At 53.8% G+C, this 54,179-nt stretch overlaps 1 protein-coding gene across 3 annotated transcripts; it reads left to right on the forward strand.

Annotated features, from left to right (window-relative positions):
* Nucleotides 1–23,569: 23,569 nt before the first annotated feature.
* On the forward strand, nucleotides 23,570–36,229 carry LOC111148570 (placental growth factor). 3 transcript variants are annotated; one of them, XM_022505242.1, is made up of 7 exons: nucleotides 23,570–23,952; nucleotides 25,181–25,223; nucleotides 29,323–29,519; nucleotides 30,122–30,198; nucleotides 32,346–32,375; nucleotides 32,483–32,545; nucleotides 35,573–36,229. In XM_022505242.1, the coding sequence occupies exons 1-7, from the start codon at nucleotides 23,878–23,880 to the stop codon at nucleotides 35,598–35,600; spliced, it is 513 nt and encodes a 170-aa protein (XP_022360950.1). In that variant the 5' UTR covers nucleotides 23,570–23,877; the 3' UTR covers nucleotides 35,601–36,229. The 3 variants fall into 3 exon arrangements, with proteins under 3 accessions (XP_022360950.1, XP_022360951.1, XP_022360952.1); XM_022505243.1 differs by having other exon boundaries at nucleotides 25,184–25,223; XM_022505244.1 differs by lacking the exon at nucleotides 32,483–32,545.
* Nucleotides 36,230–54,179: the final 17,950 nt, after the last annotated feature.

A 54,179-nucleotide genomic window follows, 5' to 3' on the forward strand; every position in this document is an offset into this window, starting at 1 on the left:
AGCCCAGTGGCCAGTTGCACCCCGTGGGAAAGCCTTGGCCCGGGCCTGCTTGGGAGCCACGGTGGTGCCGCCTCCTGCCCACGGCTTGGCTCAGCTTGGTTCAGCGGGTTCCCAAGTGGCTTGACTTCCTCCCCTATACTTCCCCCCACCCTGCAGTCTCCAGGGAGCCGGGGAGGCCACTGTCAAAGTTGGCTTTCAGTACCCCAGTCCCCAGGCCTTCCCAAGCCCCTTCCCCACACACCTGGGAGCCAGGTTTCCTCAGGGAGCAGGAAGGGACCCTCCAACCTCCTGAGAGTACCCCTGCCCCTTGGTCTGTTTAGGACTGACAGGCCCCATTCCCACTCCTTCCGCTGCACACTGAGGCTCCACTCTGGGCTGCAATAACAGGGCTTGGGGTATGGGCTGTTGTTTTTGCAGCTGGGCTGGGGCGGAGCGGCAGTGGGAAGGCGGCATGGGTACTGACTGTCTGAGAAAGCCCCGAGCCCGCATTCCCACTAGAGCCGGGACAGCCCCTTCAGGCTAGGACTGCTGTGTCTGCAGGGAGGCCCCTAGGCATGGCTGGAGCATGGGGCTGGGTGGGGGGTGTGGGGGGGATGGGAGGGAGGCAGAGAGAGAGGCCAGCCAGGAGGGGAACGAGAGCTTGGGGAGACCCCGAGGCTTCTCTGAGCCAGCCCTCCCCAGCAGGCTGGGCTTCTCCCCTCGTTTCCAGCTGCAGCTGGACTGAACCTCTCCCCCACCCCACCCCCGCACATCTGGGAGATGCTGAAGCAAGCTTCCTTAAAACAAACAACAAACAAAACAAAATATCTCATTTACTAGGGGCAAACATTGGAAACTAAAAAGAATAAAGGTCACGCATAATCCCTTCACTTAAAAATACCCCTTAAGAACATTTGATGTATTTCCCTATGACCTCTTCTTTTATTGTGATAAAAGTTACATAACATAGAATTTACCATGTTAATCATTTTTAAGTGTACAGTTCACTAGCGTCAAGTACATTCACATTCTTGTGCAACCATCGCCATCTCCAGAACTTTTTATCTTCCCAAACCGAAACGTTGTGCCCATTAAAAAAATAACCTTCCATTCTTCCCAGGCGCCAGCCAGCAAGCACCCTTCTACCTCCTGTCTCTATGACTTTGACTTTTCTAGGTACCTCAGGTAAGTGGAACCATACAATCGTTGTACTTTTCTGTCTGATATATTTCACTTCGCATAATGTCTTCAGGATGTGCCCATGTGGTGGCGTGTGTCAGAATCAGAATCCATTCCTTTTTAACGGAGATTAATATGCCATTTTGTGTGTGTGTATAGATACATGTATATATGTATGTGAATATATATATCACATTTTATGTACTCATAACATTTTTTCACATAATTAAGATTATACTTTGTCAGCAGTTAGATATCCTGACTTTTTTTACTCAGATGTTACTACGTCATTAAAAATTTTCCCTAAACATAATCTGTAGTGCTTACTCTTTAATTCCTTATGTGCATGGATATAACGTAATAGACCTAACCAGTCTTCTGCCATTGGCTGCTGAAGTATCTTCTTTGTTTGTTTTATTGTTTGCTTGTTCTTATAAACAAAACCGAGAACATCTCTGCAGACATTTTTATGGGCCCTCCTTGCAGCCCTGTCTGCCTTCTGGCATTTCAGATTAGTTCTCAAGGGCGAGTACCGGAAATGGAATTGCTCATCAAGGTAATAAGCATTCCTCAGTCTTCTTGATAACTATCACCCCACACTTGCCAGGAAAATTATGCGTATTGCTTTTCCCACAAACAATGCGGGAAATCCAGAGCCTTTTCCTTCACCACACATCTGGCAGTTTTCTGAGCACTCACGTACCTGGCACTGAGGAGCCAGATGCCTGTGTGCAGCCTTCTCTTTTCCTGGAGAAAGGTGAAGACTTCCACAAGTCTGGGTACCCAGCCAGCTTCTGGTGCCTTCTGAGACTGCCTTGGCAGGTTGGCCTGTCCAGTTGAGGTGGCTAGTTCTTGATGGCCATGGAGCAGAGTGGCCCAGAAGAGAGCCATTCTGGGCCTTCAGCCTCCTCAGGGAGATGGCAGTGCAGAACCAGTCTGGGAGCAAAGAAGCAGCTAGCAGGGTAAGGGGTGCAGAGTCTCTCTCCTAGGTGTGGCCTAGGCTTGGCCCAGGACAACTCTGTGGACTCTAGTGGACTGCTCAGCCAACTCCATACAGATAGACAGCTATATAAATGGGAGCCGTTTATGGAGGGCTTACTATATGTTAGGCCCAAAGGCTCTAGTGAGGCTAGGTTCCTCTCACAAAGCCTATGCTGTAGGTTCCTCTGCTGTCACCATTTTACTGACAAGGCAGCTGAGGTCCCCAGCCATTTGGTGCCTTGGTCAAGGTACACATCTGTGTGTAGTAGAGCTGGGATTTGTACTCGGGCCTCTCTAACTCAAGGCTATTTGGTTTTCTGCTTCTCCTCCTAGGGGCTCTGCTGGCACCCCAAGGCTGGGGAGGAGAGAGGAAAGAGCTGTAGATCAGTGATGGATGGTCTGTGGGGTGGGGTTTGGCTCTGCTCTCTCTGCTGGGCCTTGCCAAATTCTAGGCCAGAGACCCCTGGCCACTGGGAATGAGGAGTGCTTCACGCCCCAAGGGGACCTGGCTGGGGCAGGGACGGGGGCGACCAGGGAGGGGGTGGCCAGGGACTGCACTGCACACAAAGAGCCTGATTGTGTTACAGAATCTGCTCTTTGGGAAAATAAGGATCACGAAGTCGTCTTGTTTTGGACAATCTGGTGTCCTAGAGACCCAAGCCAAAGAAAACATGGACTGAGGAACAGGAGCCAGCAATGCTGAAGCCTGCAGGTGAAGCCCACGCTTCTGGGGTTGAGCACGGGACCTCCCATGGGTTCCCAAGCTGGACCCAGGGTGCCGATGTCCAGAGCAACCTCCTTGCTCAAGGCTCTCAGGGGTCCAGGCAAAGGACAGGCCTTGGGCTTGGGAAATTTTTCCATAGACAGATGGGAAGAGGAGATCAGGGGAGATCAGCACCCCCGTGGAACCTCAGCCTTGGGGGCCTGCACGCAGAGTGGGCTCGCCATGTCCAGGAAGCACTGGGAGGCTCAGAGATACAAATTCTATGGGCTCCATGCCCAAGCTGGAGGAACACGCATCGAGATGAGCCAGGTTGGGGGCTGGCCAGGCCTCTGGTGTCAGAGCACCCTACAAGGCAAGGGAAGGCAGCTCAGTGGGAACCCAGGCCGGGAGGGGTGATCTTTTTTTTCCGGAACAGGATTCCCTGTGGAGCACAGAAGTCTGTGGGCCGCAGAGTCTGGGACGTGCCTGTTGGACTGGGCTGGGGTCAAGAGGGCGGCCCACTGGCCTGGCCTCATCGGCCAAAGCCAACACAGGAAATGCCAAGCAGACCTCAACGTCCAGGCACCTAATTTGCTCTGGCTGGCAAGGAGCACCGCCTCCCCTGCTCAGCCCGTGAACAGCACTGGCAGCAGGGAGGGAACAGTGGCCTCCGTGCTCAGGGGATGCTCAGTCCCCGGGCAGTCCTTGCAGACCCTCAGCGGCCACATGGCTGGAGGAGCCGGGCAAACACTCAGGAGGCCAGCAGGCAGCGCGAGGAGCCAGGCGTTACCCTGGACGGCAGCCACTGGGTTGTTGCTGGGATCCAGTTTCCCGCTCACGCTCCTCCGAGAGGAGAGCTGCAAGGGGTCAGCCCGTCCGCCAAGCCCCAGGAAGGAGCCTGGTGGGCAGACAGTTGTTAACGCCGCTGCCGCCGGCCACGGGGTGATTAGGCTGCTGTGACGGGCCTCGCAGCCGCAGCCGGGCGGGGTCGGGCCTGCCAGCCGGGCCACCAGGGCCGTGGAGGAGCCGGGGAGGGAACGGCGTGCGCTGCAGCCACTCGTGCTGATCCAGTTAGTTGGTGAATTGACACTCCTCCTTAATGATTTCCTTTCTGCCGCCAGCCAGGGCCAGAACTGGGGGGTGGGAGGGCGGGGGGCAGAAAGGAGACTTCGGCCTTCCCCGGGCTTCTTCTAAGCCAGGCAGCAGGGGGAGGGGAGGCAGAGGGGCTTCATCCTGGGTGCCACCTGAGCTCCTCTGAGAACCAGTCTGCAGCCCCTCCGACTGGCCGGCCACCACCCCTGTGTGAAGGGAAGGGCTCCTCTCTTGCTAGTTACGGACCCTCTTTCCCATTTGCCCAGTGGTGTCTGGTACACTGGAGCCTTGCAGGAGCTGTCTGTTCTCCTAGGCCCAGCTAGGGGCTGGCATGGAGTGGGTTTGCCGAGGATATTGGCAACGTGAGTGGATCAGCAGGTGGACCCGTTTTCCCCAATTGGCCTGACTGCCTCGTGGGAGAATCTCTGTGATCCCCTCCAAAGGTGGTCCTTGTGGGAACATCTTCCCAGACAGTCTTGGGAGTGGAGAGCTCTCCCAAGGCCATCTGGTCCATTCCCCTGCCTCTAAGGGCAGCATTCCCTAAACCATCTCTGACGGGCAGCTGTGCCACACTTTGGCCAAGGTCCCCCTTTCGGTATGAGTGTGTGCGCACGCACGTGAAGGTGTGTGCATGTGCCTAGGTGTGAGCATCTGTGTCTGCCCAGAAGGAACGCTGGATGTTTTCTTCTTTGCCCATCCTCTGTGTTCTCTCAGCTTCCCAGATTCCCTCCTTTGGAGGTCCCAGGCAGGGAGGAGGAAGGCTAGGGGTCTGGTGGGGAGGCTTTCTGGGTCACGACCTTTTCAGAGCTGGTCTTGTTTATATTTCAGGCTGAGGCACAGGCTGGGCTGGCCTCCCACCTGCCTGTCCCCTCAGTCACCTTCCGAGGGGGTGCCCTCGGCCCTCTGAGAGTAGGAGGTGGTCCTGGCTGCTCAGGGTCTGGGCTGGGGTAAGGGGTGCCTCCCTCCCCACACTGTGGACACACTAGAGGCCAGGTAGCTGGTGGCCACAGGGAAATATAGGATGGTAGTCCCGGAGGGGGAACAGGCCCGCCTCGTCAGCATAAGCAGGCGGGGGCGGTGGCCAGCACCCACCAACGGTGTTAGGCAGGAAATGCCCCTGGAGGCCAGGGTAGGAATGTATGTGTCCCAGGTAAATTAGGGGCGGAAATGCAATCCTTCCTTCCCTCTTGACAGGTTGGGTTTGAAAATCCCTCCACCACCAGCTAACCAGCCCTGCCCAGCCCCGGCCTCTAGGGCCCCAGAGCCACAGAGGACACTGAGGGACCCCGGGGGGACACTGAAGGAAGAGCGCCACTGTATCCAAGCAGATCTAGCACCCACTCCTAGCCCACTGCTTCCTTCTCACTTCCAGTCCCTCTCTCCCATCCCAACCCTCCTTCAGGGGGTTTCCAGCCTTTCTACTCTATCATATCCACCCTCTGCAGGGAAGAAGCTGAGATTTCCGGCAGAGTGAGAACAAGGCCAGGCTGTGCTGTCTGGGAGAGCCACTAAACCTTTCTGAACCTCAGTTTTCCTCATCTTCAAAATGGGAGTGACGAATATCCACACACTCCTTACTGCCTTGGAAGGATATTAATGATGCGTTGTTGAATCCAAACAGCAGGATATAATACAGAACGTGCTGAAGATGGGCTTGAAGGAGATCAAATAAGCTGTAGACAGAAGGTACCCCAGAGTTTGGGAGTAGGGAGGAAAGGACCGAGTAGCGGTGTGGCGGAGGAGAATTTTCACTTTTACTTAATACGCTTTGATACTGCTTGAATCTTATTTCAGCAAGTATGTGCTTCTTTTGCAGTGAAAAAAAAAATGCAAGGGCTCTATCTTAAAGGGTTGAAGCCAGTTTTAAATGTTAATGGAGATTTGGGGCGCCTGGGTGGCTCAGTGGGTTAAAGCCTCTGCCTTCGGCTTGGGTCATGGTCCCAAGGTCCTGGGATGGAGCCCCGCATCGGGCTCTCTGCTCGGCAGGAAACCTGCTTCCTCCTCTCTCTCTGCCTGCCTCTCTACCTACTTGTGATCTCTGTCTGTCCAATAAATAAATAAAAATCTTAAAAAAAATGTTAATGTAGATTTGTGGAGTGCGTGAATGAATGAATAAAAACCTAGTACATACCTAGCTCAGGACATGCTTCTCTTTTCCTCTCTGAGCCTCGACTCAGGTCCTCCCTCCCCGCTTATCCATTCTCTTACCCTGAAGGAGTTAAAAGAACCACACTTCCAAAGCAGTGTAAAGGGAGTCCGAAGCCCCAGTGAGGCCGCAGTGGGTTGTGTGGAGTGGCACGGAGACAGCGTCCCCCTGCCTCTCCTCCGTCTCCAGCCCTGCAGGCCACTAGAGCCAGCCCACTCTGCTCAGCTCAAGACCTGCTTCCAATTACCCATGAAATCTGAGCTGGAAGAGACCTATTAAAGCCCCATTTAGTTTGATCCCTCTAGGGGCCAGGGATCTTTTCCGGCGACATCCCCCTCCTTGTCTGACTGGGACTGCAAGCCCTTTGGATGTTATCTCCTCCTGGGTCAGTATGTTGACAACTCCAGCTGTGACCCAGGCCACCCCGGAGCCAGAGCTGATCTAGGCCTGTTGTGGTTCAGGGGGCCCCAAACTCAGCTCCCTTCTTACCTAAGGGCTCCCTGAGAGAGCAGGCAGCCCAACAGGGCAGACCTGCCTCCAGCCAGACCCCGGTCAGCCTGCACCCCTCCTTCCAGGCTGTCACTGTCCCCACTGCAGGTGGCCCTGTGGTTCCTGAGCCTACCTGGTCATCCCATAGGAAGCTCTTACTAGTAGGGGCCATCTTGCACATATTCCCGGTTGTGCCTGGTACAAGGTCCCATGTTTCATAACACCGGTTACATAAGAAATAATAAATAACGGTGATTAATGACCTCCTCCCCTCGTCCCTGGGCTCGCCTGGGTCAGACCTCCCAGGGAAGGCATAGGCGCTCCAGGAGGAGGAGGGGAGCCCAGGGTGTGTGGGGGCATTCGCCCCCCCCCATCCTCCCCGAGCACCTCTGCATATCCTTTCCCGTGGCCACTCCTTGGGGAGCCAGAGGAAGCCACCAGGAAAGGCAAGGTGGGGAACCCAAAGTCCTTCAAGTAGGAGGACCTCCAGCACCAAAGGCTCCTCTGCTGACCCCACGCCAGGGTACACTCTCACATCCAGTTGGCCTTAGCTCCCTGAGGACCACCCAGGTGAGGGATCTTGCCCACCAGGCCTGCTGTCTCCCTGCCTCCACCCCAGCGCCCCTCCCAGTTTGAGCCTCTGAGCGCCTCTCCTCTGGGTGGGAGGCCCAGGGCTGTACTCCAGGGACCAGGCAGGATTGGGCTGGGCCTTTGGGGGTGGTCTGCTGGGAGAATTCTGGAGCAGCGGGGAGGGAGTGAGGAAGCCACTTTGAGGCCAAGGCTGGGGCAGCCACTTGGAGGTGAGAGGAGAGAAGCAGGAAATGAGGGATAAGAAGGTTCCGGAGGAGGGAAGGATCTCGGGAGCCGTGCACGGAAGTGCGTCTGACTAGTTCTCTCCCCAGACACCCCTCTGGGCCCCTTCAGAGCTGCAGAGGACAGAGCCAGGACAGTGGGAGGGGGCGCTTCTAAAGGTCACCGCGGCCAGTTTCCTATCTCTGACCCCCTCCACCAGTCCTGTGGGTGGACACGGATCCTGTTGTTGGGATCTTTGAAGGCACAGATTTTGTTGCCTTTGTCAAGGAGAACACTCCTTCCCTAGGTCTAGCCTAAGCTTCGATGCTGCACTTTAAACCGATAAATCCTTCTTCCACGTAGAGCGAGTTCAATAATGGACTCTCCCTCAGCATTAACTGGGTGCTTTGTTTTTTCAAAGTGTGGTCCCCAGAGGAAGGAGGACCAGAGACCTGGCATTCTTTGGGTACTCTGGCCCTGTCACTGTCCCCACTGTCATGGCCCAGCATAGGCAGCACCTCACAGGCCTAGGGTAGAGTCTTGTCACCTGAGGACTGGGATAGAGCCATTCTCTCTTGCTGGACCCCTCCTGAGCCCTCCTAGTCTTGGTTACCAGCTCAGTGGGGGACAGGGGCCAGGTCCCCACAGGGCCAGATCCCTGACACAGCTGCTCAGCAGCACAGCCCAGCAGCCTCACAGGAGCGCTCCTTTTATCTCTGCAAAAGTTAGGGTGCAGTGTACAGCCCGTCCTCATGCTCCTGGAGGTTGGGAGGTTTGTGGGAAGCGGACTGACTGGCCTTGGCCTTCCCGGGGCCCCTAGGCTGGGCAGAAGAAGGTGTCCCGGGACATATACAGCCACATGCACATACGGATTTGCTGGCACATGCAAGCACACACCTTCAGCACACACAAGCACCCTGTAGGTTTCCATGTGCACACATTCTTTGGCACATGGGCTCATGTGCACACCCATGTTCACACAGGCATGACACACCTGCTCTCACGTATGGAAAGGCTCACTCATTCCTATGCATTTCCAAACACACCCTGCACCCTCCCTGTGCGCATGTTTGCTCATATCTTCCCACGAACACACTCATTTGCACGTACATGGAACATTAATGGGTGGTTGTCGCCTGCAGCTTGGTTCAAATTATGAAATATATGATGCAAGTTGATCAAAGCGATTGGCTCTAGAGATCGGGGAGGGGGCGGAAGAGGAACCGTAGGCCCCCCCAAGGGCAGTTTCTCTTAATGCCCTTCCAAGAGCCACCAGCCTCCCAGGGCCACAAAATGCAAGAGTAGGTAGGATTTCACAATGTGAGTGTGATGGTGTGTGTTCTAGGAAGAGGGGATAGCCTGAGCAGAGGAGTCGAGAGGGAAAAGTTCAGACCAAGTTTGAGGAAGGCTAAGGGACCACTTGACTGGAGTGGAGGGTTCTCTGGCACAGGTTAGGGGATTGATGAGGCCCGAAAGGGCAAAAGGCTTTTTCACAGCGGGGAGCCATGGAAAATCTTTGAGCAGGAGACTGTCAAGACCAGAAGCTTTTTTTTTCTCTTTGGGAAGCTTCCTTCACTCAGTGCTCTGTGCTAATGAAGCACAGAGCAGGAAATGAGTGCTTCTGCCTGAACAGATGGGGAGGAGCCAGAGCTTTCCATCCGACATGGGCGCAGAGGATGGATAGGAATTGTCTAGAGGAGGACAGAAAAAAGGACCAAAGCTGAACCTGGCAGCAAGGACTGCTAGGGAAGGGCTGTGTTATTATTCACGTATGCCGTGCAGATCCAAACAAAGGTTGTCTTGAGGAGCCGAACACAGTGTCTATACCAGAGTCAGGAGTGCAGGCAGCTGTGGCCAGGTCTACCAGGATGTGCAGAAAGAGGCAAGTGAGCAGTGTCAGATGTTACCCTGGGGCGGGCTGACCTGACCCCAGGGAGGAGGGAAACTGTTCTGAAAAAGTCCGAGTTGTGGGGTAAGGACAGAGAAGGGAGTTTCAGAGCCAGCTGGCTGGCCTTCCAGAGGGACCTGCTCAGGTTCCAGAGACCCCCGGATAAAGAAGGGGTAGAGGCATGGGGACCACCTGGTCCTAATCCTTTGACATATCCCCTTGCTGGGAAACCTCACTAAGGACAGTCCATCCAGCCTCCACCCACCCTTGACCCCACCATCCTGCTGAGCTCTGTCGCTGAGGGGCCCAGCGCTCTAGACTCCAGCCCCATCACGGCCCCATCTCCAGCCTCTGTCTCTTCAGAGCGGGAAACACCACATCCCAGCTGTCTGTCCCAAATCCACCTGGAGGCCAGCCAGCTTGGCCAAAGCCCAACTTAGTTAGGCCAGACCCTGGAGACACTGCCGGGAAGAGGCCAGGATTAGAAGGAAGCGGCTGGGCCAAATCAGACCCCTTTCTGGGCCCAACCCCATAGGGCTCCCCCCCGGCACACCCATGGGCTTGCCCATTGCCACGTACTAATGAGCCTCTGGTCCCCTGGGCTGCAGACTCTAGGCCTTTCTGTGCAGTTCTAGAGATACAGTTTGCCATGACAGCTTGGTGGTTGGATTCCACCCTGATTGCCAAAGGTCCAGAGGCCTGGCTTTGATCCCCACTCAGGGTAGAAGTGAATCTGTTGAGAACCCAGAATCCCATCTTGCAGACTTGAAAGCTTGTCAACAGGCTTACGAAGAGACCCTCACTCTGAGAACAACTCCCTTCCTCCTGCCCGCCCATCCTTGGCAACCCAAGGCTCCCAACAGCAGCAGTAGCAGCCCTCAGTGAGGCCTGGGGCTGCTACTACCACTTCCAAAGCCAAAGAGCACAGGCGGACCCAGGGCCGCGGCGCTCTGCCTCGTTCACCCCCTCATCCTCCAGATACCAGCTCCACTGGCCCCCAGCCCCCGAACTGGCTCCTCTCTCCCTTCCCGCCTGCTTTATTCTCTACCCATTCATCTTCCAGCCGGGAGACACTCTTCTGTAGCCCATGGCAACTGGGTGCCACAATTTGTTTGCCACATTCCATGCGAATTCCCTCTTTGTCCCCTTTGCCTACCAGAGAGAAGAGCCAGAGAAACCCAGAGTCAGGGCAGGAGAGAGAACAGCCAGAGGACACAGCAACTGAGAGTCTCCAAGGACACCTGGGCGGGCGTGGATGGAGACACAGAAGGGGATGGTGAGACAGAGGCTGAGGGACAGGGACTCCTGCTGACTAGTGCCACACCAGGTACAGTGTGGGTACTCCTGTGGGGACTGGTCGTCGGCTGTGTGGGGGCAGAGTTAAGGGTGTGGTTTTGCAGTCAGACATGTGGGTCTGCCTCTTAGAGGCTGTGTGCTCTACAGTAAGTGCCTTCACCTCTCTGAGTCTGGGTTTCATCAGGGAAAACGGGCCAGCTGTTATACCTGCTATCCTGGTGAGACATAAAGAAGTTAAAATATTGGCAACATGTGCAGCAGAGGTCCTAGCACCTAGTAAGCAAATGCTAGGTTAGGCTCTTATTACTCTTATTTTCTGAGCTTTGATTTCCTTTTCTGGCAGAGGAAGACAATAGTTCATACACCCCAGTGTCGGTGGGGAGGGAGCGCTGCATTCAGAATATGTCAACGTGGTGTCCCCCCCTAGCTAGCTTGTCCCCAGGCCAGCACCCACCCCGGGTCCCAGCCCCATGCCTCGCTCTGCCACCGAGGCTCCCAGGCGGGCTCTGTGCCCAGGCAGGCGGCAGGTGGCAGGGCCAGTGGGGCACAGGTGCAGCCTTGCAGGGGATGTGGGGGGTGGTCCCCCCTGTTTCCTCCCCGCGCACCGCTTCCCCCAGCTGCTGGTGGGCCAGGCTGTGCCTGGGAGGAAGGCCGGGTGGAGGGGGGCGCAAACACAGCCACGTGCAGCCCTACGGCCAGGCTCAGTGAGCTCGGCTTCCTGCGGCCACCGTCAGCAGCTTTAGTGACTGTGGCCAGTGGGCGGCTCACAATGCTTGCTGGGGCAGGAGCTCGGCTACCGGGCAGGGTCACTTCCCTGAATTGTTCTCACGACCGGCTCTCCACAGCACATCTGGCCGGCCAGCCGGCCTGCTGGGAGAACCATGGAGTGCCCGACTGGAACCTGACTCCGCCATCCTGGGTGACAGCCAGCACCCAGGCCCCAGTAGGCCAGGAGGCAGGGACATGGCTGGGACTTGCTCTGGAGTCTGGACACGGCACGCGGCTGGGGCCCACAAAGAAGCCAGACTGGGCCTGAACTGGACCCAAGCCGACTGTGTTCTCAGGCAGGCAACAGCGTGAGCATCTACTCCGTGCAGGGCCCTACACCAGGACTGGGCTCAGGCCACCCTCTCTGCGGTCCTCAGTGGCAACATCTCTCCCTGTCTCAGCGGGAGAAGCCTGCTGGATGGGCTTGCGGAGGCCCTGTGACCTCTCCACGAGCTTTCTCAGCCAGACAGCTGCACGTATCCCTTGCGAGTACGATCATTAAAAAATGACACCAGAGGCACCTGGCTGGCTCAGTTGGTTAAGCGGCCGACTCTTGGTTTTGGCTCAGATCATGATCTCAGGGTCCTGGGATCCAGCCCAGAGTCAGGCTCCATGCCCCATTGTGTCTGCTCGAGATTCTCCCTCTGCCCTTCCCCCCAGTCATGTGTTTTCTCTCTCTAAAATAAATAAATAAACTTAAAAAAAAAAAAAAAGACACCAACTAGCACTCTCAAACTTTAAAATGCACAAGAATTACCTGGGGATCTTGTTAGAATGAAGATTTTGATTCAACAGGTCCAATATCAGACCTAAAATCCTGCATTTCTCGCGATCTCCCAGGCAATGCCAGTGCGGCTGGTCCCGTAGAATTTTCAGTACGGATGTGAAAAAGCATTACCAAAATATGACAAAAATGGAGAAAAGCATGCTACAAGACAGTAAGATGCCATTTTATAAGGAAAAGTATGCGCGTGTAGAAAAAACACACAACAAAATATTAATAGGGATTTTCTCTGGCTGATGAGATTGGGTGACTTTTACTTTATTCTTTATGCTAATTCGTATTTTCTACAATGGATTTATATTGTTTAATTAAAACAAAGTATGTATATACTGCTAGGCCACACCCCAAATATGAGAGGTGGGTCTCACTAGAAGGGAAAACATTGCTGAGATCAGTTACGAAGAATGTTTCCCTTGGTGCAAGACCCTGCCCTGAACTGGAAAGGCCTGGCCAAGCAACCTAGGAGTGGGATTCTTTGGAACTGAACCATGAAGAGGGGACAAAGTTAGAGGGACCCCAGGTGGTGGGTGGCAGATGAACCACCCATGGGGAGGCAGGCACAGGCTGGGAACCGAGGCCACCAGGACTTTGACACTGGAACACAGACATCTCAGGCTCTCACAGTGACCCATCCCTATTCCCTCAGTGTGCGTATCCCCTTTGAACTTCCTTCATCGGAGTGGAATGGACAGAGTGGGAGCAGTGGGCGTCAGGAAGAAAGATTCCGCTAAGGGAAGGTGAACACAGTTTCAAGAGTCGAGATCAGACTCCCAAGATGGCTTCTCCAGAAGCTCTTCTTCCAGGAGCAGCCTCCAAGGGTCTGGGTTTCCTTCAGCGGGGAACAGGTTTTTTGCACAAAGTGGATGCTGCATTCACCTACCTGAGGATAGTGGTGCTATAGAAAGGACCATTAAGGACCTGCTCAGTATTTTGTGGAGTAACCTGCTGGATGACCTTGGGTAGGTCCAGTGACCTCTACCGAGCTTTCTCAGCCACAATAGAGAGGAAAGTTACATGGGGGTCTTGTGGGCCTCCGAAGGCTGTGAGCCTTATATACTTAAAAAAAAGTTTGCTTTGTAAGTTGTAAAAGGATATACCTAAGCTGAGAGCCCAGCTATCTTGTTGTTCTTTTGTGAGAGAAGATGACATGACCCTACCATATGGCCCCTGTGAGGTTCATTCTGCAGACATCAGACCCGCCTTGACCACAGGCACTAGAATGTTTGTTCCCTGTGCCACTGGTTCTTAAAGTATGGACATACGAGATGATTTGGGGCATGTTTGAGATAATTTTGGCTAGTCTTTAATAACATGGAAATTATGGAGGAAGAAAATTGTCCCTCTTCCAATCCTTTTTCCCTCCTTCTAAATGAGTCTAGGAGAAAGCCCCAGGTAGGGAGCCAATGTGTCTCTAATACCTCATAAACACTTGCTGTGTTTCCTGTTTACAAAAAGAGAGCAGGCCTCAGCCTTAGGCTCCCCCGCCCCAGCAACATCCACCTAGAATTTAGTTGATTTTTACAGTTACCTTTCCAAGGTAGTGGATGAAATTTCCTTTAAGACTAGTTTTTAAAAGTTCAAATGAATCAGTATATATCTAGCGGTATATACCGTATACCGCTAGATATATAGTAGTGTAGGTGACATTGGGATATGGTGAGCATCACGGATGTGGCATAATGTCATGGGAGATTTGTGGTCCCTGGAGAGAGGGAGAGAGGGTCCTTCTGATGGACCCCCACCCCCACTGCTACTTACACCAGCTCTGGGTCTTCGGGGTGTTGATGCCTTAGTTTTTCTTCCTAGTACTGCTGGTTTTGAGTGTCTCAGTGGCCAAGAGTGTGTCTTGGGCCCCAGTGCCCAGCACAGGGCCTGGGACAGTGTAGGTGTCATTCAAAAAGTGTTTGAAGGGTCTGAGGTGAGAGGTCAAGGCTGGGAAACTGAGTTTGGTCTAGGTCTCTTGCCAGCTCTGTGGCCCTAGACAACTCCCGTCCATCTCCTCACCGGACTGCCTGACAGGGGTGTTTTCAGCACACTAAGTATACGTAAGGGGTCTGGAATCATCAAATCTCCATAAAGGATTATTAATATTAGTGGTCGAATCACAAATCCGTGTCACTGAAAAGTGAAGACGTGGCGGGAGAAGAGCTGGCGGTGAGACGGGGGGCGACCCAGGGGAGCTGGGAAGATCAGGACACCCCAGACCGTACCCCTCCTTCACAACCTGATCTAGGTTTGGCACAAGCTGGAAACTGCCCTCTGTGACTTTAGGCAGAGGTAGCTCCCCCACCCCACCTCCCAAGCCCCCAGGACTCCCCAGCAACATCCAGCACAGAAAGCTGGGCGTCGGAGTCACGTGACTAGTGTTCCTGGTCCAGCTCAGCCACTCATTGGCTGGGTGACCTGAGACAAGTTACTTAATCTGTTTGTGGCTTCATTCTCCTCGGCTAAAACGGGGCCGATGCCAGCTCTCAGGGCTGTTGTGAGGACGGGATGAGGTCAGACTTGTGCACGTGAGACCTGCCACATCGTAAGTAAGTGCTCAGTAAGTTTGGGTTCCCGGGAAACCCCGCAGGTTCCTGGCAGAAACATAAGGAAGTGATTCAAGGTATCTGAGGTCATCTGGAGCCTTTGATTAGTGCTTGGGGAGAAATCAACTCCCCAGAGCTTTCCTGACCTAAGACTAGAGCTGGAAAGTCGGAGAGTGCAGCTGCAGATGTCCCTTGCAGCCCAACTGCCCCCCTGCTCCCACTCCTTCCATTTTACCCAAGGCAGGAGCCAGTGCTGCCCCTGAGGGCCTCCGGGGCTATAGACTCTAGGCCCCTGTTCTTCTCCAAGATGAGGGGAGCTGGAGGCAGAGGAGGATCTTTGGAGAAGCAGCCAAGTGTTCTTTAACTCAGAGAAGAGCCTGGGGCCTGAAGGGCCAGCCGGAGGTCCACAGTCTGTCTGCTGAAGCCTCCGCTAGACATTCTGTCTCCTCCACCCCTGGGAATCCAACCATAAGAGGAACTAATCTGGCTCCCCTCTGCACCCCTTGCCCCCAACCCAGTTTCCTTCCTGTGCTCTCTGGGGAAAGATGAGCACTGAGAAGAGAGGGATGAGGCTGGGGGGGCAGGTCCAGCTCAGCTGGGCCCCAACATCTGTATCTTTAACAGTGGCCTTCCCGTTCCTGCTTTGAACTGTGGGGTAATGGGGGAGCCCTGATTCTCCCCAGGAAGCAGTGATATGATTCATTCCCCAGGATAAGCCGTGGAAGAATGCATCCTTTTTTTTTTTTTTTTTAAATAAAACCCATGTAGGACTGTGGAACTCATTTTTTCACCTTTATAAGGCAAAATGGGAACAGCACATATGTTAACAGAAAACTGTGAAATAACTGTGATTTAAGTGAGATAGAAGTTTATTTACTTTTCACATAAAATCATTCTGAATATAAGCAAGCCAGGGCTTGTATGGTGACCCTGAACATTTTTAGGGATCCAGTGTCCTTCCAACTCCTCTTCCTGGTCTAAGATGACTGCACCAGCTCCTGCCATCATATTTTAATTCTGGGCAAAAACTTGGCGGATAGAAATGCTTCTCTCTTTAAAAAGACTTCCCAGAGGTCAAGCCCAATGCTTCCACTTATCTCCAGTGCCCTAAGAAGCCCTGGGGAGCAAAATTTGGCCAAAACTTAGTCATCAGGCCATAGGAAGCTCTAAAGAAGGCTGGAAAATGAACTTCTACCTGGAGAGCATTGGCCCGTCCCATTGCCTTCCACAGCCACTACCTGATTCAGACCACTCAAGTCCATGACAACGACAGATCTGGTCTTCTTGCCCCCAGGCCGAACCCCCCACCTGCCATGAGTTGCTTATACAAAATACACATCCGGCCATTTCACTCTGCTGCTCAAGAACTTGCAGTGGCTCCCCAGAGCCCTTGGAATAAACTCTGAACTCTCAGCACTGCCTTCAACGCACCTCACAGTCTGACTTCAGCCTCCCCTTGACCATCTTGCTCAGCTCCAGACACAGTCCTTCCCCCCACCTGCACACAGTTGAACCCCACCAGATTCTTCAGTGTCCCTCAAATAATCCGTACTTCACCAAGCTGCTCCCCTTGACTATAATGATCCTTTAGCCTTTGATTCCCGATAAGCCTCCATTCGTCCTGTAAGACACTGCATAAGCATCACCTTCTCTATGCAAAGTCTTTTTTTTTTTTTTAGATTTTATTTATTTATTTGACAGAGAGGGATAAAGCATGACAGGGAACACAAGCAGGGGGAGGGGGAGAGGGAGAAGCAGGCTCCCCGCTGAGCAGGGAGCCCAATGAGAGGCTCGATCCCAGGATCCTGAGGATCCTGAGCCAAAGGCAGACACTCCGATGGCCTATCCTCTCGAGGGCTTTCAGGCATGTCCGGCTGGACCAGCTCCTCGAGGGCCACCATCTTGGTGTCCCCTGAACTGAGCCCAGGGGTTGGCACTGAGTAGGGTTGAGTACACAGAGAATCCACAGAAGATGTCCCTCCCCCATCCCTAGCTTGAGTCCTGGTGATTTCACCGCACCCCCCAACCGGCGAAGTACAGAATGACAACTTGACCAGTGGCTAACACTCCCAGAGATGACATTAAAATGGAACAGATCTAAGCCCTCATAGGGATCCTCGTCCACATCCACGCTGTTCCAGTTATGAGATGTTTAGTCTGGACTGTCTCCCCTAGCCTTTTGACCCACAACAGAGACAGTGTCGTTCCTGACAGAAACAGAAGCCCCCTCTCCAGGGCTCTCTGCATCGGGGTGAGCACCAAGCAAAGACTCCAGGCCCTTTGCCCCCTGCCAGCTCCGGGATGTTGAGCGACAGGCCGCCTCCCTAAACTCTGCAGTCTTTGGACACAGTGTCATGAGACGAAGGGGTGGGGACGGGTGTTTTGGTTGCTGTTTTCCTCGACCTCCCCACAAGTGCTCAGAGAAGTCCTTCAGTGACTACCTGGAAAGCAATTTTTTTTTCCTTGGGGGGAGTCCCTGAAGATTTTTGTCACAGTGCCACCTTAAAGACATGGCTGGGGCATGACAACCTTCTTCCCCAAGAAGCCCCGGGCTCTGGTTCTAGGGTCCATCTCCCTTCCCCTTTCAAAGAATCTTCCAGTTTTGGGGATGAGTGCCTTCCCTGGAGGAAAGGATGACCAGGATTCCCAGGCCAGGGAGATCCAACATTTGTTTGATTGTCCGCCCCCATCCACATGTCCGCCCCCATGCCAGCCTCACGTTCCCCACTCTTCGCGCTCCCATAGCACTTCGCACCTTGACTCTGGCTTTTCAGTTTCAAACTCATAATCATCTGTGATGATCCATGAACGAGGAACATCTCTGTCTCCTTATGTGAGTGACACAGAGAAGGGGCCCAGTGCTTACGGAGGCGCTCTTCTCTCCCACCTTCTCGTTGGATTCCCACTCCACGGAGAAGGAGGTCCCTGAGGTTACCTCTACCCCTTGGAGGGCAGAAAAATCTAGAAGCCTTGCCTCCTCCAGCGTGGCTTTCCTGTTATCCATGGTGATCACGATGAAGTCGGCTTGCAGCTTGCAACTTGGTGGGGGGTAATCTGGCCCATCTCTTTCTCCTTCCAGTGAGAAATGGTCACAGTGACTGAAGTTATTATTACTGTGTACAGGGCACTGGGCTATGTGACGACCGCCACTTTCTCATTTAAATCACGCAATCAGCCCCTGAGTTGGGGGTTGGAAAGCTGAAAAGACTTGCCTAAGGTCACGTAGCTAGGAAGAAGCAGACTCTTAATCCCTGCGTGCAACACTGCCTCCTTGTATGGCCCCAGCAGATCCTGGGCCATCCCTCTCCCTCCTGCTGCTCGTGGCCAAGGGAAGTCACCTCGCTCAGCCTGTGCTTCCTCATCTGAAACGTGGGAAAACAATATTTCCCTCGAAGGTGATTGTGAGATTCCCATCTACTCTGTGTGTCACACACAGAGCCTGTTGCGCAGGCGGTGCTCCCACTCGCCATCATCGCTCAGATGTCCCCAGTGGGGTGGGGGAGGAGAAGGGTGACCTGCCGTCCCCAACCACCCAGCTGTCGCAGAGGCGGGACAGCCTGGAGCTGTCGGCTCCCTGAGCTCCGTTCCACATCACAGCCGATTAGTTACAAATAACTTCCTCTCCTCGTGTATCACTTACACAACAGAGAGAAAGGGGCGATTGTTCCTGAGAAGGAAGGTCTCCCAGGCCCCCTCTCACCAGGGCAGCTGAGAGAAGCAATGGGGAAAAAAGGAGGAGCAGGAGGAGAAGCAGGGCACAGTCGTGGGAGATAAGGGTGTAGGGGCATCCCCGTTGGGAAGTTGGGAAGGGACCAGCTGAGGGTCCATCCTGGAGGGCAGGCAGGGGACCAAGACTTAGCAAGGCTCCTGAGCTGGGAGGGCAGGAAAGGGAGGCCGCTCTGGCACCCGCTCATGCACCTGATTCCTCAACATCAGCTTGCCAAGTGGCCCCAGCTGGGGAGGCACTGCCCACCCCTCCTTGGGTAGCCGCAGCACAGCAGGTGCCCCGCCTCTGGATTTCTCGAGAGCTTTGGACACCACCGGGATCTGAACAAATGACCTCCCTCAAAGCAGCTGTGGCTGGCTAGCCCTCCGGCCCCTCTGGTTTCAGTAAAGCCCAGTCTGGGACCGGGCTGGAGGCTCAGCGTCAGAGAGGCTGCTGAACACGAAGCGCTGACTGCGGCCCCAGAGCCTCCCTTTGCCCTTGGTGGTCCTTGACTCTGCTGTCACCACTAAGTGAGGTCCCTCCATTAAAGTGGAGGGCCAAGCACGCACAGAGGACCCCTTTGTCATCCTCCTAGCACAGCTGAGACCAGCTGGCATTTTCACAAAGGGCTTTACTAAATACTAAGGGAGAACAAAAGGGAAATAATTACAGAAAACACGAAAAACCCAGCCCAGGCTGCCAAGTTCCCAAAGTACAGGTTTCCAATCCTTTGGTGACGACACGTCGCCCTGAAGGCCTGGGACAAGGCGGCGGGCACCTTGCCTGGCTTCCCTTGTTCTCAGCCCTCGTGGCGGGTGCCATCTTGTTTCCTGCCTGGGAACCCATTGGTCACCCGTGGGCTCTACTTTTGTCTCCTTTCCAGCATGACCCCACCCCAGGCCCCCCACTGGGTTCTGATCTCTGGCCAGAAGCATGAGCCTTGTCCCCTGGGGGCTGGTGGGGCTGTGGTGACCAACTCACGGTGTGATTACATAGTAATGGGAGGTTGTCCTCCCACACTTACCCCTACCAGAGAGGCCCACCCAAGTTGTCCTGAGCATGGGGTCTAGGAGGACCACCTTTGAAGACTGAAGGACAATTGGGTAAGGAAGGGGCAAACTTGGGACATTTTCTCTGTGGAAAGAGCAGAGAGTGCTCAGAAGATTGGTCTACCTCAACAAACACTTCACCCTTATTGTGTGCCAGACACTGGACAAGGTGCTGGTGATCTGAGGGTGAATTGAATCTCTAGTCTGAGGGAAGGCAGACAAGTAGCTGGGCAGTGATGAGACTGACGGCCAGGTGCTATGATGGAGAAGCAATTCAAGGTGCTGGGGAAACCTGGATAAGGGGTGTCTCGCCCAGTGGTGGTCGCCAGCAAGGCCATCGCAGCCTGCCTGGAGAAGTGCATGGAGAGAAGGAAAGGGGCTCAGTGGCAAGGTTGGGGTGGGCCCACGGGAGCTCCCAGCCCGAGGAGAGGAGGAGAAGGCAGAGAAGGCCAACCAAGCAGCTTCCTGCTGGTGGCTCTGGCTAGCTGGTGGCTCCAGCTCGTCCAGCCCATAAAGTGGAAAGGCCCTCCGTCCCAGCTGCCCACTGCTGCTGTCCCTGCCAGCCAGGAAAGGAGAGATTCTAGTCCTCGGATACTCTACTTTTCACCCACCTCTGGCCATCCCCAGGTCTGGGGCTCAGGGACAGGGTCCGAGGGATCATGCTTACCTGGCGTCACCTGAGACACTGCTCCAGAGGCAGATGCTGAACTGTCATCACAGAAATAGGAAAAGGTCACAGTTGGGAAATAGTTCAGAGGGTCAAGACCGTGAGGAGGCTAGACCAAAACGGGAAAATGAGTCAGGAAGCTGAAAGACAAGAAATTGGGATGAGTTGAGGCAGGTGTTTTAGGCTAAAACCGTGACTAATGCAGGGTGTGGGAAGCCAGGTGTTTTGGGACAGCCTTGGGAGGAAGGGGCTGGCCTGTCTGCCCAGCATCTGGGACTAGACCCCACAGCTGCTCAGGGTGACTATTGTCAGGGCCCAAACAGTGTTTCCATGGCCTACACCCTTGTGTTGACCTATATTTGCCCAACTCCCTGTGACAGGGTCAGCTCCAGGCCTGGGATGAGGCCTACTCCCTCCCACACATCAACCTCTCAGAGTCTGTCAGGCACCCGCTCAGCTCCAGCAAGGGGAAGACTCAGAAAAGTTTCCAGACGTGGACCTACCTTCAAGGTATTTGCAATCTGGTTGGCAGAGAGAGCTCATGCTTACTGGAAAGAGCTTGGAGAAAGACCTACGCTGACCTTCACCTTGTCGCTTCTTTAGTAGCTAAGTGACTATGGGCAAATTACTTAAACTTCCTGCCCCTCCATCTTCTCATCTTCAAAATGGGCAGAACTAAAACCATCTCCCAAGGTTATGGTGGAATTCAGCCACCTTGAAGTGACTCAGGCGCCAGGCACACGGCTTGGCCCATAATAAGTGCTCACTAAATGTCATTTTTTCTCCCTGCAACACCCACCAATGACTGTGACGGTAAAAAGTTCGATGTGGAATATCCAGCATTGACTTTGCTAGTGGATCTACTCAGAAGCCCCTGATGACAGCTGCGACCTGATCGCCTGGATGGTGATGGCGAGACTGTGCGGGGTGGGAGGCGGAGGACCGTTCGCACATACGCAAATCCCTCCATCGTTTTGCTCCCTGCAATTAGCAGAAGCATACAATTCTTTATTGTTCTACCTGTCTCATGTCCATGATGGCAAGGACCCTGTTTTTGTATGTCTATTAAGAATCAAAAGTTGAATCAGAAGTCAGGCTATCAATGAGAGGAGTGTTAGTAGTCCCACTCTGAATGGCTCTGACAAGTCAAGGAAGTTACTTTAGGTTATACAGCCAGTAAGGACTGGGCTCGCAGCTCAGGAGAGCAGAGGACAGGAGGTGAGCAAGGGTAGACTTCTATCAACCCCATGGAAATGCTGGGTCTCATTGCTTGCGGCCCCTCGCCTACCCTAGCTAATTCATCTCGCGACCTAAGAAGCCAGGTTTAGAAGCATATGGTCCCAGGTTAGTGACAGAACAAGCTCATTTGTGGGAACCGCAGACATCGGCTGGGTATGGCACTCACTCAGGAGTGTAGAAAGAGAGGAGACGCCTCAGCCGTCTGTCGCAGCTCCCCGCGGGCCACGGGCGGACGGACGGAAACTTTGAGGGAACCTCTGCACCGCAATCCCGGCCCCCGGGGCGGTGCCTGAGGCACAGTAGGACTGAAACAGTTTTTGACGGATGAAAGCATGAGTGAATACAAACACACACGTAAAAACAGCATATGCACGCCTCGACACACACAGTCACGGGCCAACATGCCCAGTGCGGAGGTGCTCAAAACCTTCAGTTACAGACCGGCAGATACAACACAGATATTTCAATACACACACGCACAACACACACCTGTGCCCACATACACAGATCCAAATCCAAAAGAAAGACACACCTAAACGCATGTCCTACACATACACAGATGTTACGGGCAAACATACACGATCTGATATGCACAAACACACATCTACTCACCCCCATCCACATCCACAGCGATGCCTAGACCACCCTCCACCATGACCCCGGGCCCAGGGAGGAGTCTGTCTGCTCCACGAGCCCTAGCATGTGGGAGCTTGCCGGAAGGTTCTTAGCAGCCCCCGCTTAGCTGGCGGAAGACTGGCCCCTGGCTCTTGGACCTCCGGGCTTGGCCAGGCAGGGAGGCAGTGTCTCTGGCAGGCCCGCGTGGGTGGGCAGGCAGGTCACTGGGGTGAGAGCTGGGGCTGGCCTGGCCTCTTTGGTCCCGGCTGGAATGTGAGAGGTAGGGGCTGCCTCTGAGCTCCTTGCCTCCCCTCCGCCCCCGTCTCCCACAGCACCCACCGGCCCCAGGCCCAGGCCAATCCCTGACTCCCTCAGGGCTCTTGCAGCAGGGGACTGTGCGTGCAGGGCAATGGGGCTGACGTGTGCTCAAGGACCGTGGGAGGGCACACAGGAACGCCCAGAGATGCACAGTCTTACAGGGAAGCCAGTCCAAATGCTCACCCACACGGAAAAACACACACACAACGACACAGACAGGCATACAAATTCACAATCCCACTCAAATGCACATTCAGGCACACTTGCAAACACACCTAGAGATACAGCAGACACACACACACACACACCACACACACACACAATCACACAAACATACAGAGATATGTTGCCAGATCCACACACAAGCCTCGCTTGGACATACAGCACACACACACAGACGTCTACAGCACAGAGACTCCTGGCACATGTGGACCTCCACAGTCACACACAAATGCCCATACACAGACTCCTAGAGGCAGACCCCTGCCCAGTTAGAGCATTTCCTCCTTCTCCTGGGACAGGGAGGAAATGCTGCACTAGGCCACTCTCCAAACCACACGTGGCAGCCTGAGAAAACTGCTTCCCACAGGAGGAAATAGTGCTAGATCCTCAGCCAGGTGCCCACTATGGGGGTGCCCTGCTGTCTGAGTGCTTGGCCAGAAGCATGGTGCCTGGGGTGGAGAGACAGCTCTGGCGTCCCACACTTGTGTGTTGTCTCTGTCAGTTCCTGAAAAACACAAAGACACATGCACACACTCTCAAGAGGGCATATGTATGTTCAACATACACGGGCAGGGGCACTCTGGGAACCTCGGTTTCTTCATCTATAAAATGGGTTTACTAATCCTTTCACCCCTGAGCCCTGTGGGGATGGCACAGGTGGCACCCTAAAGGGCCAGACCAAACGGCTGCCCTCCTAGGGATCCGGAGCTGCGGTTTCTTCCAGACCGGTCAAGTCTGGAGCCTCGTGGCGAACACTGGGCTCCACCACCTGGCTGCCCGCACCCACGCCGGCCTAGAGGAGCGGGAGCGTCCTCGCCCTAGGTCACGGGCGCCCCGCGGGGCACCAGGCTCCGAGCGGCCCCGGGGGCAGCTGCGGGCTGGGGTGGCGGCGGCGGCGGGGCGAGAGCTGCCGCGGCTGGGGGGAGGGGGGCGTCCCTTCCCGCTGCAGGCCGAGAGCGCTCGGGTCCGCGCCGCCGCCGCCGCCGCCACCCCAGCCCCGCGAGGCGCTCGGCCGCTCCCAGGCCTCGTCGACGGTGGGCGGGGCGGGTCTCCGGCCCCGCCCCACTCACGGCCCTTGAAACCCGGTCGCCAACCGGCAGCAGTCCCAGAAGGGAGCCGCAGTGTACGAGGAGACTGCGTCTCCACTGGCCGGCCAAGAGAGGCTCTGGGGTCGCGCTGGGCGCCCGACGGGCCCTCCCCAGGGACCCGCCTGCCCTACACCGCCCCGCCCCGCCGGGCGCTCCGCATCAGGTGCCCCGGCCCCAGCCCTACCTGCGGGCTCCAGGCTCCTGGGGCTTCCAGAGGATGCTCGGGCCACCTGCGGGGACCTCGGGGCAGCAGTGAGGTCCTCTCCTCCTGTGCCGGGGGCTCCCCCAGGGGGCCGAGCATGGTGGTTTTCCCTTGGAACCTCCTGGCTTGGGACGTCTGAGAAGATGCCTGCCGTGAGGCTGTTCACTTGCTTCCTGCAGCTCCTGGCTGGGCTGGCACTGCCCGCTGTGCCCCCCCAGGTAAGACCTATCCCAACCCCAGCCTGCCCCCCCCAATCTTCCCAGCCCCAGCAGCCCTCGGGGCTGGGGTTCTGAAATCACAGACCCACTCGGGGGAGTGGCATCTCCATGGATGCCCACACTCTTCCCAGGAGCCAGGCTGGACCACGTCTTCTGCAAGGAGACCTCGGTCAGTCTGGGCTGTCCCAGACTCCAGCTCCAGGGTCTGTCTTGGCGGGGGCAGGGAAGCCACAGGGAAGGAGGGAGGTTTCCTCTCTGGCCCCTGGAGCCCTGGTGGCTTTGCTAAAAGCATCTTTCCACTAATCCCAGGCGGGTTCCTGGCCTTGTGGTCAGGGTCGAGGCCCCATGACCAGGCAGGCGCCCCCAGGACCTCTGACCTGGCCTGGTGGAGGGGAAGCCAGCTGAAGAGGCCACTGGTGGGGAGGCTGGGCCCTGCCCCCACCAGGGCTCTGGGTGAACCCAGGGCTCCTGGGGGGGCTGGGGGTGAGACAAGAGGTCCTGCTGTGCCCTCTTTCCTGGGTGGGCAGTCGGAGTTCCTGCGTGCAGGGCCTGGGGAAGTGATCAGGGCCCTTTTCCCAGGAGCCGGGTGAGTCTGGCTGGGAGCCAGCTTGGGCAGTGAAATCCTGACAAAGCCAATGAGATCCCTTCCCACTGCACTGTCCTGCTGCCCCAGGAGTCTCCAGCTCCAACCGAGGAGCGGGTGGGCTGGGCAGCCCTGCAGGGCGGAAGAGCCTCACTGCCTTCCACTGCCTGTCTGCTGCGGGGCTGGCCAGAGGTGTAACCTTACGGCAGCACCAGCTCATGGCGCCACCGGCTCCAGCCCCTCAGCTCCCACCAGCTGATCACCTCCCCCCACCCCCCAACCCCGGGCTCTGGCGCCCAGCCAAGGCTGCTGCATAGGGCCCAGCAGGGCTGGCCTGGGGCTGGGGAGAAGGGAGACCCCGAAGGACTGCAAGATCTTTGAGACCCAGAAGGCAAAGGGTCTCCCAAATCCTCTAGCCTCTCACCCTTTCCAATTGAGGAAACAGAGGCCAGAGAGAGGGGTGAGATCCATCCAGGGTCCAGTGAAGTTTTGGTTGCATTCGGAAAGGGGCAGATCTGAGACAGGGCAGAGTGTGTGCAGCGGGTGACAAGGAGCTCAGAGGGGCCCCTGCGCTCTTGCCAACTCGGCCACGGAGTGTAGAGGCCCGAGGTGGACCCCCTCATCTTTGACCCTTTCTGTCCACAGCAGTGGGCCTTGTCTGCTGGGAATGGCTCATCGGAGGTGGAAGGTAAGCACACTGGGCTGGGCGTGCACGAGCTCCCCGAGACCGCTCCGCCCCGTCCTCTGCAGGGGATAAGAAGGGATCGGCATCAAGGATGGGCACAGGCTGATAGGAAGTTCGGGAGAGTCTGCAAGCCGGCTGACATCCCAGCTGACAAAGTTGGCAGGACCTGAGAGATCCTTCTTTTGGGACCTAGAGGCCTAGCGAGGTGTACTCCTGGGCCGGGATCACCCCTCACACAGAGAGTGAGGCTGGGGCCCGTATACCCGGGGTTCGTCCGGTTGGCTCGGAGCCCTTTCCCAATATGATGTAAGGAGGCAGGCAGGGTCTCAGAGGGCAGCGCAGGCAGGGAGAGCCAGGGGCCGCACTAGGGGTCCAGGAGCTGGTTGCGGCGGCCAGCAATCAAGAGGACTAGGGAGGCATGAGGAGACCTTCCTAGAGGCCCAGCCCTGGTGGGGCTGCGGGGATCTGACCAGACCTTTCCATTGATTACAAACAGACAGAACATGAGCTGTGCCCTCCCAGGCCCCTCCACTCCCCACCCTGGGTTGCATCAAGAGGGAATCTTCAAAGGGTGTGTCGTTTGCCAAAGAGACAGACGTGCAGAAGACAGGAGTCGCATGCCAGGCCCCCTGCCTCGCCCCTCCCTCCCTGCCTCTCTGGGACGTGCAGCAAAGCCACACACCATTACCGAGGCTTCCTATCGTGCTGTGGGAGAGGGAGCGTGTAGGGGCGTGCGCACGCACACTAGTGATAGCCTCGGAGGGCGGGCACACCCTCCCTCTGCTGCACAGCCCTCCTGGTGGCCATCCTCTCGTGGGCCTGGCTGTGCTTCTGGGCCCCTCAGGCACTGAGAAGGTAGGGGAGGTAGCAGCCCTGAACTTCATGGACACTCTCTCCCTCTCCCTGCTGTGCCCCCTGGGACTGGCACAGTGTCGTGCTCTTGGGATTTGGGGATGGGCCCAGCAGCCATCTCCACCCCGTGGCCCCTTTGATGCTTTTTAGCGTATTTCAGGCAACAGTTACGGAAGAAGTCTGAGCCACCGTTTCCTCATCTGTAAAATGGGAACATTAGATTACATGATATCCAACGTTCTTTTTCTAAGACAGTGGGCTTCTCTGACTCCGTGGAGGAGACACAGGAGTACATATCTCCCAGGGACAGGGGCGAGGAGGCTCAGACGTGTCAGTTCGTTAGGGCAGCTCACCTGTCACCCCCATCAGTCAGGGAGGCTGTACTGTGGTCAGCGGCAGTACCGTGAGTTTTGGAGCCCAGTCGCCACAATCTGAAAATACCATCCCCTCTTGCTAACACCAGACAAGAGACAGCATGTTCTGTACTTTGCAGCCGTGGACATTGATTTTTACTCTTACTCTTCGTGGTACTAGGATTGGGCATTTCCTGTGATTCTGCCCGCCCGCAGGCTGTGAACTGGGAAGGCATTCACAGTCTCCACATTTTGAGGGACCTGAGGCTCAGAGGAGCCCTCGGGGTCTCCTAAAGCCTCAGACGCGACTCAGTGTATGTGGTGAAGTCAGCATGCATAGCCCCAGGCCCCCTGGAGCTGGCGAGAGGTTTCAGTGAGCCCGTCTGAGGCCCTGCAAGCAGCCCCATGGGACTGTCCAGCCCTGGGCAGGTGCCTGAAGGAGCCACGGCCTCCAGTTCCTCTTACCCCTCTGCCTCCGGAGCAGGTCTGGGGCCAGAGGAAGCGCTCTCAGGAGCCGCTGAGCAAGATTCTCTCCTGAGGGGCTCAGCCCCCATCTGGGGGCTGTCCCCATGCTCCTGGAGCCAGCCCCTCACACGGCCCCCCTCTGCTTCTCCCACTGTCTCCCAGACAGTGGCCTCCAAGGGTGAACGGCCCTCTTTCCTGGTGGCTGCCAGGTAAACTGGGCCCAGCCTGCCTCCTGCTTAGCCCTCGAGCCCTCCTACTTCCCACACGCTCTGGCCATGTGGCCCAGAAAGGGGCAGATTTCGGAGCTCTGGGGCATGGCGGGGTGTGGGGTAAGGGAAGGAGAACCCTTCTGCCTCCAAACCCAGGCAGCTCTACTTAACCTGGCCATGGGCCTGTCCGCCCAGCCGGGTGGGGGTCCATGTGGAGAGTGGGAGGGAGTTGAGTCGTGCCTTCTCTGCTGCTGACCCCCACCCCCTACCATGGCTGGTCCCAGAACAGGAGCCTGGGCTGTCTCTGGCGCTTCGGCAACTGGCTGTTCCTCTGCTGTTATTGACGTTGTCCATGGCGGAGATTAAACACTCAGAGTTATGGAGCGCTTATGGGTTTCAGACTAAACAGGTGCTCATGGAGTTCCACAAGGGTGGCGGTCCTCTGGCCTCACACCGCACAGGCCAGCTTCCCTGGGGCATGATGGCTGCTTACAGGGAGAGGGGTTTGTTTCCCCCTTGGGTCCTGGGAGAGTATCCCTGTGGCCTGGAGAGGTGGGATCAGGGGAGGCATCTGGTCCTCTGCCTGTCCCCAGGCCCAGCCCCTAGGATACCCTAAGCAGACAGGACGGAGTGGAGCTTCAGACACCCAGATAAGCATGGCTTATTGCCTCTGTGGCCTCCTTGGCCAGCTCCACAGGGACACACGGCCTCTTGGGTATTTTCCTCCAGCTTGCGGCCCTTTCCAGAAGGCCTCTGCTAGGGCTGAAGTTTATTTTTCCTCTGAGATTACCCTGAGACCAGGCCTCGCAGGCTCAGTGGAATGGACTTTGGCCCCTTCTGCCTCCAAGGAAAGGCCACAGGGAAGAAGTGAGGGGCTGTTGGGAGAGGCCACAGCTCCAGGGCAGAGGCTGCGGGGTCCCCAGAGGATCCAGCTGTCCTAGCCTCCTCCCTCAACTATGGATAACTGTCAGGTATAGGGCAGGATGACCCAGAGTGGGAGAGGTCTCTCTGCCCACAGTCTCAAGGCTGGGCTGGGTTGCACGCACTGAATCCCAGACCGTCTGCCAGAGCCGAGGGAGACCTTAGCAACCAACTAGCCCCAACCTTTTTGTTTTCCCCCGGGGGAGGAAACTGATACACCCAGAAAGGTTAAGTGACCTCCCCAAGGTCACACAGCCTGGACAGGGCCAGGACTAGAAGCCAGGTCTCCTAGCCCTAGCTGCTCACTTCCTTTGAGCTTCTTTTAGGGACCAGGCCCCAGGCCTTTCCCCGAAGGAGCAGCAGCAATCTTTTGAGAGATTCTAGATCAGCCCACACAGGCTCCTTGTCATGACCACACCAGGACCTGGAAGGGGTCGGGGATGTCCCTGATAATTCTCAGTGAACCATCATCTAACCAATCAGTCATTACTCAGCCTGTGTTTCCCAGGTGTTTCCTGTCCTCACACAGAGCCTCGACTTGGTTGTGAAGGAGATAAGATCTACTAGTGGCCGAGACAGGGCAAGGCCTAGTGGCCAAATTCTGCTCCAAGGAGGAGCATCTGGTCAGACTGGAGAAGCTGGAGAAGGCTTCAGAGAGGAGGTTGGGTGGTGGGCTTTATTTGATTAGAAACGCGAAGGGGACGTGGAGCATATCCCCCAAGGTGGGAGTTACAGTGACGCAGCCGGCCATGGTGTGAGGGCTGGTCTGATGGTTGCAGAGAGTAGGTTCTGGGCACATTGTTGGCTGTGGCCTTGGCTGCCAGGTGGAGGAGCTGGCTCAGAGCGGGGCGGGAAATAAGGACTAAGGGGAAGGCTAACCCTCCCTGTGGGGCTCTACAAGCCAATCATGCAGAACGGACTGCTTTCTGCAAATTCCCCATGATCGAGAAAGCACTCGATTGGGCCTGAGAAAGACCCAGAGGACATGAGGAGCTGCCAAGATACGCTCCTCTAAGCTCCAAGGGCACCGAAGCCGATGTGCTTGCCTGCATTGAGAACAGAGCAGAGAGCCCAGACACTGAGAAACTCCCATCGCACTAGGATTTCTGTCTGGCAGATGGGCTGCGGGTCCAGCCATCACCCCAGAGGCCTCATGTCAGGGATTCAGAGCCCAGGGAGCTCACAGAGGCTGGGGGCTTCCTGGAGGAGGGAGCATAGGCTGAACCTGGAAGAGCCTGCAGGGCCGGGGAGCAGGGAAGGGGGCTGGGCCTGACCCGGCCTGCCGTGTGTATCTCCTCGTAGTGGTGCCCTTCCAGGAAGTGTGGGGCCGCAGCTACTGCCGGGCACTGGAGAAGCTGGTGGACATCGTGTCGGAGTACCCCAGCGAGGTGGAGTACATCTTCAGCCCGTCCTGCGTCTCCCTGATGCGCTGCACGGGCTGCTGCGGCGACGAGAACCTGCACTGTGTGCCCATAGAGACCGTCAATGTCACCATGCAGGTGGGCGCCCGGGAGGGAGGAGAGCGGGCCGTGGTCGCAGTCGTGGGAACTGGAACTGACTCCCAGGCACGAGCTCTCCCCACCCACCCCTGTGCCAGCTTGGAGCCCACTCGCTTCCTCCATTACCAGCGCTCTGGGCCTCGAGCTTGGTCCTACCCCAAGATCTCAGGGTATCTGGTTGCGCTTGGAAGAGAAGTGTGTTTAGATTCAGGAAGTCCCTATGTACACCGGGAGCATTTGGCACTCTGAGCTTTACGCTCATGTACACACACACACACACACACACACACACACACACACACACTGGTTTATTGAGCACTTGCTAGTGAGGCCCAGCCCTGTGCAAGGCACCTCATAAATGCAACTTCTGTTACCTCAACATTCAGTCCCTCGAGACAAGGCTGAGGAGGGCCAGGGTCTCCCTCCACCCACACACAGGTGCGGGGCTGTTTGCCCCCCACTCAGAGCAGAACGAGAGTACGTCACGCAAAGGCTGGTGGGAAGCAAGGAGTCTGGCCCTCCTCGTAAGGAGAGGGTGGAGAGGATATTGCAAGCCCACAGCCACCCCCCAATCCAGGCATCCAACCCTTCTCTCCCCGAAGGTCCTGAAGATCCGAGCTAAGGCCCGGCCCTCCTACGTGGAGCTGACATTCTCTCAGCACATCCGCTGCGAGTGCAGGTAGGTCCTCGGGAGCGGCTAGGACAGGCCCTTCGTACTCGCCAGCCTCAGCCAAGTGGCTGCCCAGCCCCCCTGCACCTTCCTCGTGGCTGAGGGAGGCCAAGGAAATTGGGGGCCAGTGGCAGCTTTTTATCCCCCTTTTATCCCTCTCATTGGCCTGGTTGGCCTGGGGAAGGGATCCCATCCGCTGGAGCACAGCGGCCCGAGACACCGTGGGGGCAATGGAAGCCTCGGTCCCTCCTAGACGTGCAGGGGCAGGGGGCACGCTGTCCTGCTCCCTGAGATGGGAGGGAGCTGCCACAGCCCTGGAAGAGAAGCGTGGGGCAAAGACATTGCTGGCCTAGACATTGTCCCGGGTCCGGCTGGTTCGCTGGGGAAGGGGACACTGGACTGAGGGGCAGAGGGGGATGAGCTCAGCAGGAGAAAGGCAGCAGAAAGTAGGAGTCGTGGGCTTTCTTTAAAGTCATGCCTCCACCTGGCGGACACTCTGCCCAGCACCGGTCTTGCTGCCTTTGCCCAGGGCACCTCGACACGAGTGACCAGGAGCAGCAGGCCCGGCACGTCCACCAGGCTCGGGAGGAGAGAGATGGGCTGCAACCTGGTACTCTCCTGGTATCCCTGAGCCATGGATGGAGGCGCCAGACTGGAGGTCCTGAGCCCTGTCTGGGGGCCAGGAGGTGGAGGGGACCACCATTTCTCATGTGCACCTCTTCTGTGCCTAGCCCCACACTAGGCCCTTGAATGTTTTCTCAGTTATTCAACAAACATTTATTGACTGCCTACTGTATGCCAGGCACTGTCCTAGATGCTTGGGATACAGTAATGAGCAAGGCAGACAAGGTCCCTCCTCTCGTGACAACCCTGGGAGGTAGTAGGTACTGTTGTCGTCCCCTTTTATAGAGGAGGAAACTGAGGCTTGGAACAGTTACATTATTTGCCACGACTAGTAAGTGAACCCTCGCCCGTCTAACACCTGAGCTTGCCCTTTCTCGTGCTACCTCGCCTGGCCATGACCACATTCTTCAGGAGCCCCAGCACTGCCCTAGGCTTGCCCTGCCTACTGCCCAGGGCTCTGGCCACCCCTTTTGGACCCAAGCCCAGGCTCCAGGCCCTCTTCTCTGTACCTCTGTTGGAGGCCCTGTTTCAGTCCGTTTCCTCCCTTCCGTCCTGGCCAGGGCTTAGCCACATAACAATAGTTGAGTAGTGAGCCCTCCCGGGCACAGTGCCACCGATGACCTTTACCTTCTATGTCACCTTTGCCCTCACAGCTACTTTTTGGGGGCAGGCAGACTGGGGAGACTGAGGCCCCAAGAGTGTCTCCTATGGGCCCAAGATGGCAGAGACGTGACCAGGCTGTCCAAGAGGCCCCGACTGGCTCAGGCAGGGCCCGGCGCTGGCTCCCAGGGGAGGTAGATCGCCCAGGGCAGCATTCTGTGGAGCCAAAGTGGACGGTTACCACACTGCCCACACCCCCACCCCTGTTCCCAGGGGAGACTGAAGCCCTGTCCCCTTCCAGAGGTCTGGGCAACAGGGACACCTTTCTTCTTACTTCTGGGCCACCAGCCACAGCCCCGCCAGGCTGAGCCAGACCATGCCTGGTGACTGTGGGGCTCGGGCTCCCCTCCCTCCATTCCAACACCTCCTGCACTCCCCCTGCTGTTGCCTGCTGTGGCATGTGTCCCCAGGGTGGAGGTGGCAGTTGTGCCCTGACAGGCAGAGCCTCAGCTGGGGGCAGCCATCCTCCCGTCCAGGGCCCTGCCCCTCATTCACTGTCCTTGCAGAAACTCCCTCAATGCACTCTGGGAGGAAGGGCAGGTACAAGGGAAGGAAGTGAACAGAGAAAGTCAGAAGAGAACAAACTCACGAGTCCACAGCTTGATACCAAGAGGCTGAGGAGTGCAGAAGGGTGTGGAAAGGGGCCCGAGGAGGAGATTCCTATCTCTCTTCCTGGGGTCACAAGAGCCTAGAGTGGAAGCTGAAGCCCAGAGGCCTCTCCCCATCCCTCTCTCACCGGCTCATCCTGCCCCCTAGTGGCGCCAGTACTAACTGCAGGACCCAGGCTCTGGAGGTCTGAGAGATGTGGGGGTGGCGGGAAGCCCCACTTCTTGGTTTCCTGACTCTCCCCTGGTCTCTGTCTGTTTTCCTAGGCCTCTGTGGGAGAAGATGAAGCCAGAAAGGTAAGTGGCCTGGCCGGGGCTCTGGGCTATTCTCGGGCCTGCCAGTCCCTGTCCTAGCATGGGGGCCCCCCCAGCCACTTGGTCTTGACGCTTTTGGCTTATTGCAGGAGGAGACCCAAGGGCAGGGGGAAGAGGAAGAGAGAGAAGCAGAGACCCACAGACTGCCGCCTGTGAGTGTGCGGAGGCGGGGAGCAGGGATGGCAAGGAGGCCTGGCCAAAGGGGAGCCCCAGCCCTGCCGGCAGGGATCAGCGGTTGGGAAGGGGAAAAGCAAGGCCCAGGGCAGTCTTGCGGCAGAACAGGGAGCCAGCATCTCCTAGAGAACCTAGGCCCAGGAAGCATCAGGGGACCTCGGTCCTCGATCCGGCTTAGCCCCGCGTCTCCTCATGGCCCTGAGCAAGTCATGTCATCGCTCTGAGCCCTGTTTGTCTCTGTGTGTAGAAGGAGGGGAGCCTAGCGGCACTGGGGAGGTGCAACCCCCCATCAGCTCCCAGGCCCGTGTTTTTGCCAGCCCTCTGCTTCCCACCCAAACAGGGGACCTTGAGGGGCCACTAGCTTCCTCTTTCCCTCTCAGCGTTACCTGCCCATCTTGGCTTCACACCTGGAGGCCCAGGCTGGAGCCCAGGCCTGCATGTGGCTGGGAGAGGATTAGAGTGGGGGTTGGGGGGACCCAAATCTGTGAGAGTAAATAGTAAAACAGTAAAAGTATAGTAATAGTAAAATAGTAAAAGTATTTTGCCTGCACAGAAATTCACATGGTGGTTCTGCTAGAGCCTGCCTCTTCCCAGTGCCAGACTCCAGGAAATCATTCATACCATGGGACTGGAGCTGACCCATGTCCTACCCCATGAGCCCTCCCCTCCAAGACTTCCACCCCATTCCATCAAGACAGGGATTCTGGGGAGTTTGGTCCCCTGAAAGTGTGTGGCCCTCATTTGTTCCTTGGGCCCAGGCATGGACTGGAAGGAGAAGCTGGCAGTGTAGACAACGTGGGGTTCCCCCAACCCCACGGACCAACAGTGAGAGAGCCCTGGACCAACAGTGTCTCATTGCTCTGTCTTCCGGGACAGCAGTGCTCCAACACCTCATTTGGGAAATCTCCTGAAGGAAATTTTTTTTTTAAGATTATTTATTTATTTATTTAACAGACAGTGATCACAAGTAGGCAGAGAGGCAGGCAGAGAGAGAGAGAGAGAGAGAGAGAGAGGTGGAAGCAGGCTCCCCGCTGAGCAGAGAGCCCGATGCGGGGCTCCATCCCAGGACCGTGAGATCATGACCTGAGCTGAAGGCAGAGGTTTTAACCCACTGAGCCACCCAGGTGCCCCTCCTGAAGGAATTTTAAAAACTCATGTACTCCCTCACTTATTTTTAAGTTGACATTGAACTTTTTCACCAAAATTATAAATAGTTGCAAAGGGTATCGTTTCTGGTGTGTTATAGATGTTAGTATTTTAGCAAAGTCATTTTATGTCCTCCAGGTTACCCCACAGGATCAGCTATCCTGATAGTCACCATCATTCACTTTTTTCACAAAAAGATTTAATTTATTTACTTGATAGAGAGAGCACACAAGTGTGGGGAACAGCAGAGGGAGAGGGAGAAGCAGGCTCCCTGCTGGGTGAGGAGCCCGATGTGGGGCTTGGGACTCGATCCCACGACCCTGGGATCATGATCTAAGCCAAAGGCAGATGCTTAACCAGCTGAGCCACCCAGGCGCCCCTGCCCATCATTTCACTTTAAAAATGAGATGTGAACACTCTGCTTTAGTGGTCGTGTGTTTACATTGCTTCTTTTCCCCTTGGCCTTGTATATCCTTCCACTTCCCCCACAGAGTGGCCTAACTTAATATGCTTTAATGTTCAAAGTCCTTGATGTAGCGCCTTGTCTTATTTATCGGCCATGACAATGGTATATACATCGAAATGATTTTCATTTTCCTATGAACAGAAAACTCTAAATTAAGTTCTCCCCTGGAATAAATCATTGCAATAATTATTAGTAGTACCACTTGATCAAAACAGCACAAATACATCATTATTTTAATAAATGCAAAACACAGAAGTATCATCAATGTTACCAGGAGTGCATCTCAGTGAGATGGCAGTGGCTACCTCTTTTTAATTAGTTAATGAATCCATTAATGAATGTTACCTCCTGACCGAGGCAGAATTCAGAATTAATTCCATTCTCATTTTTTAATAGATGGAAAGGTTGAGAAACCACACTCACATAAATAAATGGGACTAGATGTTACGCAGTCATTTGAACTCCTTCCAAGTTATTTGCCAAAGCCTCAAGGTGATCTCACAAAAATCACTCCTCTTGACGTAGTAGCTGACAATTCGGTTAAACTGTTCTTCAATTTTGTTGAAAGAGGAAGACGGAAACAATTTGACTTGCAAAAGGCTTGGTGGCCCCGTTGTAGGCCCTTTCTCCTTTCCTAACACTCACCTCAACATCTCAAGTTCTCTTTTTGTTCACCATCCCCACCCCAGTACTTTTACCCTGGGGCAAAGGACTGACCCAGTTTAGGAAGGGACAAGATGCTCCTTTCCTTCCCAGAGGGAGCAGAACAGTTGTGGGCAAGGCCATGGGAAAGCAGACCTCGGGTACTTCTCATGCAGATGGCTTTCAGGCAGAGGATATGGGCAGGCTGAAAACCCAGTCTCTGAGCACCACCAGTACTCACACACCCCTCAGACAACCTCCATGCACATCAGGGGTTGCCTGTCCCCCCTGCTAGGGGACTGCTGTCTGAGAATAACCAGAGGCATTATTGTGTGGAGCCAGACTGGGTTCAGAGTTGGCTCTGTCACTGAGTAGCTGTGTGACTTCCAGCAAGTTTCTTAACCTCTCTGAGCCTTAAGTTAGTCTGCGGATTTTTGTTTCTGTTTTCATTTTTGTTTTGTTTTGTCTTCGAAAGGGAAGTGGCAACAGGGCCTTCCTCACAGGAAGTTGTTAAAGGGCAATGAAAAAGTGCTTCGCACCGGGCTGGGCACCGGGCTGGGCACCGGGCTAAGTGCTTGGTGCAAAGTAACTCCCAGCTTCTCGGCCCCGGTGCAAGCAGAGACCCAGGAAGGCTGAAATCTCCCTGTGCTCCCTGTCCAAACTTTCCCTCCAGGTTTGCCCCCCTCCCGTAGGAGGGCCCCCCACCCTCCCAGGGTGCTGATACCCGCTTTCTGTGTTTGGTCTCTGGCAGGTGCGGCCATACTGTTCCCCGGAGGTAACCGGCCCCTCGGAGGAGAGTCGCCTCCGCCCGGCTCCTGTATTTATTACGGCCACACTCAGTCCCCTCCCTGCTGACGCCTCTATTTATTAGCCAGTTGTATCCCTGCTGAATGACTTGCTCCCTCCGCGATGAGGGGCAGGGAGGGACAGGACCCTCAGGAATTCAGTGCCTTAAACAGAACGTGAGAGAAAGAAGGCAGCCCCGGAGCCACGTGTGCTGCAGCTGGAGAAGAAACAAGACCTGAGGCCCGGTGAGGGGCCGGCCAGGCCCCAGCGGGCTTCCTTGGAGCGGGAAAGAGAGCAGGGACGGCGGCAGGGCCCGGCCTGGGGCTCCGCGTGGACAAGCAGCCCCGACTTCTGGGGGGAGGCAGGCAGCGGCCAGAGCAGCAGCAGCTCCGGAGACAGGCCATGGCCTGGGGGCCTCTGCCACGGCTTGTCCCCTAGGTCTCTCCTTACATCTTGTCACTGCTCGCGCTGGGATGTTGTTCTTTACGGTCATGGCGTCCCCCCAACCGTCCCTCTCAGGGACACAGGCAAAGAGGGGGCCCTAGGCTGGCCGTGGAGCCAGCTGCCCCTGAGTGGCTGTGTGACTGCCAAGCCAGATTCTCTTGAATAAAGTATTCTAGTCTGGAAACAGCTTTTCCAGGGGTGTGTGTCTGTGGAGCGGGGGACCACAGCAGCAGAACGCGGAAGTGGGACAGGAAGAGGGACGATGGGCTCAGGGCCACCCCCCACCCCCACCCCCGGTGGCCCTAGCCACTCCTGCAGCACCCCACGGTGCTACCTTCCCAGTTGCTTCAGGCAAAAACCTGGGGTCCGCTTCTCCCGTGCTGAGGTGTTCCCAAGATGTAGTCTTGGCCTCAAAGTGGGGGCCCCTGGCTCCAGCCGCCCTGAATAACCTCAAATTCAAGAGCACATTCCTCTTCCCCTCCCCCCCCCCGCCCCGGGCCCTGGCCACACTCAACTCCAGTGCCTGGTCCCCGGGGCCCTGAAAGAAGGGGGGCTCCAGGGCTTCTCCCAGCCTTTGGAGGAGATGTCCCAGCTGCCGTCCCCCCAGCCTGCTCAGGCTGCTGAATGCATGGATCTGCAGATGCCTGATTTCTTCTTTTTACCTCCCATCTTCCTCTGCCTTCCTCCTGAACCCCTTGGCATGACATGAGAGAAAGTTCTCTTTTCTCAGTCCAAACCACATACTGTCACATTCCCACCTGCCTGTGACCTGCCAGGCACACATGTGGGTCTATGTTGTCTGAGTGGTGAGGGTGGGGGGATGCCCCATTTCTGTCATCTGAGGCTGCTCAGGACAAACCCACAGGGACGCAGGGGGCAGGGGCTGGCTTTGGGGTCTGGAGGGAAGCCAGGGCTGATGGGGCGCCCTGGGGTGGGATGGGTGGGGTGGAGAAGCCCTGCCGAGGCAGCTGCCCTTGGCAGTGTGTTCACGGAGGCCCGGGCTCCCCAGACAGGGGACGCTCTCATCAGAATGTGCTTCTGGCGTGGTCGCAGAGGAGGTGTGGGCCAGCCTCAGGGGACACGTTTGCGGGAGAATGCACTTCTCTCTTACATCTCCATGTTGCAGCTGCAGCCATCCTGAGCCACTGCCTTTGACAGACCGAAAGCTGAGAAGAGCGCCCCTTCCCCTTGGTCAGGCCTCTGGCTTGGCTCCGGGGACCCCAGCCCAGCCCCTGTAGCGTGTCCAAGGCCCTCAGCCTCCCAGGGCCGCTCACTTGGACATCAGCAACCCCTCTAGGATGCTAAACCGAGACCAGAGAAGCTTCTGGAGGCCCAAAGTGAAAATCAGCATGGGTGGCTGGGAGCCTCATGGCAGGAACGAGCAGGAAGGGAACTGACTGGCCCATTTGACTGTGTTGGGTGTCCTTTGGGTCTCAGAGGGCCCTCTTCCTTTGCTCATGATATGTTTGCAGAGCAAAAGTCACTGCACCTGACACCGTCCCAGCACCACGGACTCAGTGGGGGAATAGAGCACGCAAAGCCCCATTCCCACGGATCTTAGATTTGAGGAGAGAGACAGACCATGACCATATGTTGCCGGATACTGGGTGGACTTTTCCATTGCTCAGACTGATGACTGGACTCAGGGCTAAGGAAAAGTGTCTTGAGCATCTCACACTCTAAAACAGAGGGAAATAATTTGGGGTGGGACACCTCTGCCTACAGGATTTGTCACAAGATGGCTGGTGTTTATGAGCCCCAGACACCACCCCCCACCACCTTCCTCAGTCTTTACAAGCAGAACCCCGGGAGGGGGAAGGGAGAGGGGGAGAGGCGAGGTTAGCAGAGACCCGGGTTGCTGGCCCTTCCCCTCCTCTCCCCAGGGCTGGATGTGCTGTGCCGATGAGCCCATGTGCTAGCTGGACTGCAGCTGTGGGGAGTGGAGAACTGAAGCAGGATGGAACGGAGAGAGGCGCAGCCAGCGGGAGCTTCCCTGGGGTCAGGGTGTGTAGGGTGGAAGGTGGACAGCCCTAGGCAGCCCTCCCCTTCTCCCAAGAGGAAAACCTGTGAGGAGGCTGTGGGCTCTGGGTGGAGGGTTGGAGCAACCGCTGAGTGGGGCTGGCGGACCTAGAGCTGGGAGGGGAACAGTGCTGTGGGGGCCTGGCACTGTTGCCCCACAACGGAGCTGGCCTCCAGAGGCCCATCCAACAGCTGCCTTCACGACAGAGAAGACATGGCCACAGCTAAGTAGTCCTTTCCCCTAGCCACTCCTCCTCGACCCTGTGCGAAGGAACAAAAGGGAGCCATAGAGAACACAAGACGGGGAACAAGGGGAAACTGTGCCCACTCTGCTCCCTTGGGCCCAGTCCAGGCCAGTCCAGGAAAAGGGGTGGGTCTTCGGTTGGACAGACCAGCCTAGATGGTGCTGGACTTTTCCTAAATTAAAGTGACAGGAACATTAGAAAGTCTCCCCAAAATGCGATTAAGAGACAGGAAAAGGACAATGAACACGGTTCATCTAGAAACCTTGATGACAGAAAAAAACTAGTTTGTTTTAAACCCACTGTTTGCTCAACAAGCAAGTTTCCCGTGTAAACAAAGAAATTAATAAGAAAATGTCTTTTCACCAAAATGTGGCTCTGGCACATTTAGAGATGGCCTTGAATTCTTTGACATTATAGTCCTTGAGAGGTCAGGTCTCTGTTCCCTCCCTCTGAATCTGAGTTGACCTGGGTCTTCTCCTTAAGGTGGAAGAGACCCAAAATGGTTCCTTCTGAGCGGACTGGCAGCTTCTGTCTTGGTCTCTTGGGAGACGGAGCTGCCACATAAGGAGGTCTATTATCGTGAGGCCACCATGCTGGAAGGAAGCCCAAGCTGCCACAGAAAGGTGGAGAGAGAGAGCCTGTGTGAGCAGGAGCAAGTGAGCTCAGCCGGCCTCCAGCTTTTCCAGCTCCCAGCCTCCCCTCCCCTCCCCTCTCACCTCAGCTGAGGCCCCAGACCCCATAGAGCAGAGGAGCTCATACCTGTAATGCCCTGTTGGGTTTCCTGGCCCACAGAACTGTGAGATTCGTTAATAATAAATCGTGTGGGGCCAGTTTGTCATGCAGCAGTAGAGGCTGAATGGAATATGAGGAAAATAAGGAAAGGGGATGAGACGGTGTTTGGAGGAAGGTGCTCCAGACCAGGAGGCCATGGGGGGGCCTCAGAGGAGGTGACATGTATGGGAAGTTTTAAAGGACAGGAAGGAGTTGGTCCTGTCAAGATCATGAGGAAAAGCACTCAGCCAGAGGACACAGCAGTGTCACGGCATGGGAGGAATTCCAGGCCACAGGAGCATGACGAGAAAGGGGGAAAGGGCACAGGATGGGATGTCAGGGGGAGGCAGGGGTCGGGTCATGGGGTCACGAAGGGCTTTACAAGACAGCATGAGGGGCAGGAATTCGGTTATAACGTGGAGGGAAACCATTGGAGGATTGCAAGCAGGGGAGTGAAGTGATATTAAGTACATTTTTGAAAGATCTAGAGACTCTAGGGACACCAGCCTAGAGGTATAAGAGCCACTTCAAAGACTGTAGCAAATCCAGGCAACCAATTACCACAGCTTGGCCTAGGAGATACTGGGAAGCAAGAGAAGTAAGTTTCGCCTTAATTATGCATGCGAGCTGGTGGTCTCGATCATTCCTTCACTCAGGAGCACTCTCTGAGGCTCCTAGAAGCAGGCATTTTGTAGTAGATACACGTGTGAGGGGCCAACTTTATCACCACATGAAAGCCTTCCCAGTTTCCCGCTTAATAAAGAAAATCCCAGTCTGCGAGGCGGAAGAAGGCTAAGGAGAGAGGTCTTGGCTGGAGAGGCTAAGCTGATCTACCTAAGAACTAGGAGAGAGCACTCAGGGAAGCTGGGGAAGGGAGTAAAAGGCCCCGGGGACTAGATCTAGAAAAGAGCTTAGGGTTTTGTCATAGAGCTCTTGAGGCTTCGGGTCATTCGGGAAGCGAGGCAAGTGTTTGTAGGAGTGTCCCTCCTGTTGAAGACCGTAATGTTCTTTGAGAGAGGCTCGCTCAGAGAGACACCCGGTGGAGACCAAGCCCAGTGGAATACCAGACTTGCCAGGGTTGCACAGAGAGGGGGTAAGACCTTGCTTCTGATCTTACCAAGTTGGTCAAAGGAATCAGATGTGAGCAGGTGATTATAATAGAAGGAAAGAAGGCCACGTGGCTTGAGCAAATGCAGGTAAAGGGCTGCTAGAGAAATCCGAGATGGCCAGGGCCAGCTTCGCAAAGCCAGTGGCGCTTGAACTACTTGAGGAAAGGCAAGCCAGTGCGGGGAGATGACTGGGGAAGGCGTCTACTGGGAGGCAACCCGTTAACAAAGGACCCGTCGTGCTTTGGGATTTTCGAGTGGTGCGGTTTGGCTGATGGTTAAGGTATGTGAAACGGAAGAGTCATGGAGAAGGCCAGAAGGTAGCCCGGGGCCCTGGATGCTATCCTAGGGAATTAGGGCTTTGCTAGGCAGTGGGAAGCACTGAGGTTTTTTTTCATCAGGAGAGTGACACAATTTTGGAATTCAGGGCTGAAAGAAAATTTGCAAAAAATCTATTTCCACACAAACGAAGAACTTGAGGCCCACACTTGTCCAAAGCCCTGAAAGTGAAGTGAGCCAGAATTTTAAAATTTATCAGTGAGTGAGATGAAGGAGAGGGAAAGGGGAGGAGAACCGTGTCTGCTCCAAGCCTGAGAAGCAGGCCAGACATCTGCGAGGCGGGTCCGGTGGGTGGACAGAATAGGCCCCTCCACAAACTCTGGTGGGAAATCAAGGCTCCAGACCGGGCAGCGGCGGACAGAGCCTTGGTGGGGAAAGACGGCTGTCTGTCAGCACCAGAGCCCAGCAGCTGTTTTCCCAGAGAAAGTGGACCCTTCCCTTTCCTGAGGGAAGCCTGGAGCATTCCCCCTCCCCGTGACATTGGCTGCGACTGAGGCAGATGAGGGCCTGGCCCCCGCTAGCCATCTGCGGGCCCCACCTCAGAGGCCACGGGGCTCCAGGCCAAAAAGATGGTGTGTTTCTAGTCCCTGAGGTATAACTTCGTTACCATAGAGACCACCAGGCAGGAAGGTCAGGCAGGGAGGAGGTCGGCGTTGGGCCCCCTCCCTGTTCCTCCCACCCAGAGGGTATTAGCTGGGTGATGGGGACAGGGTCCCGCCACCCTACTGGCCTCTCATGGAGGCACTCTGGAGAACCGGCCCTGACCTCGGTTGGACTCCCCGACCCCCATGCTGCAAGTGTTCCCCCCCTCCTGTCCCCTCTAGGGCCCCGCCCCACCGTCAGCCAGGCCACCCATGTGGGCAACACGGTAACGGGAGCCTCTGTGCTCACACAGCGCGGGCTGTTTACAGCCCTGTGACCGCCTGCCGCCCGGCTGGGGTCTGGGGTTTAGACTGTAATGGTGATATCCTCCCCTCGTTGAGCTCTTTATCCCGTTCCAAGCAGTCTCTGCCACAGTCCTCTTCCGAAGCCCGTGAAGTCTTCTCACTTACCAGACAAGCTGGAAGGAAGTATGGAGAGGGCAAGAAATCTGCCCAGAGGATTTCAGCACTGGCGTCTCTGGAGGGTCAGGGGAGCTGACAGCTGGCCACGGCTGCCTCGAGGCAAGGCAGGCAGGAAAGGCAGAAGCTGAGGCCTCCCAGGATCTGATTCCCGCGTGGACCCAGGGTGTGGACCCAGGGCCAGCCACGTGTGGTCGTGGAAGCCATCACCCGAAGGGAGGGCCCAGTCCGAACCTGCGGGTGCATCCTGGAGCTGTCCCCAGGCTGGCTGGGAATGCAACTTTCAGCAGCCGTGGGGAGCATACGGGGCCTGGGGATTCTTCTCTCAGAGCCAAGTTCCAAGTCCAAATCCAGGAGACTCCAGGTGCCTTTGGGATCTGTGAGAATCCAGTCCTAGCCAGTCGAGATCAGCTCCAGCAACCAAGGCTCTGCGTTTTTGTGTAGGTGTAGACTTCCCTGCCATCTGCCACCCTCTACCCTGCCCCTTTCCCCTGGGAATAAAATGTTCCCATCCTCTTGGGCAAAGACTAATTGTTCTGCGGCTATAACAAGCAACTCTCAGAACCAGTTATAAACCTGGTTTATTTGACCACTTGTTCCAGTAACCGTGTTCCCTAACCCGTGTGCTTCGTAATAGCTCACCGTGAAAATAACCAGTCAGCGACAGGCTCCCTCCATGTTCCAGGCTTCCGGGGCCAAGGTCAACCCTCTGAAAGCCGACTCACCCCTGTGCTTCCCGACGCCTAGCGGAGGTTAGCCTCAGACACGTGCCTTGACACACAGCTCTGCCTTGGTTCCACAAGCAGTAAATTCGGCCTCTCGTTTCAGATACTGACTAGTGACTTCTTCCTTCCACACTTACCCCCGCCAAAGTCTTTCTTGTGATAAAGCACAGACTGAAATGAAGAACTTCAATGAAATGAAATTCTTCCAAAATCCAGAGAATGGGGAATACATTTTCTTTTTCAGCTTTGATACGAAGTTGGTCTAAGCTGGGGCCAGAAGCCCCTTCCTTCTCATCCCACTGCCCTCCTCCAACAGCCCAGCTCCATGCCGGGCCCGCGGGGAGCATCCACAAGAGAAATAAACCTCTCTTTTGATAAAGGGGATCGCTTCCTTTGGTATCATTTGTATTGTGTTGCCGGAGGGCCCGAAGACCCCTTTTTCTACCATCAGACATGAAGGCAGGGAGAAGGAAAGTGATAAAGGAATCATCTCACTGCATATACTTAATTTTTGATATCAAAACGAGATTATGGGGATCCTGGGTGGCTCAGTCAGTTAAGCACCTGCCTTCAGCTCAGGTCATGATGATCCCAGAGTCCCAGGATCCAGCCCAAGTCAGGCTCCCTGCTCAGTGGGGAATCTGCTTCTCCCTCTCCCTCTGCCCCTTCCCCTGCTCCTCTGTCTCTCTCTCTCTCACTCACTCACTCTCTGTTTGAGATAAATAAATGAAATTGTAATATACTCATTATTTTATAACTTGCTTTTTAAACTTAGTATATCATAGACATTTCCCCATGACCGTAGATATTCTTCAACAATATGATTTTTTAAGGGCTGAATTGTACTGCATCATCTGGATATCCCATGATTTGATTAACTGATCTATTACTAGATTTTTGTGTTCTCTTTTTTGTTGTCCTATTAAACCGTGCTACAGTGAACATCCTTGTGGGTTTGTCTTTGTGCATAGAGGTCATTCCCAACCTAAAACTAAAAACAGCAGCAAAAATCAAGTCCGTCAAAAAAAAAAAATCAAGTCTGTCCTTCAACTGCACGTTCTCCTCGCAGGTGTCTCCCCATGCCTCTCTTGTCTTCATGGCCACGTGCTTTGACAGTGGTCTACGCTTTCGCTCTCTATCTTGGCATTTCCGCTCACTTCCATAGCTCAGCCCTGAGAAAGTGACTCCAGGGATTTCCAGGGTGTCAGTCAGCATTTCCGGTTCGTTTCTAACTCAACAGCACACGCTGGTCTTAGAATTAAGCTCCCAGCCCTTTCCCTCGGCCTGGAAGCTTCCATGAGATCTGAGCTCTGCCCACCTCTAGCTTCATCCCATGTTAGACTTGTCTCTAAGGTCCAACACGCTTGTCTTTTTCCAGTTTCTGGAATTTGTGGTGCCCCCTCAGGGCCTTTGCTCATGTTGTTTCCTCTGCCAGGAAATCCCTCCCCCCCCCACCCCCACACCCAACGTTGCTGACTAATAAATGCATCAGCCAGCCATAGCTCAGCTCAAAGGCACTTCCTCAGGAAAGTCTCCCAAACACGCCTGCCCATCAGCTGGGTCCTATTCCACCATTAGAGGCTATGAAGCACTGTCTACTTCCTTGTAGCACTGATCACTATATCCTGAAAATTAATTCTGTAATTTCATGGTTATGTATTCAATATATCATATTTCAATATTAATCTTAACATCACAAATAATGTACCAATTACCTTTGTCCCCTAAAAACGGAATTTTTTTAAAAGATTTTATTTATTTATTTGACCAACAGAGATCCCAAGTAGGCAGAGAGACAGGCAGAGAGAGAGGAGGAAGCAGGCTCCCTGCTGAGCAGAGAGCCCCATGCGGGGCTCCATCCCAGGACCCTGAGATCATGACCTGAGCCTGAAGGTAGAGGCTTAACCTGCTGAGCCACTCAGCCACCCCTAAAAACAGAACATTAACGGTATTGTAATGCCCACCTGCTCCCTTCCCCCATCAGTCCCTCCCCTCCCCTCCCAGGAGAACAGCGCTGTGAGGAGCTCAGCATGATCGGCCCAGGGGGCCAGGGCTCAGGTTCTGGAACCAAACTGCCAAGGTTTGCTTCCTAGTGCTCCTGCTTCCTACCTGTGTAAGCTTAAGCAAATTACTTAACCGCTTACTGAATTATTGAATTGCTTAAATAACCTGCCTCAGTTTTTTCATCTGTAAAGTAAGGATAAACAATAGTAACAAAGTGTGTTTTGTTTTGTTTTAGTAGTGTTGTTTTAAGATTCATGTAAGATGTTCTATGTCAGGTGGTTAGGATGAGTGCCAGGCTCACAGTACATGCCGAGCGGATGTTAGCTATTACTATCTGTAATCATTACTTTTATGTGTCAAGTTTGCTGGGTCATGTGGTGCCCAGATATTTGGTTAAACATTATTTCTGGAGAAATAATGTTAGGGCACCTGGGTGGTGCAGTTGGTTGGGCATCCCACTCTTGGTTTCTGCTCAGGTCATGATCTCAGGGTCGTGGGATTGAGCCCCATGTTGGGCTCTGTGCTCAGCACAGAGTTTGCTTGAGACTTGCTATCCCTTTGCTCCTCCCCTCCACACACACACACACTCTCTCTCTCTCTCTGAAATAAATAGATAAATCTTAAAAGAAAGAAAGAAAGGGAGGTGGGGAAGGAAGGAAAGAAAGAAAGAGTTTTTCTAGATGAGATTAGCATTTGAATTGGTGGACTGTATAAAGCAGGTGACCTTCCCCAGTGTGGGCCAGCGTCTTGCCTGAATAGAACAAACGAGTGGAGGAAGGGAGAATTCACTCTCTGCCTCACCAGGCTGGGACGTTCATCTTCTACCCTTGGCCTGGGACTCAAACAGCTGGTGCTCCTGGTTCTCAAGCTTTGGACTTGGACAGGGACTTTTACAATCAGATCTCCTGGTTCTCAGGCCTTTAGATTCAGACTGGAGCTATGTCCCCAGACTTTTCTAGGTTTCTAGCTTGCAGATGGTAGGTCATGGGTCTTCTCCGTAATTGCATGAATCAATTTCTTATAATAAGTCATCTATTTATCTATTGACCTACCCATCTATCTATCCTATTGGTTCTGCTTCTCTGGAGAATCCTAATACACTATAATATAGTGGTAATATATAATACTGTTTTGTGTGTGTATTTAACCAATATAAATGCAAAAGATATCACATTGTAGGTAGCATTTAGGAACTGTTTTTACTCAACAATGTGTTTTGAGATCTTGCATGATCATACGCACAGACTTAGTTTTCGTTCATTCTTCTTTTTTTTTTTAAGATTTTATTTATTTATTTGACAGAGAGAGAGAGATCACACGTAGGCAGAGAGAGTGGGGGAAGCAGGCTCCCTGCTGAGCAGAGAGCCCGATGTGGGGATCAATCCCAGGAACCTGAGATCATGACCTGAGCCGAAGGCAGAGGCTTTAACCCACTGAGTCACCCAGGTGCCCTCTGGTTCATTCTTCTAAAATGCTGAATACTAGGGCTGCCTGTGTGGGCTCAGTTGGTTAAGCGTCCAGCTCTTGATTTCGGCTCAGGTCATGATCTCAGAGACCAAGCCCTGTATTGGACTCCATGCTCAGGAAGGAGTCTGTCTGAGATTCTCTCCCTCTCCCTCTGCTTCTCCTCATGCATTCTCTCTCTCTCTCTAAAATGAATACATGTTTTTTAAAACATTTATTTATTTGACAGGGAGAGAGACAGTGAGAGAGAGAACACAAGCAGGGGGAGTAGGAGAGGGAGAAGCAGGCTTCCCATTGAGCAGGGAGCCCGATGTGGGGCTGGATCCCAGGACCCTGGATCATGCCCCAAGCCAACAGCAGATGCTTAACTACTGAGCCACCCAGGCGCCCCTAAATAAGTCTTTCTTAAAATGCTGAATAATAATAATTCAATATATGAAATGCCACATTTCATTAATTCATTTCTATATTGATGGTCCAAAATATATTGAATTTGAAATTTTTCCCCAATTTTTTGATATGGCAGGCAATGCTGCCATGAATCTCCATATACATTTTTATGTATGTGGGCAAGTGTTTTCCTGGATTAAATATCTAAAAGTAGAACTGATAGGTCATAGATTAGGTGTATTTCTACTTCAAATGGTCAAAACCAACCTCCAAAATGTATAATCACATACCCCTCCGCACCAGGAATATTTAAAAGGCACTTTCTACCCAAAGATCATGCTGACATTCTTCGATGCTTTCTTCTAAAAATTTGAGGTTGTTCTGGTTCTTTTTCTTCTAGAATTTTAAACTTGGATTTATTTTTTATTTATGAGTAGGAATTAATCTTTTCCCACAAGTTAATTTAATTGTGCCAGTCCCTCTCATGAAGAATCCATCCTGTCCTACTGGTGTGAAATGGGTTCTTTATCCTAAGTCAAATCCCCCTAGATGCACGAGTTTCGTTTTGGGTTCTATTCTATTCTTATCCTCTATTGATGTGTACCCATCACTGTTCTTAAAATTGCAGCTTTGTGATATATCTTTTGATCTGGTAAGTCGACCTCCTAACCCTCACTATTTGTTCTTTTTCAAGGGGTTATTGTTGCCCATTTATAAATACTGTGTATAATCACCATGAGATATTATGTACCTATACCTCTATGTTTTATCACTGGTTTTCTCCCATAGGAATGAAGGGCTTTTTTGTTTGTTTCATTCACCTCTGTATCCTCAGTACCTAGAACAGAGTTGGACCCATAGTAAGCCCTCCACAAGGTTTTGTGATGAGAATGAATAAACATAGGAATTTTAGAAGCATCTGCTCAAGTTCTAAGAAGTCCTTTTGGGATTTTGCCTGGAATCACATTGGAGTTTTAAATTAATTGGGGGAGGGAGAGAACCGACATCTTTACAAAGGTAGTCATCCTATTACAAAACACAACACATCTCTCCATTTATTTGGGTCTTTTTTGTGTCTTTCAATTACAATTTTATTATTTGCACCATGAAGGTCTTATCTATTTCTAATTAGTTCATTCATAAGCATTTCACAGTTTTTGTTACTACGGTGAATAGGATTTAAAAATTATTATTAAATTTTCAAATTGTTATTGCTGATATATGGAAAAGCTCTTGATTTGTAAATATTGATCTGGCCTCCAACCATTCTGCTGAACTCATCAATTTTTGCTCTGGGTTTTCCAGGTAGACAATCACATCACCACCAATAACGTGCACTTTGGCCTCTTCCTTCCCAGTCATTAAACCTCTTGTTTGTTGTTGGTTTCTTACAGCATCAGTTGTAACCTCCAGTATATTTTTGAAGAGCAGAGGCATTGATTCACTTCTAACCGCATTGGGTGTATCATTCCAGATAGGTCAGGGTAGGCTGTGATAACAAACAATCCCAAACCCTGTGGCTTTACACAATAATTCTCTTTCTTGTTCAAATTCACTTCTCACTCACACCTCTCGTGCAACACAAGTCATGGGGCAGGGAGATATTCCTTGTTTCTCAGAGACTCAGGCTGATGGAGTCCTCGTACCTCCACAGACCCGTGCTTTCATGATCACCGAGGTGGGAGGGAAGGGCTGGCATGAATTATGCACTGTTTAAAGCTTCACCCCGGTCACTCTTGTTCTGTCCATTAACGTTTCAGAGCAAGTCCCTTGGCCGAGCCCCTTCCAAAGGGGCAGAGAAGTGTGATCCTACCATATGCCAGAGGATGTCTGGACCGTGGGAAACCTTCTAATGCTCTCCCATTACACATGCTGTTTGCCCTGAGTTTCCGGCAGATAACCCCTTATCGAGCTAAGAAGTAGGTTCGTAAGTTTGTTTAGAGTTGTTATGGAAGGGGTTTGCTCTTATCATGAATGAGAATTGAATTTTATCAAACGGTTTTATGCCAGGCCATTCGTTTGATGTGCAAATGTTATTTTTCTCCCTTAATTTGTGAAGACATTTATGCACACCATTTTTCTGCCCAGAACACTCCCTGCACTTTTCTTGATTAATGCTTTCTCATCCTTCGGAGCTCATTCATTCATTCAGCAAATATTTATGGAGCAAGACTATGTCCAGAATGCAGTTCTAGCTGCTTGGGGTAAGTCAGGGAACAAAGCAGATAAAGGCCCTTGTCCATGTGGATCTTACCTGGAGGCAAGGAAAGAAAATAAACTTAGAGAAAGAAAATAAACATAGAGAAAGAAAATAAACATATAGAAAGAAGATAAACATAGAGTAAATGACATTGTATGCTACTGGGGTTGAGTACAGTGGGAAAGAAGTAGGGCAGGGTAAGGGAGATGGGGTGTTGGGAGTGTATAATCAGAGTGGGTCTCTCAAGAAAGTGACAGCAGGGCAATGACTTGAAGCAAGGCTAGGGTTGACCAGGCAGAGGTCCAAGGAGTATTCCAGACTATTCCAGGCAGAGGGCAGCTGCAAGGCAAAGGCTCTGGGGTGGAAGCTGTCAGGTATGTTCCAGAAGCAGCGAGGAAGCTCGAGTAGCTGGTGTTGAGTCAGTGAGGTTGGAAGGAGATGAAGCTGCAGAAATAATGGAGAAGGGTGACCTTGAGAGCCTTGGAGGTCATAGTAGAGACTTTGAGTTTTTCATAGTAGAGGGATGGGAGCCCTGGCAGACTTTGGAGCGGAAGAGGGACAGGATCTGACTTGTGCTTTGAAAGGATCCCCTGACACAGTGTTGAGAACCGCCTCAAGGGTGGCAAAGGTAGAAACAGGAAGCTGGGAGGAATCTCCAACAGTAAATCAGGTATGTGAGGAAGGGGCCTATCCCAAAGTCACACCAGCTGAGGAGGAGGTGAGAAGTGGAAGGGGAGAGAAGTGCTCAGAGTCTGGATATATTTTGCAGGAAAAACCTGTATGATATTCTAAAGGACTGGATATAGAGTGTGAGAAAATAGATGCTAGGAAGGCTCCAACATTTTTGGCCTGAGCATTTGGAAAGATGGAGCTGGAAGAGGCTTTAGATGGAGTTTCAGGTCAGGAAGGATCAGGAATTCAGTGTTTTTCTTTTTCATTTTGATAATTTTTAAATTGAGATATAATCCACATACCATTCACCTCTTTAAAATGTGAATTTGGGGGACACTTGGGTGGCTCAGTCGGTTAAGTGGCTGCCTTCAGTTCTGGTTGTGATCCCAGGGTGCTGGGATAGAGTCCCACATTGGACTCCTTGCTCAGCGGGGAGCCTGCTTCTCCCTCTGCCTGCCGCTCCCCTTGCTTGTACTCGCATTCTCTCTCTCTGTAACAAATGAATAAAATCTTTTTCAAAAATGTGAATTTGGTGGTTCTTAGTATATTTACAAGTGTTGCAACCATCACACTAATTCCAGAACATTTGTTGAACTGGAAAAGGAATCCATATTCTTTAGCCACTCCCCCATTCCCTTGTCCCTGAAATCTATTTTCTGTCCCTATGGACTTGCCTGTTCTAGAAATTTTATATAAATGAACTCCTACAATATGCTGTCATTTGTGTCTACTTTCTTTTACTCAGCGTAATGTTTTCAACATTCACCCACCCATCTGTACTTCATTATTTTTTTTAAGATTTATTTATTTATTTATTTGAGAGAGAGAGAGAGAGAGAGAGAGACAGAGATCATAAGTAGGCAGAGAGGCAGGCAGAGAGAGAGGGGGAAGCAGGCTCCCTGCTGAACAGACAGCCCGATGCAGGGCTCGATCCCAGGACCCTGGGATCATGCCCTGAGCTGAAGGCAGAGGCTTAACCCACTGAGTCACCCAGGCGCCCTGTACTTCATTATTTTTATGGTCAAATAACATTCCATTATATGGATATGCTAATTTTATTTATCTATTCATCAGTTGATGGATGTTTATATTATTTCCACTTTCTAACTATTATGAATAATGTCATTATAAACATTCATGTGTAAGTTTTCATGTGGACATATGTATTTAGTTTTCTGGAGCTTATTTTTTTTTAAAGATTTTATTTATTTGACAGACAGAGATCACAAGTAGGCAGGGAGGCAGGCAGAGAGGGGGGGAAGCAAGCTCCCCGCTGAGCAGAGAACCCGATGTGGGCTCCATCCCAGGACCCTGAGACCATGACCTGAGCCAAAGGCAGAGGCTTAACCCACTGAGCCACCCAGGCGCCCCAGTTTTCTGGAGTTTAGAGAAAGCCACGAGTGGATTGCTTGGTCATATGGGCATATAACCCTTTTTGAAGAACTTTCAAATTGCTTTCCAAAGCAGCTGCACCATTTTACACTCTGACCAGCAATGTGTCATAGTTCCAACTTCCCCAGGTCCTTGGCAACACTTGCTATTGTCTATCTTTTTTAATCATAGCCATCCTAGTGGATGTGAAGTCATATCGCATTGTGGTTTTAATTTGTATTTATTTAATTTGTACTCCCCTAATGACTAACCATACTGAATATCTTCTCAAGGGCTTATTGGCCATTTGAATATCTTCTCTGAAGAAGTGTTTACTCAAATCCTTTGCCTATTCTAAATTGGGTTATTTGTCATTTTATTGAATAGTATGAGTTCTTGTTATGTTCTGGATGCTAGACCCTTATCAGATAAATGATTTACAAATGTTTTCTCCAATTTTGTAGGCTGTTTTAAACCTTTAGTTCTGGACTTGTTGAATTAGAGATGTTTTATTAGGCTATTAAGTATTTAAGTCTGGTAGACAGGGGAAGGCTAAGAGATACAGAAGATAGAAGATATCTGTAAATAGATATACAGAACCATCAGCATATAGAAGAATGCTGTTTAAAGTCATAAGACTACATGCAATCTTCATTAAGAGAGGAGGGATAGAGGGAAGAAAAACACCAAGGGCAGAACCCTGGGCCACTCTAACATTCAGAAACTGGAGAGGAGGAGAGGAGCCATCAAAGGAGATGAAGAAGGGGCTGCCAGTGAGACAGGGGGCAACCATGAGAGTATGGGGTCCAGAAGCTTGGAGAGAAAGGCATGATCACCTGGGTTGGATGCTTCTGAGAGGAAAGAGAGGACCAAGAAATGACCATTGGGTTTGGCAACCAGGAGGTCATTGGTAACTTAACCAAGAGCAATTTCATTTTATAAAATATTTTACTTATTTATTTATCTGAGAGAGAGAAAGAGTGTGCATGCATGAGAGCAGAGGAGGGGCAGAGGGAAAAGGAGAGAATCTCAAGCCGACTCCCCACTGAATGTGGAGCCTGATGTGGGGCTCCATCCTACAACCCATGAGATCATGACCTGAGCTGAAACCAAGAGTCTAGTGCTCAAAAGACTGAGCCACCCAGGCATTCCCCCCCCCCCCCTTTTTTTTTTTTTTTTTTTTTGAGAGAGAGAGTAAGTGGCGGGGGAGGGGGGGGAGCAGAGGGAGAGAATTTTAAGCAGACTCCATGACCGGCACAGAGCCCACTTGGAGCCCCACACAGAGCTCAATCTCATGACCCTGAGATCATGGCGGGAGCCCAAATCAAGAGTCAGCCACTTAACCGACTGAGGCTCCCCAGTGCCTGGACCAAGAGCAGTTTCAGAGGAATGCTGAAGAAGAAAGCCTCATCAGAGCAGGTTCAAGAAAGAAGAGGAGAAGAGAAATTGAAGACGGTGAGCATAGACCTCTCTTTCAAGGAGCTTTGCTACAAACCTAGGGTGGTAGATAGCGGGAGAAGGGAGGCCAAGAGTGATTTTGTTTTGTTTTGTTTTGTTTTCTTGCTCTGCTTTTAAAATGGGAGAATCAGCATTATGCTTGTATCAGATGAGAACAATCCAGTGGGAGTCAAAAAGTAATGATGCAGGACAGAGAGGGGAGAATTGCTGGAGAAGTTTCCTTGAGCAGGTGATGGGATAGGGCTGATCCCAAGTGGAAGTCTGGCCTTTGATAGGTCACAGAGAGGTCATTTGTGGGAAGAGGTGGGCAAGCATTGTGTGGGTGCAGACCTGGCTGGCAGGCAAATAGCAAACAGAAGAAGAGAGCTCCCGTGTTTTCAAGGGAAGAAGAAAGCATGTCTCTGGCTGGGAGTGAGGATAGTGGAGGGGGCATTGGGTTTTAGGAAATGCATGTTATGTTAATGTATCTAGGGAAGACGCAGTGCACTAAGGACAGCATAAGTGCAGCACTGGGGTGCTAGTGAGGGTTGTATGCCCACTTCGGTTATCGCTTCCTCTGGAAAGCCTTCTGACCCCCAGACCAGGACATTCCCCTTGTTGTGAGTCTCATAGGCCCTGTGGTGCTCCTCTCACACAGATCTGATCACAACTGGAATGAAATATCAACTGTATTCTGCAGTTCTTTAATCCCTAGATCCCTCCCTAGACTGTAAACACCTGAAGACGTGAGCAGAGGCTGTCAGTTCCAGCGCTGGGTCTCAGCATCTCCTTCCTCCTGCATAGTCATGTCTCAGTATGAAAGTATTAAATAGCTGAATGAACGAATGAAATAATGAGAAAAGTCCCGCAAGTGGCATGCATATTTTCTAGTCGGCCTAGATTTCTTTCTTTCTTTTAAAAATTTATTTATTTTGAGAGAGAGACAGAGAGAATGGGGAGGAGGAGAGGGAGAGAGAGAATCTCAAGCAGACTCCTCGCTGAGCGTAGGGTCCTCCCAGAGCTCGATCAGGACCATGAGAGCATGACCTGAGCTGAAACCAAGAGTCCCAGCTCAACCGACTGAACCATCCCTGCTCCCCTAGTTGGCTTAGATTTCTGAAGCAGGCTCTCCCGGGTGATTACGGACACCAACCCCCTCCCGCCCACCCTGCTCCCTCTCCCAGGTGCGGATTCGCGGATGCTGGGGCTTTAAGAGCCGCAGAAGCGAAGCCGGGTGCTGATTGGCGGTTTATTCTAACGCCGGAGAATGAGCTCATCCGCAGCCAATGGGCAGGCCGCACCCGGCCAGACCCCCGCACCCGGCCGGAGGGCGCAAGGCGGCGCGGGTGCCGCACGGTCTCCCGCACGAGTGAAGGGGCAGTGGCGGCAGGGGTAGGTTCGGCCGCGCGGACCGAGCTCCTGGCTCGGGCAGGTACGGGGTTTACCCGGCCCCTCCTCCGGGCCCCGGTCCTCCTGGCGAGGGCGTCCCCTCCTCTCACGCCCCCAGCACGCTTTCCTCCGTCTCGCCCGCGCGGGGTGGCGCACCTTGCGTGCAGGGACTCGCGGGCTGGGCGCTCCGCTTCCCGTGTCCAGGCACCGCCCCGCAGCCCTGTCCCGCGAGAGCCAGCCCCGCGGGATGGCCCGGGGGCCTGACTGGAGCAGCCCAGCCCCTCAGCCTTGGCACTCCCACCCCCACCCCACCCCTACACAGGCCTCAGAGTTGCTGGTCCCCGGGAGGCTGGGCGGAGCAAGAAGGGTGCGGCGTCCCTCCCTTCATCCCCTAGCCGCATCCTGGCCAGGGTTCAGCTCCCCGCTTGGAGATGTGGGTTTCCCTCCCCGCCCCATCCTGCTCTATCGAGTCCCTTTCTCCGCAGAGCCAGAGGTGGCCTAGTCTTGGAAGTTCAGGCCCTGCCTTTCTCAATGGGGCCTTAGAGAGCACAGGTGCCACTGAGGCTGGGGTGGGGTGGAGGAGGCAGCTCTGCTGGCCGCTCTCAGAGTCCCTTCCTTTCCTGAAGCCACTGCTCTTCTCCCTTTGGCCACTTGTGTCACACTGCTCCGGGAGCAGCTGCAGTCAGGCCCTTGGAGGCCATGTGGCCTCCTCGTTTACTCAGCCAGCCAAGAGGATAGTGCCGCTGCCTCCCTGGGGCAGGGTTGGCCCTGCCCTCCTTCCTCCACCTCCATCCAGAATCTGTCCCTCCATCAGTTCATCTGCCCACAGGTTTAAGGCCAGGCCTTGTGCCCAATGCTCTGCGAGGGTCTCTGGGGGGTCCTCACTTGCTGACCTGGGCACCAAAGGAAATAGAAATAAAGCAGGGCAACTCTCC

This window comes from Enhydra lutris, unplaced genomic scaffold, assembly GCF_002288905.1.
Source record: "Enhydra lutris kenyoni isolate GAN:26980312 unplaced genomic scaffold, ASM228890v2 scaffoldscaffold20, whole genome shotgun sequence".
NCBI lineage: Eukaryota > Metazoa > Chordata > Mammalia > Carnivora > Mustelidae > Enhydra > Enhydra lutris.

Bases quoted from the DNA above. Each gene is read 5' to 3' on its own strand.
- LOC111148570 (XM_022505242.1), top strand. From the start codon at position 23,878: ATGCCTGCCGTGAGGCTGTTCACTTGCTTCCTGCAGCTCCTGGCTGGG. The intron at 25,224-29,322 runs GTAAGCACACTG...ATCTCCTCGTAG, and splicing joins TGGCTCATCGGAGGTGGAAG to TGGTGCCCTTCCAGGAAGTG. The intron at 30,199-32,345 runs GTAGGTCCTCGG...CTGTTTTCCTAG, and splicing joins CACATCCGCTGCGAGTGCAG to GCCTCTGTGGGAGAAGATGA.